Source organism: Oryza brachyantha, chromosome 8, assembly GCF_000231095.2.
Source record: "Oryza brachyantha chromosome 8, ObraRS2, whole genome shotgun sequence".
NCBI classification, from domain to species: domain Eukaryota; kingdom Viridiplantae; phylum Streptophyta; class Magnoliopsida; order Poales; family Poaceae; genus Oryza; species Oryza brachyantha.
The window spans coordinates 10,430,297-10,501,806 of NC_023170.2; the positions used below are offsets into that span (position 1 = coordinate 10,430,297).

The 71,510-nt window shown below is 39.2% G+C and overlaps 5 protein-coding genes, 1 non-coding gene and 1 pseudogene across 7 annotated transcripts; 3 read left to right on the top strand and 4 right to left on the bottom strand.

Annotated features, from left to right (window-relative positions):
* Positions 1–19,792: 19,792 nt before the first annotated feature.
* LOC102713483 (nucleobase-ascorbate transporter 2-like) lies at positions 19,793–28,136 on the top strand. Of its 2 annotated transcripts, none has more exons than XM_006659284.3 (14): positions 19,793–19,994; positions 23,506–23,646; positions 23,793–23,890; positions 24,289–24,465; positions 24,578–24,678; positions 25,151–25,226; positions 25,779–26,023; positions 26,115–26,211; positions 26,323–26,409; positions 26,619–26,677; positions 26,779–26,870; positions 26,950–27,027; positions 27,145–27,305; positions 27,441–28,136. In XM_006659284.3, the coding sequence occupies exons 2-14, from the start codon at positions 23,556–23,558 to the stop codon at positions 27,651–27,653; spliced, it is 1,575 nt and encodes a 524-aa protein (XP_006659347.3). In that variant the 5' UTR covers positions 19,793–19,994; positions 23,506–23,555; the 3' UTR covers positions 27,654–28,136. The 2 variants fall into 2 exon arrangements, with proteins under 2 accessions (XP_006659347.3, XP_040382736.1); XM_040526802.1 differs by lacking the exon at positions 19,793–19,994 and adding an exon at positions 22,803–23,072.
* A 1,159-nt stretch (positions 28,137–29,295) lies between these two features.
* Positions 29,296–29,381, bottom strand: TRNAY-GUA. Its single transcript is given in 2 exon segments — positions 29,296–29,331; positions 29,345–29,381. It is a non-coding gene; the product is annotated as a tRNA-Tyr (tRNA).
* An 82-nt stretch (positions 29,382–29,463) lies between these two features.
* LOC102701473 (protein tesmin/TSO1-like CXC 7) lies at positions 29,464–36,575 on the bottom strand. The gene is made up of 9 exons (XM_015840353.1): positions 36,490–36,575; positions 35,158–35,673; positions 34,726–34,827; positions 34,057–34,228; positions 32,807–33,145; positions 32,422–32,504; positions 32,234–32,328; positions 30,454–30,858; positions 29,464–30,197 (listed from the first exon to the last, which is right to left on the bottom strand). The coding sequence occupies exons 2-9, from the start codon at positions 35,610–35,612 to the stop codon at positions 30,082–30,084; spliced, it is 1,767 nt and encodes a 588-aa protein (XP_015695839.1). The 5' UTR covers positions 35,613–35,673; positions 36,490–36,575; the 3' UTR covers positions 29,464–30,081.
* A 10,153-nt stretch (positions 36,576–46,728) lies between these two features.
* Positions 46,729–50,746, top strand: LOC102701750 (pentatricopeptide repeat-containing protein At2g13420, mitochondrial-like). The gene is made up of 2 exons (XM_006660023.3): positions 46,729–47,325; positions 48,562–50,746. The coding sequence occupies exons 1-2, from the start codon at positions 46,729–46,731 to the stop codon at positions 49,525–49,527; spliced, it is 1,563 nt and encodes a 520-aa protein (XP_006660086.2). The 3' UTR covers positions 49,528–50,746.
* A 59-nt stretch (positions 50,747–50,805) lies between these two features.
* LOC102713760 (actin-related protein 2) lies at positions 50,806–56,114 on the bottom strand. Its single transcript, XM_006659285.3, has 15 exons — positions 55,865–56,114; positions 54,961–55,071; positions 54,732–54,866; positions 54,282–54,353; positions 54,110–54,188; positions 53,937–53,986; positions 53,259–53,362; positions 53,060–53,128; positions 52,914–52,977; positions 52,774–52,842; positions 52,575–52,658; positions 51,948–52,006; positions 51,662–51,728; positions 51,389–51,472; positions 50,806–51,208 (listed from the first exon to the last, which is right to left on the bottom strand). The coding sequence occupies exons 1-15, from the start codon at positions 55,904–55,906 to the stop codon at positions 51,128–51,130; spliced, it is 1,170 nt and encodes a 389-aa protein (XP_006659348.1). The 5' UTR covers positions 55,907–56,114; the 3' UTR covers positions 50,806–51,127.
* Positions 56,115–57,944: 1,830 nt separating this feature from the next.
* Positions 57,945–61,890, top strand: LOC102714209 (iron-sulfur assembly protein IscA-like 2, mitochondrial). The gene is made up of 4 exons (XM_006659287.3): positions 57,945–58,249; positions 60,137–60,267; positions 60,443–60,551; positions 61,338–61,890. The coding sequence occupies exons 1-4, from the start codon at positions 58,070–58,072 to the stop codon at positions 61,398–61,400; spliced, it is 483 nt and encodes a 160-aa protein (XP_006659350.1). The 5' UTR covers positions 57,945–58,069; the 3' UTR covers positions 61,401–61,890.
* A 459-nt stretch (positions 61,891–62,349) lies between these two features.
* On the bottom strand, positions 62,350–65,022 carry LOC107304722 (annotated as a pseudogene).
* Between the last annotated feature and the right edge of the window lie 6,488 nt (positions 65,023–71,510).

Consider the following 71,510-nt stretch of genomic DNA (forward strand, 5'->3'; position numbering starts at 1 on the left):
AAATATGTAGCTAAGGACTAGCAAATGCTTGAATTAAATAATGCAAAGTTGAATAATCGTTTAAAGTCAAGAACCGTGTTGCTCGTAGGCTAGAGCGTACTAGAGATGCGAGCCTAGACACAAACAATACCACACGATAGCACGATACAACTCAAGCATCACTCTGACATATGAAAGCAACTCAAAGATACAGTATGTTTTGTTTTCTTTCTTCTTTTTCTCTATTTCTTTTTCGTCTCTTTTCTCTCTCTTTTTTGGTGCAGCTTTTTTAGCACCTTTCTGCCTTTTCTATTTTTCTAATATTTTTTCGATTTTTTCACCAGACCTAACCAAGGACCAAAATGCAAATGCAAAGTTACAGGGACTGAAATGTGAATATCAAAAATTATAGGTATCTAAATGTAAATTTTCACCCAAAAATTTGATCTGTACAAAAAATAGAATCCTGACGACACAACGATTCCATTTTTTCAAACGGATCTCAATTCCGACAACAAATAAATGTTTTTTTTCCAAATTTGTATGATACATGTTGAAAGGTGGGAGGTGGGAGCGAGTTCGGTGTATGGGGGAGGGGGAGATCAGCGATGAGAGGTGGAGAGGTGAGACGACCGAGCAAAACAAGGGAAGCTATCTAAACCAATATGTTAAGAGGAAGGAGAACTAATCCAATCTACTGTTTTGTTTCCAAAGCAAAGAAACTAATCTATTATCTCTTTCTTTCTCACGTGCTACTATGAACCACGGTAAAAGCAGAGTAAAACCTAATGCAAACGACGCAACTCCCAAACTAACCAACGAAAAATTCCTGAAACCACAAAAATAGAACCATGGCAACGAGCCGATTCCATATTTTAGGTCCCGATGAAAACAAAGACACGGTGGGCGGCGATAGGGGTGGTACTAGACGTGAACAGAACTCGAAACTCTAGATATACTAACCCTAAGACCAACCACACGACTCAACAATGCAACGCAAAACTCAAGAATGCAAAAACTGAAAAGAACAATGCAAGGCACAAAGATGACTAGGTAAAGGATGAACTAATCTAATCTAATCTACTATTTTTTTGATGAACTAATCTAATCTAATCTGACTAGGTAAAGGATGAACTAATCTAATCTAATCTACTATTTTTTTGATGAACTAATCTAATCTAATCTACTATTTTTTTGGCTATTTTCTTGTTTATGGGAAGATAAAAACTCACCGAGCAATGAAAGCTCTGATACTACTTGATGTGCATGGGGTGGCTTGATCTTTCAATGAGTTGTGATAACTACGATTTAAGATAAACGTTGATGATCCGACTACAACCGTACAAGACGTTATGTTGCGCTTAGCGATCGCCCAGACCTCTCCTTGGGTTGTTGATCTTGCCGGTGCAAGTCAACCTTATTCCTCCAAGCAAATCAAAGAAACAAGAAAGAACGAGATAAACGCAATCTGGCATTGCAAATAGGAATTGAATATAAAAGATAAGTTGGGGTTCCGAAAAACAAGTATCCAAGTGGTTGCGCCAACACACACGTGTACAAGAAACTAGCAAAGGCTAAATTTTAATCTAACAAAACCCGAGAAACACTGAAGCGGTACCTAACTATTTATAGGGGTGGGAGGACGACCAAGGGTGCCCTAGGGTCATGCTCCACCAGATTGGGGCGCACCCCACTTGGGCCTCTCTTGGGCCGGGGTCCCAAACGAAGTTACAAGCCATGGTAGGTGACGCAACACATTGTTTCTTCATCTGCGGATGACATGGATGCAATTTGACGATGAGGCTAGATCTATTGGAAAGAGGACTCCGAAACCTTTCCATCAAGTACTCATGAGCTAAAAACGGAGCTCGTATGAAGATGTGGCGGCCGTTTAAATTCAGCGCTGCATCAAGTAGCCGAATTGGATTCCAGCATGTGAGCATCTTGCTCTTGATGTGAGCAATGGTTGTATCTGTGGTAGCTGTGGTCATATCAGGCATAGAACATGGTTTTAATCACCTGTAAATATTACCATTTTTTAGCTGATAAATAGGTAAATAAACTAGCAACAGGGATAAATGGATGATTACCTTTTTTGGGAGAAAAAAATAAATTTTTTGTTACAGCTAGAGACACTAGGAAAAAGTGTAATGTTTTTGTTACGTACCACGTTGGGCCAAAATTTGGAAACAGATTGACATGGAACAGTCAAAGATTTGAAACAGAATAGAAAACAATGCAATTTTTGTCCGCACCACCTAAATCATATTTTATGTTAACTTAACATAATCCTGACACGGTACCTCTCGGTACTTTTGATTCCACTTTCGTCATACCTACCAATACCTTCATTATTTATTGGACATAATTGACCATATGGTCAATTACCTTTACCTTAGTACCTTTGTACCTCTAGTATCTTTTATGAGGTATCTTTCGCCTTGAGCCATCAGATCTTTGCCATTTTAGGAATGCAAACACCGTAAAAGATCTCTTGTCCATTATATTAAAAATGTTCTTCAGGAATCAGGAGAGCCCATTCATATCGTTCGAAACTATTTGCAGATGGAGGTGTACATATAGTGCAAATTACTTTATATTTAACATCTACAACTACTTCGGTCGCGTTCGTTGGGGAGGTGGATAAGTTAACTTATCTGACGCGGAAAACGTAGCAATAGATTAGTACATTATTAATTATTAGAAAATATGAAATAGACTAATTTGATTTTTTTAAAGCAACCTTCCTATAGAAAATTTTTGCAAAAAATACACCGTTTAACAGTTTGATAAGCGTGCGCGCGGAAAACGAGTAAGATAATATAACTTATCTTGTATGCCGAACGCGGCCTTCGTCCTTCTAAAAGCCAAGCAATTATGCCTAGGTCCTTCAGGTTAACCTCATCTGCTAGCTCTGCCTCTAGTTATTGCGGTTGCTCTGCTAGCTATGGCTGTTATATTTCTTTCCAAGCCAATAAGTAGTGCTAGCTATGGCAGGATGGCATCAAGATAGTTAGTTTTGTGCACAACGTGAGAAATATTTTGCAAAATTTTGGAAGAAAAAAAAGGTGTATAATTAACCAGTCAAACCATTCATGGACCGAAAACATAACCATTTACAAAATTCTAAGCAATAGTTCACATTTGATTCCTAGAGAGTGACCACAAAACAGTAGTGGTACTTGAGCGACCATTACTTGAAAAATCCAAAATTGCAAGTGGTATTCACGTACTGTGTTGAGGGTACGTATTAGCATGCATGTATATGAATATGCTGAATATTTTGATGTAGGGCAAAATGGTGCATAATATATGAGAAGGAGACATCGAGAAAGGATGGGAGACAGCCTTTTGTAGATGTTGATGTTGATATTGTGCATAGTTAGACGCTATTACACAGTTCAAATAACAACATGAACTGCCCAAGACGGTCTATTAATCCCCAATATAGTATTAGAATATAGCTTGAGCATATAGCTATCATGCTATATACAGCAGTCCATGCCATATCATACTTTTCAATGAGAGTGGTTGAGTACTCAAGCCTGAGTCTGCAAATCGTGGAGCGATGAATCCACGACGACGCAAAGTCCTACCTACCAAGCGTATGCATCCATGTCCTCCAGTCATTCGTCCTCATCGTTTAGCTTTTGTATTACATATAAGCCAAAATTTAAATTTTCAACCCAAAAATTAGCGATTTGTACTAGTGTATGGATAGCCCATTCATCTCAACTGGAAACTATTTGCAGATGGAGGTGTGCATATAGTGCAAATTACTTTATATTTAACATCTACAACAACTTCGTCCCTGTAAAAGCCATGCAATTATGCCTAGGTCCTTAAGGTTAACCTCATCTGCTAGCTCTGGCTCTAGTTATTGCGTTTACTAAGCTAGCTATGGCTGTTATATTTCTTTCCAAGACAATATATAGTGCTAGCTAGCTATGGCAGGATGGCAACAAGATAGTTTTTTCCAAAACATGAGAAATATACTGCAAAATTTTGGAAGAAAAAACGGTGAATAATTAACCGGTCAAACCTTCCATGTACCGAAAACATAACCATTTACAAAATTCTAAGCAATAGTTCAGATTTGATTTCTAGAGTGACCACAAAACAGTAACAGTACTTAGCACTAGTACAGAACACTCTATCGACAGTGGTTCATTTTCTTCAAGGAAATATGGTCCGTTACGGATATCCGTAACGGTTTAAAATGCAGCCCATTTCAAATATATCTGCTAGGAATGACTCGTTACGAATATATACGGTATTTGTCACAGGTCGTACTTATCGACTGTTACGGATGATTGGTAACGGGATAAAACCACGACCTGTTACGGATAAGAACGTATCTGTAACGGGTGTTGTAGGACGAACCGTTACGGATAACTAGCCTTATATGTAACGGGTCCTAATTATAAACCGTTACGGATAAGAACATATCGGTAACGGGTGTCGTAAGACAAACCGTTACAGAACCTTATCTGTAACAGGTCATAATTACGGCCCGTTACAGAAACTAATCATATATATGTAACGGTTGGTAGTTACGACCCATTACAGATAAGAAAATATCTATTCAAAAATGACATTTTTTGTTTTTAAAATTGTTTCGGATGGAGATATGTCTAATAGAAAAGTTGTAGATTTTGATAAGATCTATAACTTTGTAATTGACATTATTTTCATTTGATATTGTTTATATGCTCAAATATGTGATACAAAACATTAGATCTATTTTGAAAAACTAAGTTTTGAATTTAGAAAACAATGTCGAATAGATATGTGCTCTATAGACAAAGTGTATATCTCGGATAGGTCTAGGACTTTGCAATATTATTTTCATTTGACATTGTTTATATCTCTAGATTTGAATTTCTCATTGATTGGATATATTTGAAATACATGATATTTTTGAATTTTTCAAATGACATCAGATGAAGATATGCTCTATATCAAAATTGTAGATTTTGAGTTTATCTACAACTTATAATTGATTATATTTTCATTTGAATTTTTTTTGCTGGCTAAAAATACGTTATAATTATTTGAATATATTTTTAAAACGAATAGTTAAAATTTTTAAATGACCTCGGATGAAGAAGAATCCTATATGAAAATTGTAGGTCTCATCGAGAACTCCAACTTTGTAGTTGAGAACTTAATTTTTAATTTAAGACCATATAAAGATTCAAATATTCATTATATGATTGAAAATGAATAGTCAAAAGAATAAAACAGAAGAAACAATTTGCTTCATAGGTGAGATGGTTAGAGTATGTGTTTGGAAAGGTGGAGGTCTTCAGTTCAAATCTTGAACTTACACATATATATATGATGAATTAGATGGTGCAGATGGTTCCAGGCTATGCTAGATAGCAAAATTAGAACAATTCTTTTTTGTATTTTGAGTATATTTCCATAATGGTTTGTAATTATAACCCGTTACAGATATATCATTTCCATCACGGAGGTTTACCCGTTACCGATGATTTTTGATATCAGTAACCCTTTGTCCGTAACGAAACCAATACCCGTTACCGATAAGGGTATTGACCCGTGACGGATAAGGTGTTCTCTACAAGTGGAGTGACCATTACTTACCATGTTGACGGTATCGTACCAAATGATTTCGTTTTTTAGCGTGTATGTATATGAAAAATATTTTGATCTAGGGCAAAATGGTGCATGATATACGATTGAGAGACAATTTTCTGGCCCTGATCGAACTTCTATGTGTTGATGTTGATGTCTTGAATAGTTAGGCGCCATTAAACAGTCCAAATAACAATATGAAATGTCCAAGACAGTCTATTAATCCCCAATGCAGTACTAGAATGTAGCTTGAGCATGTAGCTAACATTCTGTGTACAACACTCCATGGCATGTCATTCGAACCCCATCTTCTTGGGTTTCTCGGACTTTTCAATTAGAGTGGATGTGTACTCGAGCCTGAGTATGAAGATCTTGGAGCGAAGAATCAGCGACCATGCAAACTCCAACCTACCAAGTGTATGCATCCATGTCCTCAAGTTATTCACCCCCATCTTTTGGTTTTGCATATACTTATAAGCGTTTTAAACCTAAAATTTAAAGTTGATTTTGAGGTTTTTCCATTATCGTTTATTTTCTGGTTTTGGCTTTTAGATCGCTATAAACACGTATATAAAAGGTTTATTCGTAAATTATTTTTCATTTGTAAATATTTTGTTTGCCCTTTTCCTTTTATTAGTACGTTTTATTCTCATTATCAATAAAAATATATCCAATTTAATTAAGACATCGAAATCAGGTTTTGGTGTGTTCAACATATGACTTCACATAAATCGGATAGATGAACTGAACGTGCAAAATATAGATGCTACAGGATCTGCATGCAAATGTCTATTTTTTTCCCAGGAATAACTGGTATATAGGCTTTCAGTACTGAACTTTCAAACAAATATCCTGAAGCTTCATATAAAAGAATTCTCTCAAGAGATTTTGGAACTGTATACAGCCACTTCATGTAAGAGCGAGTATAATAAGTGGCGTAAGCGGACTCTAAAAATTATCATATCATATTTATACTTATGTGAGAAGATGAGACAGAACAAAAATAGGCTACATATTTGCAGCTAGTTGCAACACATGCTCCAAAAACTGTGTTATGGTAGGTACACCATATATCAGTGATGTAGTATGTTTATGTGTAACTATTGTACAAGTTATCTGTATGTTAGTGTTGATGAGATGGAAAAATTTTAGAACTAGCAGCTAGCTTCTCTATTAACCTTGTTCTAAGATCTTGTTGTTGCTATGTTCTTTTTTGGACGCAAAAAAAAACATAAATATTATTTGTCTCTTGAATAGATATTTAATGGTAAAAAAGCGAGATAATGAACTTCTATATAAAAACTGTGAGAAAAGCCGTACCTGAAGCAAAATATATTTATGTTTCCCTCATGTAAGCATGATATATCTTTCTGTGATAAGCGATTTCATTATGTTCCTATTACTAACCATATTTTTATGTCGGAGCTTGGGATGACCAAGCATGGGTATGTTTGGGGATGTCATTTTAGGTGAAGGACTATGGCCCTCATGGGCTGCCACAGTTTAGCTCTTTAGTTGGTCTTGTTAAATAATTTCCTAATAAATGGTTTATGTGCACTACTTGAAAATAGCAGACCTCATTTACATGTAGACAATCTCACATCACAACATACTATTTAACCAACGAGATCAATAAAATTGTTATGGTTCATGCCAATGGACGTTTAGAGGTTTATAGCTAGCATGTGAGCAACTAAGCAGGGTGGTCCCTGTTGAAATCAAAATTTAATTCATAAAGATAGAGAAAATTTCATAGAAAGCTCAACTTTATTTGTCTAACAAGTTTAGGCCCACCTGTCATATACATATCTAATACTTGTACTGTTTGTAAGTTGGATAGGCCATGTCACACATACATATAACTACAACAAGAACCCCTCTCTAGCAATACATGCTTACCAACGCATTGACCATCTGTTGTAAAAAAAACAAACTTAGCAACATTTACTAGTAGGTGAGGTGAGTTTGCAGTTAATAATTCGCGTTGCAGCACATGCGTTGCAACATCTTACACAATTGGTAATAAATAATAGTATATATTGCTAGTTATGTGTTGCAAAGGATGAGCTAAGTTAGTCAAACTTTTAGGACTAGATATGTCAATCTCATCCGTAGTTAACCAAAAAAAATTCTCATATATAGAAAAAATAACATATTTCAATCTTATCCGTCGTTAGCCAGAAAAATATCATTCATGAGAAAATAACATATTTTAATCTCATCCGTATTTAGCTAAAAATAATTTCATTCACGGAAAATTACATATTTTAAAAAATTCTCATTATATAAAAAGAACATATTTTAATCTTATCCGTAGTTACTGAAAAAATCCCATTCATGGGAAAAATAGCATATTTTAATCTCATCCGTAGTTAGCCAAAATAAAATCTCATTCATAGAAAAACAACATATTTCAATCTCATCGATAGCCAGAAAATCATTCGTAGGAAAAATAGCATGGTAAAAGTGCACAAGTCCACGCTTGAGCACACTATGTGTAGGTTGAAGCATTGAGTTACTAACCAAGTAATCAATGTGTGAAGACTTGATATGAAGAGTACTTAACTTTTTTAATAAAGAGTATATACCAGAAGTGGATTAGTCATTCACGTTCATTTGATAAAATAATACGTTTTATTATAAGTTAAAATATTAAATTATTATACATGTACGTACTCAGGGGTACATGTCAATAATTTAAGAGAAAATTGACAAAATAATACATTTTATTATAAGTTAAAATATTAAATTATTATACATGTACGTACTCAGGGTACAGGTCAATAATCTAAACTGGAATAATATTAAAATATGTCACGAGCTCGTGAACCTAATCGAGAATTTTAAATCATTCTCATGCTGAGGCTGACTACAAATCGAGACCATGGTCCAATGGGTAGGACGTCCCTCCACAAGCAGGAGGTCAGAGGTTCGATTCTCGCCTCCGGTCTTTCTTCATTTATATTTAAATAATAATATAATATAATCATAACTATAATTAAATATATATAATAAAATCATAAGAACATAAAACTGTCCATTATTGAAATTAACAGCACATAAATATATTACTGCAACTTATCTTCTTTATTGCTAACTAACCACACTTATTGTCACATATTACCCTTTATTGCTAACTAACCACACTTATTGTCACATATTACCAACAGTTGTGCATATGTTGTAATTGATGTTAGCAACGGCAGCAAAGGCAACATATTTAATGCGTTGGTGCTAACCCTAGCAATACTTATTTGTTTTAGCCATACATATATGTATTGCTAAAGGGGGTTTTCTCTAGTAGTATATATATAGAGAGGATAAATTGTAGTTATATGATAAAATCCATTGCAATTGTTTAACCTTTATGGCTAAAGTTGTAGCAAACTGATAGTTTTGACTAAATAATAGTAGCCTTTTGAAATTTACACAGAAATAAAATATCTTTTTAAAAGCAGCGTGATGTTTGTGAACGGTCCCATTGGACTGAGTTTGGGGTTCTATCAAGAAAATATGGAAAGATTGAAGGTGGGCCAATAGGAGCAGTTGAGCTGGATCAGATTCAGAAAGGGCTGAGCCAAGTCCATTTAAGCCATTTCTTTATACATGATTAGCTCTGTAAGCTTCCTGTTAATTGGCTTGTTGCTTTGTTTTTGGCCATTATATCTTTAGTAGTGTAGCATCCCATGCCTATTTTTCATTCATTTAACTAACTCACTTCCTTCCCTTGCATGTTTCATTAAATTTGCTTGTACTTCCTTCATTTTACGCATCCAGGAACAAGTTCATACTTATATGTTTGAAAACAGTTCACATTGATAATTAAATATATAGTCGATCAATCAGGCCCAGCAAGGAGACAGACTACTGAATGTAAGTAGCAAGTTCACTCTGTTCATAGGAATGAACACTGCTTACTATTGTTATATTTTTCTTATTTTGTACTTCTTGCAATCTATACTAGTTTTTACTATCATAGCCCAGCAATAGAACATGGTTTATTTATTGTGTTGGGAGAAAACTTTCCCATAAGCACCATAAAAGATTGACAAAGTTATACCAATTACTCCCTCCGTTTCATACCGTAAGATGTTTGATTTTTTTATTATAATGTTTGATCATTTGTCTTATTCAAAAAATTTATGAAAATATTATTTATTTTGCTTGTGACTTATTTTATTATCAAAAGAACTTTAAGCACGACTTGTCATTTTTTATATTTGTACTAAATTTTTGAATAAGACGAATGGTCTTAAGTATGACTTGTCATTTTTTTATATTTGTACTAAATTTTTGAATAAGACGAATGGTCAAACATTATAACCAAAAAAGTCAAACATCTTGCATTATGAAATCGAGGTAGTATTTGTTAATTTCTGAATACTTCTTCCATCTTCTTTGCTCAATTTCTCCTTCCCTTGACCACTGCATAGATCACTTACATCATCCCCAGAAGCTCATCTATATTTGCTTATCCAAATGTTCATATATATGGTCATCCAAAAAAGATTACTAATTCATATCACTTACCACTCCAACAGATCATCCATATTGCATCATCTATATTACACCCTAATGTGTTTTAGTGGTATCTTCTAACTAACCTTACGTTTGTGATACTAAGAGATATAGTTTGAATGACTAAATTTTAATGATATTATTTGTCGTGATAATATTTTGAAATGAGTAGATTTTAACAGATAGATGTTTAATAGTTAATTATTTGATTGATATAGCAACACAAAAAACTAATTTCTACTCTGTCATGTCTTCTATATGCTGAAACAACATAATAAAAGCACACGCGCAAGGCGAGGACTGGATGGCGCATCCGGTGGTGGCCACTTGTAACACCCTACATCCAAAATCCGCATTAGTCCGCTCTGCACGTTGAACGGACCCATGTTCACATGGTATCCCGCTTACACTTTCGTCCTCGCTTCGTGTAAAAGGATCAACCCGGGGATATCATGGTTGGAGCACCAAGTCTTATAAGCGGGCTCTCACCCACCTAAACTTTTAAGATGGTATTAAATCACCACTACACTTCCACTTTTGGGCCACATGGGCCACACACACTACTAAAAGACTTCAAACGGGCTGGGGTATTACACCACTTCTTTGCTTCTATGCACCAAATACAGGATGGACCATTGAGATGCGCAAGCCCCAAATGGGTTATCTTTTACCTTTGATTATCAGATGTTCTTATGTTCATATTTTCTATTATTCTTTTCACAATATTATCATGTGTGTCTATATATTCTATATTAAACATTATTTGAGCATCCATAACTATTTCATCAGGATTGGCAAAACACTGCCAAAAGATTCTAGGCAAAACACGCCTTCAGGATTGCAGTAAAATGTATGCCAGCATGAGATGATGCTCTTTCTTCTGTTCCATACGAGGGATCCAAATAAGTTGCATATGGATTGAAATAAAGAATCGTGACTATCAACAGCACATGGCTGACAGAATACATTTGACAATCTACAGCCCCCATTGAGTAACGTTAATTTTCATCATCACATACATAAAAAAAGGATTACATTGCCACACATCCGTGTGGTTAATTACAATTTTTCTGGTGATGTTCTATATATTACAATATTAAAAGACACTGCATGAATTATTTAAATCATATGAACGGGCTATGTTTCTAACAGATCAATCAACATTGCTCATCTACCAGCTACTCCCTCCGTTTTATAACGTAAGACTTTCTAGGCTTGTCTAGATTCATATAGATGCTAACGAATCTAGAGATATCTATAATTTATATACATTTATCAATTAATAAATTTAGGCAAGACTAGAAAGTCGTCTTACAATATGAAACAGAGGTATACTATATTTTGATCAATGTGTGTGTATTTGCACTAATCCTACAATACTCGATGCAATTGATCATATACCCTTGTGAACAAAAAATATATCCAAGATCGAAACAGAGTTAACCATATATACCAAAAGGGGTGAATGGTACATGTACCAGAAAACCAAATCTTTTGTGGAATTAAAAGATTTACCTCAAACCAAAACTCTACAAAGTCTTTGTAATTTGTGGGTCTGACTGCCGTTGCTTGGCTGATCTAACCACCGACTCTCCTATGGTTGGACCGCCACATGTCCCCCCGGTCTGACTACACACCAAATGCCGGTTAGACCATTGGGATCCTGAAAACACTAGCTGACAAAACTCAAAGATATAGATTGGAATTCTCTTGATTTATGTTGATCAACTAGTATTTACAAAGTGTACCTACAACAATCCTTACAAAACTTTTAATCTAAAATTGAAATCTAGGCTAAACCCTAATTTTCTCATCAAAAAACTCATCAAAGAACATACTAGGGAAAAACCCCTTGATATCCATTTATGCCGTCACGATGTTTGTGTAAAGCCCAGTATCTAACACAAATTAGGACTCCCATACACGTGGGAAACCCTTTGTTACTTGTTGCTGTACGGCGTGAAAATTCAGCAGGCCTTCGCCAAGACTCAGGCCTCCCCAAACCCTAGCTTTTTTACTAGAGTCAGAGAAGTCGCAAATGAGCCCTGGGAGTGACTACCGGGCTTATATACATCCAACCATATAAAACGCCCACTATAAGGGTGACAGGGGGGCTGCAAAATGGCCATGCCCCCTGCCCCCTCTCTGGAGCCGCATTGGTTTTTTTGCAAGTGCCCCCATCATTCTGGCAAAACGCCCAACCAGAGGGCGGCAAGGGGGCGCTTGCAGAAATCCCTTGCCCCCAACGGTCATCTTCTCTAGGCTAGTGGTTGTTTGCCACGTCACCTACCGTGCAAATTAGTTGGGTGCAAGGAGATTAGTTTTGCATTTTTTCAAATGAAAATATATTTATATAAATATTTTAAAAAACAAAATTAATAATGATAAATTCAGCAAGTTTGTGGGTTCTTTTGACAAGGATTGGGCCTTGTGTGTCCAGACATAGCAGCAGCCCAGTCATTTATCAACCTAGTAATACAAGTGTAGAATTTAAGTAATTTGAGTAAAGCATGTTGAGCTTATACAAAGTGATTATATTCTATGACAATATACTCTAAGAAGTTTAATTGGAAATTCCATTAATAAAACCCACACTTAAATAGGTATAGATATTGAATCCAACAAATAGCCATCTTTGCAGAAGAATTATAATTCTTAATTCAATTAAATCATATGCAAACTGCACATATGAAATCAAGGATGGGAAATAAATTGGTTTCAAAGAACTCAGGAAGTCTCTCTTTAATCATGTTCATAGATTATGGTAGTTATATTTTAATTACAATCCTATTTTTATAAAACTATTTCTCCTAGTATTGCAGCATAAATTATTTTCTAAAAATCTCATACCGATGATGAGATGGACTAGCGATGATAGAGACCATCAAGAGATAAATATTTTGGGTAGAGAGAGCTCAAGGATGGATGATTTAGGATGGCAGGTCAGGGCCCTCTGTACTTATGGTTTACAACTTTAAGGACTAATTGCATCCTCACTCGTACCAAAGAACCGTATATATACTATGTGTTGACGTTGAAAATGACAATCAACGGTCACACACGTAGCCCTGGGAATCAATCTTAGACCACTCCAGTGCAGGACCTAATTCTTAGAAGTGTTGGGCGTGACAATCAATTTGATCCCATAACTGACAAGATATAACATGAAAAATAATTAACCCCGAAACCACTATCGGCCGATTAACCGATACCATCCCAGGACCCTAACCGATGAACTAGACAATCAGCCTTACAGGAATTTCATGATGGTGAGTGTAAATATGCTCAATCGGCTTATTCAGAAGCAGGATAAACGCTAAACAGACCAACCAACCAATTAATCTTAAAAGATCGGACCTAACCGAGACAGTCTTAAGATTAATCAGCCGATCAGACCAATTCAGAACTTATCGCGCGTAAAATTGATAGCCGATATGAGACTAAGTGCGGAATTAAATATAAATCGGAACACTATACCAATTACTAGTATAAAACAATAACCATCAACTACACATATGTCGTTATTAGACCTAGAAGATCGAACCCAATTGAAACAGTACAGATCTAAATATAAGCACACGTGAAACCAATCGGTCATTATGGCATGCGAGCAACAAGATAGCAGACCAGCGTAATCTACCGACTAATCCACTAAACTCAGCCAATCGGACAAATCTCTAAAAGCAGATCGCACAAAATATACAAAGATCAGACCTAACCGAGACAGTATGCAATCCGGTACGATATAATCATAGAAACATGAAGATCGACGAACTTAATAAACCAATCAGTAAATTACTCAAGATAATGCTGACTAGAACTCCAGCAATAAGCCCTCGCAAATCCCCGATCTAATCTAAAAGCACGAACCCAGCAAGCTAGATTGATCGGACCAAACCGAGACAGAACCCGGTCAACCGGAATCATGCTAGCAGATCAAACAGAAGAACTCACAAGGACTTGATCGAGAACTAATACTACTTTAAACCAGAACAGATTAAAGCAATACTAGAACTCAGCCCGTCGATCAACCAGTCAGGAGATCGGACTTAACTGAGACAGTCCTGTTCTAGTTGGTTAACGGGTTTTGACAAACATGAACTTACATTGCAAAGCTGACAAACCCCACGCCGAAAGCTCAAGCAAGTCGAAGATTTGGAGGCGATGCACCAAGTTTGATTGATCTGAAGATAATTTACAAGGACCCCGGGCACACATATTTATAACCTCGGGTGTCAACTAACCTATCCGGATAAGAACCCATTCCTAACTAACTTGTAGTATTCAGACTTTAATTAAATATAAAAATCCTAAACAAACTCTAAGCTAAAGCCTAATTATTTGACACGGACTCACAGCTAACACCGAATCTATCTTCAAGCTTTTAGGCCCAATCGAACTACAGTTCTTGTCTGATTCGGACTCCACCGGTTGCATCTCTGTCGCTTCCAAATTCCTGCCTCTAGCCGATTCACCCTTTCCTACCCGATTCGGTCTCTAGCTGTGCCTCAATCCATAACGCATATTTGCCAAAATCTGGCGTTACCACTGTGTTGACCATAGACCCCTCAGGACGGGCTAGGTCTAGCACCTTATAAAGTTTCTTATGCTCTACATGGGTACATATTAGTAGGATGTGCGATGAAAAATCCTTTGAAAGCCGACAAAGTGCATTCCAGGCACATATAGTAGCGAGTAGTGCAGAGGGTTGTTAAGCTTAACACAATTAATTGTGGAGTGTAATAAATGGGAATAGAGGAAAAATCATGTATTCGAGCATGATTTCGTACATTGAATTGCAATGCTTAAATGTGTTAGAGTAGCTATGGGTAAAGTGATACAAGCATGAACAATGCTAAATTAAATTGTGATTCATGTTTATCTCAGAAATTGGACACTGTAGTGAGTTGCAACAAACTCTATTCAATGCTATGGGTATGGTTTTTATAGTTTCATTTTGGAATCCTCTAATACAAAATAGACTTAGACTTGATGAAAAATTTTGACGAATCATGGGGATGATGTAGGATGCAGGGTATGAATATAGATTATTATTCATGCATTTGTATGTTGTAATTAATGATTTGCTGAGTAGAAAAGTCCTCACCCTTGCTATACCACTCAATAGGTTCAGATGGCTTCAAGATGACCTTAGGACTTTAGACACGAATTAAAGTTAGTTCTAACTATTTCTTTGTTGCGATCTCTGATGGTGCGCTATTGTTTGGCAAAATGAGAATTTGTTAATAATAATTCATACTCTTGCACTTTTATCTACAGTGGTAAAAGTGTGGAGCATCATAGAGCATCACTAGAAAAGGCAGTTAAATTGTGGAAAACAATCCATCTATCCATATTTCTATGTACGTTTTAAGAAATTTTATGGTGTTTATATTATATAAAAAGATAAAAATCAAATGATCCACTGCAGAGTTATAGCTTTCCTATTTGTATAAGGAAGGATGTATGCCAACATAAGGTAATAGCATATATAGTTGGACTCAGGGATGTGTTGACTCAGGTATGGCAATGCATACAAAGAATTAGTAGTATATAAGGGGAGACAGGGAGGTCTCTTATGGGCATGACAATATTCAACACCAATACAATCGGTGAAATACAATCCACCAAAACAATAGTAGGGTATTAACTCACATCAACAGTCTGAACCTATATAAATCCTTGTCCTCCGCATTCATCGTGCTTTAGGTCTTGTGCGTCATCCCCAATATTACTTCCGGTGTAGAACATCAACATCCGCGATGAAAGATACCATGTAAAAAGTACTTGAGTATTGATATAAGTACATATCTAACGAAAGTAATAGGATAATTTTGCTAGGATATGGGAACAGGGGACAATTATCTTTACTATTAGTTGTATGTATATAGGTACCGCATCGGTAACTCATCGCCATCTAGTACATGGCAAGTCATCCCCATCTTTATTATCCATTTTAGATTTACATTTTGTTCCTAACAACATGATCGATTAGGTTAACACGATAGTTTTGCTTGCCCATAAAGTGGCCCATCCATGAATTATTACATAAGCACTCAGGTTTTTTCCTTCACCAGCTGTACATCTACAAGGCAAGATTTACCTTTGTCAGCGAGGCCATATGACAAGATGCCTATGCTACACTTTATCTCTTTATGTGGTGTGTAATGATGACGATGGTTGATTCTAGGTTGTTGTGGCCGGAAGGATAGTTTGTTGTGTAGTTGGCTTTTTATCAAAACATTTTTCTCCTTTAGGTGCCATGTATTAGTTCTTATCTCCTCTTTTGTTGTTGTAGTTATCTAGCTTGGTTTGTTGAGTGATGTGTTGCACAGCATCTTAATGCAAACTAGAATCCCAAATATAAGTACCTTCTCTTTCTTTCTATAAAAAGCAATGCCAAGAGCTCTTTGCTATAAAGTGATGAACAAATCACTCCAAAAGTTCCTTTATTTTCACATTCTTCTAAGCTCTCCTACTATCATTGTTTCTATCCTCCAATAATTTTCGCTTTAATTCAAGTGCGTACATCCCAAACCTAACTGTTACCAGGAAAATTTTCTAATACAAGAATTCAATTGTCCAAAAGTTAATCATATCCATTTTCACTTCTTTTGAAATCCTCTACTATCACTTTATTGTATTCTCCAACAATTTCACCTTTAACTCAAGTACTTACCCCCTCTGTCCCAAAAAACAAAATAGTATAGGATATGACAAATACCTTGTTCAAATCATGTACTAGGTTGGGGATTCTAGTTATCGATCTCTGTCCAGATTAGTTGTACTGAGATATGTCAAATTTTGTACTATGTTGTTCTCTTTTGAGATAGAGGTAGTACATACCAGATCTAAATGTTACAATGACTGTAGTGTAATACAAGCATCCAATATTTTATCTATTTTTCATCCTTAAAATATGATATTTTTACACCAATGGACTTGTTTTATAATTATAAAAAAGATTGAGTCAATGATACCCTCAGCTTACCTCAATGCTCCAAATTTACTTTATTTGTAGTTGTTACTGAATAAATGAATTAAAATCATAATCAACCTAGTACTTCATCCATGGCTATGTTTTGTTCATAGAGACAAAATATACCGCCGCACCCAAAAAACCTACATATCTACTCCATCCGTTCTAGAATATAAGCATTTCTATTATTCAAAAATGTTCTTAATATAAGCATTGCTATTACTATTCACAATGTTACTTGCTCCATCAATTGCTTCCTAGTAAAATTTCTTCCCATCGCATGCCAAACCAATCTCCAAATCCCAACCATCTATGGAGGAGCACAACAGACTTTTGTCAGTAACCTTAATCTCTGCTAAATTTGTACTCCTATAAAAGAGAGTAGTGGTAGTGATGAATTTGTCACTTACCCTACCACCAACTCCCTCATGTTTTTTGAAATAAAAAATAAATAAGACCTTTATATCAAATTATTTTTTATTAACTCTACTTTCGTAACATGCTAATGATATTTTTTTAATAAAATCTCGTTGCAACACATGGGCAATATTCTAATAATGTAATAATGTTTATATTTTAGAAAGAAGAGAGTAGAAATTCTCAGACAGATTAGTAGTTGAGAAAATGACTATGATGCCTCGTTAAAATCTTAGGATGTGTTTGAATAGGTTGAAACAGTGCAGATATTTCCTTGATTTTTGTATGCATGTTTTCTGAACTGTTAAACGAAGTATTTTTTGCGAAAATATTCTATACTGAGGTTTATCATGTCACATTTCTCAATTAGATTTTTTAAACTTTATAGTAGTTAATTCTATCATTAATATCATAAAACAACTATAACAAAAATCAGAAAATGTCCATCTTCATATGCTCAAAACAACACAACCTTAGTTGTATTTGCTAGGCTCTAATTAAATATGCATACCTTAACCTGACTGGTTGTAACCCTATAAACCAAAGTCTTTTTTATGAAACCACTATAAAGAATGGACAAATATTTAAATTTACTAATTATGAATCCAAATCTGTAAAGAAACTCTCTCAGAAGAATTTAATCTAAATAGAACAAGGGGGAGACCATTCCTAAGAAGACGTCCCATCTCCCCAAATCTACACCTAAGGAAAATTGTTTTGAAAAATAAAATCATTCCTTCGATTCCAAATGTGCCAGAGAGACTAGAAAAGTTTCATTTCACCACATGACCAAACTCTACTACCTTGCTATCACTCATATTTAGGTCAATTATATCTTATAGACTATTGATATAATAATATATTAGAGAATCATAAAATATATCTACGAAATAAAATACTTCCATTTCTCATGGAAATAAGCCACTTTCATAGTAATGAAATGACCAAAACATAACTTGGTGTACTAGGTTCTTTTGCAAGATATTTCTAAAACGTCAATAAATTATGGCATTATGAAAAGAAATTCTTCAAGCTAATATAAACATACTATGCGCGAGGCTAATCAAATAAATTTAAACATAAAGCATAGCCAATAGTCTGGCTTTAAGTATTTATACTATTTGCAACTAAGATGTCTACAACAATAAAAAATATTTATGAGAATGTCCTTATGCCAAGTAATGAACCAATGTGAACATTCCATTCTCATTTGACTTTTCCGTGATAATATAACAAAAGATTCCTATGTTACATTTTTTAAATCCATATTGATAGATGCCCATATATATCATTACAGTTTGTTGTTTGCAAAGCTATATGGTTTACGGAAGCATAGTGTGATTATGAACATTATTTTCCAAGGGAAAAATTCTTTATGTTTGGCACTAATAATCATTTTGTTAATTTGTAATTTGTCTAGTTGAGTAACCAAATAAAGAAGTTCACTCAGAGACGAGTAATTTTCTATAGCAATACATATGATAGGTGTGTAATGAGTGCTATAAATGAAACTTTCTTGTGCACTTTCAACCACATCCAACATGCCAATCTCAAGTTCAAAAATAATAATAAGCACAACACAAAATTTGGAAAATGAAAGGGCCTTTTTTTGTAATTTTGAGATAAAGTACATTGTGTGCCATACATTTTAGTAAGTAAACCGTGCATGAGTTATAGACATATTGTACACTACTTTCTAGTGAAACATGAAGCAAAATTTCATCCTTTATGTTTGATAGATGTAGAATTGCTTAATCTACCTGCACCCAATTTCAGATATACTTATATAACCTTTGTTATAATTAGTGTACCTTTGTCCCATTGTTTGCTTCCATGCAAATTAAATCTTACACTAACTGCTACATACTCTTAGATCAAAGCGGGTATGAGAAAATCAAAGCATAATACTAAAGGAACAAGAGTGTATTTGATAATTTCAAGATATAGGACTCAATTGCAGATCATCTAGTCTTGAAGATAGAAAGAGAAAACAATGTCACACTACATATACTTTAGGTATTACATCATCAACATTATTCAATAATTTCAACATATATAACTCAAATGATTATTATTTTTAAAAAAGGCAAATGACGTGTCGCACTAAAGACATTTCATACGTTACATTGCCAGCAGTATACAATGCAACTTTTCTCCTCTATTTATAGGCACCTCGGCGGAAGGGTAGGCACCTCGGCGGAAGGGAAAGCACACATCTCCACATTATTTTGCATTCCTCACAGATCCATCCACCACTAGTAGTCTCCCTTAGCATTCCTAATGGTAGGCCTCATCAAGCATGTTGTGTCGTTCGGCCAAAAATTATGGTCGGACATCCCAGATCTGCAACATGACGAGGAAGATGAACTATATTGGAAGGCATGGTGTGAAAGCCCTACTGCTCCCACCGCTAATGATGCATGTAGTTGCCACCTCACGCCTACTGGGGATTATGGTGGCATTACTGCCATCTTCGTGCTTAGTCGTGAACCATCTACCGGTAAACTCTTCGATATTTATGTACATATTTGATTGTTTCTAAACTTGTTTGTTGTTCTTTTTTTCCATGTAGTATGTCTGAGATCTAGATCTGAGTTTTGATATATGCAATATTTTCATTCTCTAGGATAAACCAATATCTATGTGTCATCAATCTATACTTTCTTTTTATTTGTTGGTTTTAAATGAAAGTTTGTAATATTAAAATATATAATCGTTTATTTCTTTGGTTTTTCATAATGACTCAACAGTTTAGATCTAGATCCAAACTATTCGATACCTCTGTGTTGTTTGTAGGCTTCAATTTTGGTCTAGTTTTATGTTCATGTGTTTCTTAAAAATAGGTGTATATGTGGTCCCAGTGACATCTTCTATTTGATTCTTTATCTTTTCAACAAAGAAATAGCAAAAGTATGCTACAGAAGTTTGGCTTTGTACTCATGTTTCATTGTTTTACACAATCACTTCGCTAGAGTTTGGTTATGTAATAGAACTTTTTAAGCTGTCTAACATTTAATTCTTTTAAACATATAGTTCTTTTCCTCACAATCACATACTTATCTTCTAATTTAGACACGCAACATTAGTACTGTATAAATCTTTCACTATGTATTCACATTTCATTTTGAGCTCCTGCTTCACTAGAATTTACACATATTTCTAAAGGATTTGAAATACCGTTTATTGAGAAATTTGTTATTACATTCAATTAGATGGCGTAGTTTTATTTAGAAAGCCAGTTTCACTGCCACATCTTTTTTTCTCGACAAAGCTTTGCTCAATCATTTCGATCTAAATTAGATGGCTTAGATTTCACGAGGTACCTATTTCAGTTTCATGGGAAGAAAAAAACAGAGAGCTGCACATTTTCTTCATGCCACTCAGTAAAGTATATTTATTATTGTTCTATACAAAACTAGCAGCATTCCACTGGCATTATTTCAGCCGTTTCGCCAGCCTGTTTTGCCCTCTTCCTAGTACCTGTAGTACACTGCACCCATTCATTATTATACTAGTATAGAACCATACTATCTTCTACTACATTCACTGGAATCAATTGAATATGACCAAAAGCACATCCAAGGAAGGCATCACCCAAACCAGGAAGCAGTACATTCAATGAATTAGCAGTAATCAAACACTAATTTAACCACAACCATCCAAATCCAAACACACTAGTACTACTAGACAGCCGAAGAAGCAGGATTCCACCGCACGAATCTCAAAGCACCAGACAGGTGGGGCCCCACCTGTCAGGCAGTGTGAGGGGCAATTTGGTCAGAGGGGGAAAGTCCCAACGGGCCAATTCATCGTTCAGTGCCACTGTGCCAGACAAACAAAAAACACAGAGAGAGCGCTTGCTCGTGTGACTGTTTAGATTTTATGCCATGTCATGTCATATCGGATGTTTCGGTATTAATTTAAAATATTAAACATAGACTAATAAAAAAACTAATTTCATACGTGAGAGCTAATCCGCGAGACAAATTTTTTGAGCCTAATTAATCTATAATTAGCAAATATTTACTGTAGCATCACATAGGCTAAATATGGATTAATTAGGCTTATTAAATTCGTCTTACGAATTAGTCCAAAATTATGGATAGGTTTTATTAATTGACTACATTTACTATTTATTTATAATAAGTATCCAAACATCCGATGTGACTATGGGTTATACTAGAATCAAACACCCCCTCTGCTGATTGAATGGCAACAGCAGCAATGTGTTAAAACCGGCCGTGGGGCCCACTTTCCAGTGGTACATTTTGCTTGCAGTGGGCCCACACACACTCTCACTCTCTCTTCTCCACCTGTGTGACAAGCAAAGGAAAGTAGTAGTATCTGCAAGATTTATTTCTCACCTAGAAACTATTAAGTGTGGAGTTAACAGGAGAGAGAAAGCTTAGCTATGGAAGGTGAGGAGAGTAGTAATGGTAGTGTGTACTCCCACTGAGGAGAGTAGTGTCATGTACAGCAGCAGCTTCGGTTCAGCTCCCTTCAGTTTACAAATTTTTTTAAAAAAAAATCACATCGGATATATACGGATATATTTCAAATATTAAATATAGTCTAACTATAAAAAAATTATAGGTTCCGCCAAGAAATTGAAAGACGAATCTTTTTAGCCTAATTAATTTGTCACTAGCACATGTGAGTTACTATAGCAGTTATGGCTAATCAAGATTCGTCTCACTTTTTTCCATAACTATATAATTAGTTTTAATATTCATATATATTTAATGTTTTATTTAAGTGTTTAAAAATTTGATATGATATTTTTTTAAAAAAACTTGGACTAAACAGGGCCTCAGCATCCTCTTCCCTTGCATTTCTACTACTACACGGTCCTGTTTAAAGGCATTTGGAATGACAAATGGCAAATGGCAAAAGTTTTGGTGATAAAAGTTTTGTCATTGTATTTTTGCAGTTGGTGTTTAAAGACATGTAAAAGTTGTCATTTTTTTGGCAAAAGTAAGATATGGCCCGCGTCCATATGTACTTTTTGATAAAATTTACTACTCTAAACTGTCAAATGCCAAATACAAAGTTATCATTTTCTTATCTTAGTGTTTAGATTTATTTTAAAAAAAAATACTTTAAAATAACAAACTTTTGTCATTTTAAAGATTCGGTTCTCTCACTCATCAACAGCAGTACATTGTAGTACTACTCTCTCTTTCTCTCTCCTCTTTAACACCTTTTGATAGGCTGCTGCGTTGTGTTGATCCCTGTAGCTTCTTTTGGCCACCACAGCCTTTTTGACGTTTCCCGGAGCACACACCACACTCTTTCTTCCTCCCGCTACAGACAGACACTGCGACTTGCTGCTGCTGCTAGCTTGCTCCCTTGCTTACCTCTTGCTCAGGCGCTCTCCACTTGCTCTGCTGGAAGAGGAGAAATCTGAAAATCTCTTTGCGAGAAACTGATTCTGCCATTAAGCATTCATTTCTGGAGCCGTTTCGATTTTGGGGCTTATAAATCACCCCTGCCTGCACCTTGCTTGCTTGCTTGCTTCGTGGTTCGCCTCTGCTTTCTTCGCTCTGTTTAGCATTTTCGGTGAGAACACCCTCGACAGGTGAGAGCATTTGCTCATGGTGATCTCCTTTGTGGATTTTTCTTGGTTTTTCTTGATGTTTTGGAGGGTTTTGGACGGTAATAATTAGTAGAGCTGGTGTGTCCTGGCATGGTTCTTCATCAGTGATTATGAAAGCCATTGTTTTTGCAATTTTTGCTGCATGGTTGGAAGATTAAGGCTGACAATCTTTGCAAGCAAGCCAGATTGTTGCAGACCTGAAAGGCACATTTTTCTTTCAGGGCTTAAAAGGGGCTCCTTTGTTTCTCTGGGGAATTCTTCCTGTGGCATCTGATTCTCATAGTCTAGGCCAATAAAGTTGCTTAAAGCTTCCATCTTTACTGCTTTCCCATATCCTATCTTATTAAACTGCCCACTAGAACACATCTTTGAGCCTGATTTCTGTTCTTGATTGTTCATTGTTTCAATTGTTTAGATCACCCTGAACAAGCAGGAGGAGCTGGAGAAGGGCCTGCTGCTTTGGAGATGGCTGACATGAAGCAAGAGGAGATCAGCCATCCACCAATGGATCAGTTGCAGGGGCTGGAGTATTGCATAGACTCCAACCCATCCTGGGGTAAGTGTGTCATTTCACTCAAGTTACTTTTTTTTTCCTTTTTATATGGATACATAATGATTTCAGTGAAGTGACTAGGATTGTAGGGTTCTGTCTGTTCCTTGTCTGGTGTATTAATTTTGTGTGATTTAATTTTGATGGTACAGGGGAGGCAATTGCCCTGGGGTTTCAGCATTACATCCTTTGCCTGGGGACGGCTGTGATGATCCCCACCTTGCTGGTTCCTCTCATGGGTGGAAATGCTGTAAGAATTTAATTTTTTAACTGTTTTACCATGATATTGTCCATGTAGTAATATACTCATATCTGGTTATTAAAGAAATTGTTGTAGTAATAAATGCCAGATTTCAAGATGAATCTTCTGGATAAATGCATTGGATATTTTGTACCTTGTATTTAAGCATGTCGAATTTAATAGTATGAAATGAAAGATGTACTCTGTAGATCAGATAGACGAATTTAGTACCTTCTGTTGCATAAGATGCTCATAGATAGAGAAGTCTCTATGACAGTACCCTCGAGTTAGTTGGTCGCTAGCTTGCATGTGTCCAGCACTTGTCTTTCCAGATGATGATTTTTTTAGTTACTGTTTTGGTGATGGACTACATTCTGATGGGTACATGTTTGTCTGTTTTGCTCCAGCATGACAAGGCAAAGGTGGTGCAAACAATGCTGTTTGTGACTGGGATTAACACACTGCTCCAAACTCTGTTTGGAACTCGGCTTCCCACCATCATAGGAGGCTCCTATGCATTTGTGATCCCAGTTATATCAATAATTAAAGACCCCTCACTGACTCAAATTACTGATGACCATACAGTAAGCATGCAATGATTCTTTCTTTCCCCCTTGTTGGTCAATATCATCAGTCTTCATTTCACTGCCACAAGTTTCATGTTATTTATTAAAATGTTTCTCTCTAATGTTGCAGAGGTTCATCATGACCATGAGAGCCATACAGGGGGCTTTAATAATATCCTCCTGCATCCAAATAATTGTTGGCTACAGCCAGTTGTGGGGGATATGCTCCAGGTACATGCAACTTCCTCAAGTTCAATTGACCATATAGTCCAAATCCAAATGCTTGCTTTGTCCATACTAGAAAGTATTTTCCTCTTCTTGTGTGGACAAGTGACCATGAGACTGGGCAATGTTTTGGTTTACTTATATTGCAAGTAAGGGGTTGTCTTCTAACAAAGCCTTTTTTGTGTGTTCATGTAACTTTTGGCATCATGCCTGTTGACATTAGAGACACATGATCAATCAGTAGATTATGCCCTGTTTATTCTTTATAATAGGCCTGGCTGCCATGGGCCCTTAAGACATCCACTTTGTTTTCTCTCAGTATGAGAAGTGGGCATCACTTTTAGAAGAAAGTGCAGCATCATGCCAATATACTAAATCAAAGGTTGCCAAATGCCAGCTACCCAAAAGTAACAGGACATGGCAGCAACCCTTCGGATTGACGATAAGAATCTTAAAATGTCTTGGTCTCATGTTGCAGGTTCTTCAGTCCACTTGGGATGGTTCCGGTTGTTGCGCTGGTTGGGCTTGGCCTTTTTGAGAGAGGATTCCCAGTGGTAAAAGTCTCTAGTGCCGTTTCTTTGCTGAACCTCTTGCTCTCTATCTTTATCTTAACTGGTTATCTTCACTAAGCGAACATATGCTTCCTACTTGGGAGATTTCAACATGACCATTGGAATCATTTCATATGGTTGGAACCGAATGTTGGAAGTATTTCATTTCTAAGATAGGATTATGTCTTACAGGCTATGCATTTAAAACATATCAGGATATTTTGAGTAGCATCAGGCACACATTTACTCTAGGCAGAGTTTTCAACTTGTACAATGTGCAGAATAAGTATGCTCTGTCTCTAGTTATTGTGGAAAATATTAAACAGGGAGAGAAATCATATGATTTATTGTATATTGCACTGACCCTCATGGGTGTATTATAGTGTACATAGGAGATAGAAACTTGGAGTACAAGATAAATATTATATCATATATCTCTATGATTTTATCTTTATCTCTAGAGTTTCTATTGGACTCTATTATCTCTAACCGTATGTATCTCTATCTCTAATAATTATCGACTCTTAAACTAACATATGGACATTATGTTGTTAGATTGGGAGGTGTGTGGAGATTGGGCTTCCAATGATTGTCCTGTTCGTTGCCCTTTCCCAATATCTGAAGCATGTACAAGTTCGCCATTTTCCGATACTGGAGAGGTTCTCAGTGCTCATTTCCATTGCACTTGTCTGGGTGTATGCGCACATCCTCACAGCAAGTGGGACATACAAACATACCTCTCTGCTCACCCAGATCAACTGCCGCACAGACCGTGCTAATCTCATCACCTCAGCAGACTGGTTTGTACTTTGTACATTGATTTAAGTTCAAATTTTCATCTGCATTTTTAGAATTCTAACAGAAATATCTTTTTTTAAAAATAAACTTCAGGATTGACATACCATACCCATTGCAATGGGGTCCTCCAACATTCAGCGCGGATCACGCGTTCGGTATGATGGCTGCAGTTGTGGTGTCCCTGATAGAGGTAGCATTTCATTCCTATCAGTTCTGCACTAAGTGGTTTAAGATAATGATCTTGTTAGCCTATAAAAATCATACTAACCTGATTTGGTTGACGATATTTGATATGATTCAGTCAACTGGAGCGTTTAAGGCCGCTGCCCGGTTGGCAAGTGCAACACCCCCACCACCATATGTCCTCAGCAGAGGCATTGGATGGCAGGTCAGTTTCTTCATTTTTTATAAATATTTATTTTCAAAATTTCAAAGCTTACTAGAAATCACAGTACTAGATTCTTTGGCCACAACATTCCAAGGCCTGAATAGCAAGTACTAGGATCTTGAATTCTTTGAATTTTTCTCTGCGAAAAAGGTATATATTCTGTGATTGATCTGGAGTGAAACGCCCTGATCCTTTGTGTGAATAATCAGGGAATTGGACTGCTGTTTGATGGGCTATTTGGTACCGGAACTGGCTCCACGGTCTCTGTGTGAGTGTTGTGGCTAGCTAATCACACAGCATTGCTTTCCAATATCCTTTAGCACTATCATGCATTCCCTAACATTATGTGTATAACTTCGTCCAATGCAGTGAGAACATTGGTCTTCTTGGATCAACCAGAATTGGCAGCAGAAGGGTTATACAGATCTCCGCTGGTTTCATGATCTTCTTCTCCATTCTAGGTACAACATATTCTGTACAAAAAGACTCTGGTTCTGGACATCAGCCTTTCCTAGTTTTGAACACTTTTGATGGTTTCAGGGAGATTTGGAGCTCTGTTTGCTTCAATTCCATTCACAATGTTTGCCGCCATATACTGTGTCATGTTCGGATATGTCGGTAAGTACATCTTAGGTCTCAAATTACCAACATTCTTTTCATACCTTTGATTTATTATACTGATTTATCACCAGATTTCAGCCCTCAAAAACCTATGTCATATGGAAATCTTTTCAGGTGCAGTGGGGCTCTCCTTCATGCAGTTCACCAACATGAACTCAATGCGCAACCTTTTCATCATCGGCGTCTCGCTCTTCCTCGGCGTCTCGATCCCGGAGTACTTCTTCCGCTACACCATGAGTGCTCTGCACGGCCCTGCACACACTAGAGCAGGATGGGTAGGTGCAACTCTTAGATCTCTCACAAATCACTGAAAACTAATCAGAGCTGAAAATGACCAAAAGAGACTGAAGATTTATCCCAAGTAGTGTTTGTGGAACTGAACCTGTTCTTTCTTCTGTGTGCCATGGCAGTTCAATGACTACATCAACACCATCTTCTCCTCGCCACCGACCGTTGGGCTCATCATCGCGGTGGTCCTTGACAACACGCTGGAGGTGAGGAACACGGCGAGGGACCGTGGGATGCCATGGTGGGCGAGGTTCAGGACGTTCCGCGGGGACAGCCGGAACGAGGAGTTCTACACCCTGCCCTTCAACCTCAACCGCTTCTTCCCGCCATCCTAGGCATGGAGGGAGACAACAAGGAAAACAAATCATTAGGGAATGGAGGCCAGCCATTAAGTGAAATCTTACCACCACCATGCTTGTGATTATGGTTGAGTCTTCCATGGTAGTGAAGAAGAGTAGAGAGTAGATGTAGAAGTAGAGCAAAGAATGCTGGGCATGACAAGAACTGCAGTCTTACCAGCCAAAGAAAAAAGAGAGAGATGGAAATTGGTTGGGTGTGATGGATGGCTTACCTTGGGTGGGTCATTGTACATGCATTTTGAGTTCATGGTTAGTGATGAGCAATGAGATTCAACCATCTGCAGTTCTTTTTTCGCTGATCTTCTGAATGACTAGATTATGTTGCAATTTACAAACACAGGAGTTTCAGATGAACTTGGGACAAAATGATATTCCTGTTCTCCAGCAGGATGAAATTATTCATTGGATCAAATTCAAACAAGAATTATATGAACTAGATGGATACGCCACGTGTTACTGTAAAAGAACTGTCATGATATAGTAGATATGAATTCTAAAAAAACTCCTTACCTATTATATGATTTTTTTATGTGTTTATATATTTTTGTCTCTCTGTCAATTATCTATAGGTTATAAATGGTTGGATTGTATGGTGTGATTTTTTAGGGAAGATATATAATTTACACTCTTGATGAATCATCCAAAGGCTAAAAACAATTGAAGTAATGTGAAGAGATGTAATTTACACCTTTGAAGTAATGTGAAGAGATGTAATTTACACCTTTGATGTATCATCATAAGGCTAAAAACAATTGAGATAATATGACTTAATTTATATCCTTGATGTATCATTCTAAGACTAAAAGCAATTGAGATGATGTGGCTTAATTTATATCCTTAATGTATCATCCTTAGGCTAAAAGCAATTGAGATGATGTGGCTTAATTTACATCCTTGTTATATCATCCTAAGGATAAAAACAAGTGAGGTGATATGGCTTTATGAGAGACGAGAGAATGACATTAATTTTATAGAAAGTAGGGATATGAGGCCTAATTTGAGGGACCTCGTGAAAAGCTAGCCGGTGAGAATCTAGAAAAGATGGTCTACTTTCTATTTTATTTTCTAAATTAATATAAGTGTTGTTTAAAGAAGCTTCTGACAACTAAAAACTTTTTAAGAAACTATATGTGCTAGAAGCTTTTTTAAATAGGACCTAAATAGATCAGGAAGGAGTTCTTGCACCCAATGTTGCCTGTGTTGGGGCTTACCCTTCAATACCAACATGGAAATAAGAACAAAGAAAACCTCCATTGTTCTTTTAGATTTTCAACGTATTAGTAACGTTCATTTATGTCACTTCGAAGAATCAATAGTCCATAATGTATATTTAAAAGGAAAAATATTTTTTAGCCTCATGTTTTGTAAGTTAAGATTTAAATTTTCAATCTTAAATTCAGAGTAGATTTTAGCGTTTTTTTCATAGGTTTTTTTTCTGTCTTGGCATTTAAATTACGAAGAACACGTATATAAAAATTTTATTTAAAAATTATTTTTATTTGCAAATATGCCGTTTGGTTTTCTTTCTTAAAAATTATTTTTTATTTATAAATATGTCGTTTGGTTTTTTCTTTAAAAAAATACAAGTATGTTTCATAAAAAAAATAAAAATAAAAGTTCCGACCTGCCGGATTCGAACCAGCGACCTAAGGATTAATCTGCAACAACTACAGTCCTCCGCTCTACCAACTGAGCTAAGGTCGGTTTGTATGCATAACACTCAGTTCTCTAATCTAGTTGCTTTCTCTAACAGTTGAGCTAAGATCGGTATATATGCATCTGACTCAGTTCTCTGATCCAGCTCCTTTCTCTAACAGCTTTTGCGCACAAACAGACAGCAGCCAACATGCCAAACAGAAAAACAAAAAAGCAGTGCAGCATATATAAAAAGTGCTAAAACGTATACGGAAAGTAGCTGCACTTTACATTGCATGTCATAGCCATCTGCACCAGTTTCATCTCCCCGGAGACGCTCCAACCTTTTGATGCTTTCTGAGCAAAAGCGGTACACCTGTCAAGGGAAGGAGCCAAGAGAAAGATAAAGCAATCCTTCAGTTCACTGTCAATTGCCATCACCACTGGTACAGTCTGTTCACTCCTGTCAATCTGTCAACCCCTACCATTCCATGGATTCATCAACCTGATGGTAGGGGGGGAAAAAGGCGATTCGACCGGTTACATGGGAGGATGAACTGTTACATGACAATGGCAAGAATATACAGAAATGTGGTGCCCAACAAAGGATCGAGATAAAAAAGAATCAGAGTTGTTGGTCGAGTTCTGTAAGGACCACCAGAGGCACCAGGTTTGCAGCCTTCTGCCCAATAAGTTTGCCAATTCCTGCGTTGCCCATCTTGGTTCTAGCCAGGGTCTGACGTCCAGGGCTTTGGTACTTGCTGCAGAATCAAGGAATTGTGTCTGATCCTGACCTCCTCCGCAACCCTTTTATGGATGAGTTGTCCTTACTGTTGCCAGCAGAAGTTTGCTCTTGATTTGCTGACACCAAAGAGGGCTTCTGTTCTGCAACAAAGAAATACAGCAATCTCAGAACCTATATTGTGTCGGTAAAATAATGAATGAAGAGTCATATAGATGCTTTCAGTATCTCATTGAAAACTACTATTGCATTTACATATTTAGAGCGTGCAATCTTACTAAGAAGGTACCTTGAGGTACTATATTTTCTACTATAAAACATCGTGATAAAAATTTGATACCTCGAAGTACTCTCTCAGGGACCATAAAATTTCTCAAATGAGTACATACAAAGACTCACCTTGCAATCTTCCACAGTTCACAAGTTTACAAAGGTAGTCACGGAAATTTGTTAGTACACGCTTCTCTTGCTCTTTGAAAATGTCTAACAAGTTTTCTTCTGTGGTTGAGGTGGTTGCATCTGCAGCTTTTGATTCCTGGAAAACTGCATCTCGCTCATCACACATCAAAGCCTGGGTTTCAGGAGACAGAGGCCTCTTGCTACCCTCCTTTATGTCAAAAGGGCCGACTCTTGGCAATACCAGCGTACTTTCATGAATAAGAACTTCATTTAAGCTCTTCTCTACTGAGAATAGATGTTTATCTGGTTCTTTCTGGATTGCTTCTCTATCATGGTTTGTGGAAGAAAGGCAATCCTCTGCTTGACACAACTTTTTCTGCTTGGTGTTTTCCTTGATTCCTGAATCTGAAATATTAGCAAGTTTCAGACGAAATATAATATGGCAAGATGCATATTCATGGGGCAGTGAGCATCAATACTGCGATTAAATTCTCTAATCAATATAAGGCATAGTCATATATATGATCATCCAAACATAGGATCATATTGCAGTCTAAAGCTTTTCATAACATACTGCGGGTGTTTACTACCTAGAGATTTATATAGTAAAGAAGGGGATGTGCAATGAGTATCTGACATATAAAAATGGTCGTGACAATTATTCATACATGAATAAATGGTGAATTCAGATATCAGGAGGAAAATAACACATGTAGCTACACCCCAAGTTGGCAGGGTTTGGTACCAGACCACAAACTAATGCTTTGTAAGAATACAAGGATGAAGTGTGTATCCTTGTTTCAATTTTAAGGAGTGCAGAATTAAACAAAAAAATTAATTACCACAGTTTTTGGCTCTACCACTATGCAAATGGCTGCACAAGTGCATATTCATATAGAAACCATTAATTGTGTTGCGCACGCGCACCACACAAACACATTCAACTATGGCAATAAGTGATGCTAATTTAATTACTGCATTATCTGGATACTGCTGCCGCATCAAATAGTATGGCTTCATGCATATAGATGCTAATGAATCTAGACACATATAGAAATCATATACATTGATAGATGGATGAATCTAGAAGAGCCAGAAAATCTGACAACATGGAACGGGGGTACATCGTAATGACAAGAACATTAGATGATCTTACCCCAAAAATAAGAACTGAGAAATGATTTAAAGACATTCTATATTGTCACAAACAAAGGTTAAATACTCCCTTGTACATGAAAGTCGTTATCATTTGTCAGCATCTTGCTGGGGTATTTTGATGATCCGTAATCATAGAGTGGACAAGAAGGTTCAAGCATTAGTTTTTCATGGAAAAAACTTATGTTATTGACCACATATACAAACATGGCTAGATTATCTCAATATCTGATGTAATCATATTTTATTATTCCCAATCAGACCATCTTGGTTCCACCATTTCATTCAGTCGATAGTATGTGCTCAACTGCTCAATTTTTCATTCTCAATGTCTAAACAAGAGAGATTGATAGTCATTAGCAGTAAGTTGGATCTAGATGTACTTCACTTGTACATTTCCACCCCTACTCTCCAGTAGATACTTCTAAAATATACTTCTCTAAAAGAAGAAACAAAGCATTTCCCATCTGAGAAAGGTTCAAAACATACTGTATTGTACTTTCCAACATTCGGTGTAAATTAGTAAGGCGTTTAAAATATAGCCAGAGGTTGAATTTCATCGTTATAGAAGAGCATATATATTGTAGCAACCATAATATGAATAACTTGCTAGAGATAACAGTACCTAAAAGTGCAGAACCAGCTTGTCTTGATACTAGAACCAAAACATTACAGAGCGCATTTACATCTTCTATCTGGATATTGTCAGTTAAACTTGGCCTTCAAAAAAACAAATGTATATTGTATAGCATATTGAAAGAAGTGCAACTGAGAATTCCACTATGACGGTATAACCATAAGCAAATTTTTCACCTGTAAGTAACCTCATGTGGTACATATTTTATGCGACTTTTAGTTTCGTCTTTAGGAACAGAAGTGGGTGAACAAGAAAGAGCCTGAAATGGGGCAATAACAAGGAGATGTGTCAAAAACAGGATGTTCGAGTTCTATTTATATTTCCCTGTTTTATTTATGCCTACAGGCTAAAGGAATGAACTGAGGTCTAGTAAAATCCATTTGATGATCAGATAGGCTCTTTTGTTTTATAAACCTATCCATTCAATTCCCTATTAATCTTCAATACTCAATTCAGCTATCCATGGTTGCTACGGTAGATAGCCTTACATTGTGCAAGTGACAGCCTATCAGGTTAGCAGAACCCATGACAAATTTGATAAGTGCGCTGCAAAAGAATTACATGTGAAGCCTGGTTTGTGGTAGATTGAATGCCAGGTGCAACCAATGAAAAACTGGAGCCATTTTCAGTTGCATTGGAAAGCACCACAGATTGTCCAATCATCCCACTTGAAGCAGGATTCTGCACATGATGCACATAAACAGCGTGCTGCTGGGTAATAGGGTGAATTGCTTTCCTATCTTCAGTAGTCTTGTAACTCTTGCAATCCATACATTTGCAGTTCTCTGAACAGAAAACACTAGATTTAAAGCACTCACAGTATTTCTTTAGACATTCTGATTTCTTGCAATTACACCCCTTTGTATGACTACCCACAAGGAGGCCCTCTGCTGTTTTTTCCTGGGATGTAAAGAAATAGAGATATCATGAGTTTCATACACAGCATGGAAGCATATGCTATACATACGAAATACATAGAAATTTGTATGCAACTAAACATCTGACTGATTCCTTATATGATTATTTGCCTTTAATAGTGAAAGGGACTTGCATCCAATGGTGTTGATTAACTGATCAAACAAGACAGCACTCAACTTAGCCAATGTTGATCAATCATTGAGAAAATACCAAGAAAAACTAAATATAAAGAGGTAATGACGTTATGATAGTTTCCAAGTAGAGAAATTTCTAGATGACCAAAACAGATGAGTTTTGTGCTGTTATTGCTCTGAAACTCAGAGGATATTCAAAAATAAAATACAAGCAAGCATCTAATTGTACTTGTAAAATTGATAACATCACACGCGGTCTAATGACATGAACTTCAGGCCTTAGAAATAAAATATCCGCATAAACTGCAACAGAGTGATACGTGAAGAAGTTTCAGTTTCTTGGTGAAAAACTAGTCTGCTCTCAAGAATTTTGAACTTACAATTTGTAAAGTGACTACTTGTGTATTCAAATTAAGGATATTAACTACCAGCAATGACAATCCTCTAGCCTATTGGTATGTTTATTTTTTTAGATAGCCTATTGGTATGTTAAGATAGTCTTGTGACGGTGTGTTCAGGTCTTAACAGGGAGGGTAGGTGCGCCAGTTTGGTTGAAAGACGGTGTTTATATTATTCACAAATCACAATCTACTGCATAACAGTCTTTAACTATACATTTTTCCTTAATGGAAAAAATTAATAGTCAAACAATTAACTCAAATATTTTATGGATTAGCGCTAAGCTTTGTAGCTACCAGAGAATGAGAAACTGAATCAAAAGATATGTCATTGAGGGAAAAAAATGCATCATATGCCTGCCTCACAGTGGTGGACTGCGCTATTCCATATTTTTGGCATATAGGCCGCAGGATTCCGCTCCAATACAACATTGATAGCATCCTGTCTTGCATTCTCATGACTAACATTGTTACAACAGTTTGTGCAGTTGCAACCAATGCAGTACCTGCCTTTTGCAAAGCACTCACAATACCTACGAATTCATGCAAATGGAAGACTAGTCAGTGTGAATGTTGAGCGATTATGGTTACAAAGCAAGCCAGCCCATCGGCTCTAGTTACTATTAAAAAGCCCAAGACCATTCATTTTGAAATTGTGAAGGAAAAAGTTAGTGATGGAAGCGTGCAGAAAGTTAAATGCAGTGTATCATGATTGTTACAATTGTAGGGTAACCTATTCAGATAAATAGGTAAGGGGAAAGAAGTGATAGCTTCCAAATTCAGTATTCAACCAAAATGAAACCCGAGACAGTGGTTATTAATTTCACAGTAGAACATATTCAAAATTTTGTGGTTGAAGGGTCTCCACTAAAAATATAATTCTAGTGAAATATTTATAAAAGCGATAAAAACAGTACCAAAGTTTTACAAAAACAGTAGCAGAATTATTTTGTCTTTATGAGATACAAATAAATTATATGGAAAAACAATTATTATGCTGCAATTGGAGAAAAACTATTAAGGAACCTACAGCTTCAGGCATTTCGAATACTTGCAGCTGCAGTTCCTTGTCAGTGTCAAATCTTTAGACTCAGGCAATATTTCGCTCCATGGCTTTTGAGAATTTAGCATCCTGAGAAAACAGAACAAGAAAACAATCAACCTCCTTTACTGAAGTGCTTCAGTCAACTCTTACTCTAAGAAAAGGTAAATCAAAAATTGGAAGTTCTGCTACATACCATGTGAAACATATATTTCATTATCTCGGTATCCTAATTTTCTAAATTTATCCAGGAAACTGAAACGCCCTAGTGCAAACAGTGCTAAAAAATAGGTACCAACTTTAACTATTCTTTACACAGTAAAAGGAACCTATCATACAAGCCCAAATAGATACCAGCTATCAATTTCAATTGCCTCAACCAATCATTCCATCTTATTACACCACAGATCAAGAACTCACACGTCTGTAGAAGTTGCGGGCATTGGCAACGGAGCCGGCATCTCCGCCTTCAGCGAACCTTGCTTCAACACTGGGGATACAGATCGTGGTCCTCGCCACACCTGCAACTTTGCGGGCTTTTCAGCGGTCGACACCTCTATCTTTGGAACAGCTCGTGGCAGCATTGCCATTGGTGAAGACCGCTGCACCTGCAGCTTCTTAGCTGGAGGTGGGCTAGGCAATGGCATAGGTCGCTTCCCAGCAAATGCTGAAGAGCATAGCACCGGCGGCCACAGTGAGTGTGATGAATTTGCCTTTATCACTGGGTGCTGATGGCATGGAAGTGTTCGGGGTGGTGGCCCAAGCGCGTGGGAGAGCGCTGCCGCGGTGGCAGCAATCTCTGCCTTGCCGGCATACAAGACGGAGGCGAAATCTATCTTCACTGACCCTGCAGGAAGCTGTAACTGCTTGTCCATTTCCCACTCCAATGACAGATTAAACACTTGATAGGTTGCGAGCTCTCTTCTCCTAGATCATCTAGCACATCACAGGAAAAAGAATCAATTGGAAGTGATCAGCACTAAATATTTGGACCTCAGAACTGAGAGAAATCGATCAAACACACATGTAAAACAAAAGAGAGAGACAGAGGATACACATTGGTTTCCAAGTCATTTGATCGCTACTACGAAAGGTGAAAGCTTCTTCTCAAATCGAGAAAAGTTAAGAGCACCAATGACGTCCATCCAACACGTTGAATCCATGACGAACTCCAAGACTGCAATGAGAACCAAACAAAGAACCGAACTGCCCCGAAAATCCCAAAATCCACACGAATCCTTTCGATTCCACACATATATTCCGCCGAAAATCCAGCAAATGAATAACCAACTGGAAACCATCAAACCAGAACATCACTGTGATCACAACGCTTCGCGAACCAACAATTTTTTAAAAAAACCCAAAAAAGAAAATAAAATTCGTGAATCACAAACAACATGGACTCACACCGAACCAGCTAAACAGAGAGATCCCCGAAAACACAATTTGGCGCAGATGTTCGCCATCCACCGATCAATAAGGCGCAGCATTTCCCTCCGAAAACACCAGCCCCACAAAACCACAGGGATGCCCTAGTACAGAAGCGCGCGGCTAATCCCCGAACGCCGGGGGGTCTCGCAACCATTACGAACCACGCATCCGAATCGCGCGCCCGCCCGCCCGCCCTAGACCTCTCACAATCGCAGATAAGATAATCCATCTCCCCTTCTCCTCCCATTTTCTCGAGAATAAAAGAAGAAGAAGAAGAAGAAGAAAATGCGGCGAGCTCGGGAGACAGGATCAAGCCACGACCTCATGCTACACTGGAGGCGACACCTGGTCCTGGTCCTGGATACCTGCCGGCGAAAGCCTTTCAGGCGGCGGCGGCGCGCGGCGGAGACGGCGAGGTGGCGGTTCTGGGTCGCTGCGTCTCGAGGGGAGGGAGAGAGGGGAAGGGTATTTATATCTGGTGGTGGTGGCAGCTGCGCCTTTTTCAAACCGGGGTCGTCGCGCTGGAAGGTGGGACCCCGTTGACTGGATGGGGCCCACACTTGGGACGGCCTGACCTGCGGCTGCGGTTGGCTTTGGTGGAGTGGGACGTGGGGTATCGTGGGATCGTTAGCTTTTCACCAAATCTCCTGAAATCGTAAAAGATATTTTAAATATTATTTTTAAGTAGGAGAGGATTTATTTATTGGACAGGACAACTTGCATTGTTTCAGTGTAGATCCCTCCTGTTATTGATAATGTTAAAACTTGTGATTACTCTACAGAATCCTTAGTGATTTATTGTGGTATGTCTTCTCATGCATATACTAATCTAAATTTTAAAAGATTTCTTGATGACTTAACTATTACTCAGGTTTCGTAAGTTAACTATCTTTTGTAAATCGATAAGTTTACCATTATCATTTTCAGTCTAATGAATTACGTATTGTACAAAGATTATTACTTCGCTTTCTGATGAGATTTACTATCTCGGATGTATTTTTGACTCAATTTATCGATTGTGTTTTATTTTTATTATGTAATTACATCTAAATATGATATTACTTTTTGTTGCATTTAGTTATAGTTATATAATATCATTGTCTTATCTTTATTTTAAAGTTGCTTCCACAACTAGAATAAGGTTAATAGAAGAACTAATTACTAGCTCTAAAATTTTTCATGTTATTAAGAGCTAATATAGAGTAAACTATGTAATAGTTACACATACACATATCCATGTATGATCCACCTCTCATACAAACAGAGTATTTTGGAGCTTGTGTTGCAGCTAACGGTAAATTTATAGCTCGTCTTTCTTCTCTCTCCTCCACGTAGGCATAAATATGATGTGGCAATTTTTAGTCTCTCTCTTCTTCACGTAAGCATAAATATGATGTGATAATTTTTAGAGCCTGATTATGTCACTTATTGTACTTGTTCTTAGCTTCTAAGAATATGGAGCGGTAGAATTTAGGGGGAAAAAATCAAAAACCTACTTTTTCTAGATTATAGGAAATTATCTTCCACCAGCTGCTTCTTAGAGTCTTAAACTCCCTTAAATAGACTTCCCTTAAATAGACTGTTTGGTTCGGTCTAATGAGCGAACATAGCGTAGCTGCTAATCTACATGAACAGTTCGACGTAACATGAAAATAATATGTTTTCTATATTTTATTTTTATATGTAAAGTTTTGTTTTATACACAAAAAGTTCTTTTATGAGAAATTATACATGAAAAAAAATCTAACATATAAAATATCTAATAGAAAAAATTGTGTATTAAAATATCATCTAAAAAAATTGTATCTACAATGATTGTACAGTACAAGTTATATGTATAAATTTATATATAGAGAAACCGTATATAGAAAGTTTATATAAAGAAAGTTTGTATATAGAGTTTTGGGCGTCCAGCCTTTCGATTATTAGCCTCTTCGGTTCCGTTTTGTTGTGGCTCATGACTCGTGAAATCGCTTGTGAGTGATACTTTTGGATATAAATTCCAGTTTCCTAATTGAATGTAGTTAGGCAATCTTTTTTAAAATAATTATAGGAGGTAGGAGGTGAGAATCAAAGAAAAAGATAACGTTTCATCGAAGTCCAATCCAGATTACAAGGAGTCGTATCTATCTTGATCACAAGTCTCACAATTTAATAACTAGAAAGAGTTTTAGTTTACAAGTAACCCCAAGGTTAATTTGTTTTTAAAAGAGTAAATCAAGATCTAAAGGGGTGAATAAGCGATAAAACTTTTGATAAAATAAGCGGAAGTTGAAACCTTCGAAAGTTTCAGGCAGCCTTCAGACTTTCAAGCTTTAGAAGTTCCGGTTCCTTCTAAACATCCATCTACAGCAAAGCAACTAGCTAAACAAGATATGACGAAGCTAGCAAAACACTACTACGAAACAACAATCACAATAAGTGAAGCACAAGCAGAGACAAATAATTAAGGCAACAAAAGCGAAGCGAGAGTAAAACAGAGAGCTTTTACCAAGGCTTCATAAGGGAGACTTTTTACCGAAGTTTCAATCCTTTTAGACATAAATTCTAGTTCTCTAATTGAACGTGAGTTAGGCTAATATTTCAAAACTAATTATAGGAAGTAGGATGTGAAAATAAAAAAAAAAGATAGTGTTTCATAGAAGTTAGATCTAGATTACGAGGAGTCAGATCTATCTTGATCACAAGTATCACCAATTTAATAACTAGAAAGAAGATTTAGTTTACAAGCAACCACTAAGGTTAATTTGTTCTATCAAGAACCTTGCTAGATGCTATCTGAACGTTTACCGAGAAAAACCTTCATATATTTTTTCAGGCAACCCACACCAATCAGATACTTACGAGTGATGTCTAGCAAGCTTCAAAGAACACATCAAATAGTAACAAGTTTGATCAAAGATCATATTTCAATCTCCAAGTCCTTAAAGAAAGTGGACTGTTTTTACCGTTAAAGAATGAAACAACCCAGATTTCAACAACGAATCAATACGATGCTCATCTGCTATAAATATGCTCGGCGCAGCTGCATGCATGTGACGCGCTCCTCTTCTCGGTGCTGATTGCGCTCCTTGCCGTCGCGGCGCCGATTTCATGTCACCGCGACACCGATTGCGCTCCTCGCCGCTGATGTCGTCGTCGTTGTCGCTGTCGTTGATTCATGTTGCTGCGATTCCTTCTCGGTCTTGCGCAGCTCTGCGCACGCGCTCAAACTCGCTCAACAGCGCCGACGAGGAGCGTGTCCGCTGTATGCAGTCATACGAGCAAGCTTCCAGCAATTCCTATTATTATGGATAGTCGAGGGAGGAGAGGAGAGGGGAGGAGAGAGCAGGTGCGGGAGGAAAACGACGACTTGGTTTGGTTGGTCGGATACTGTTCAGGTATCATATATTATACATGTAAAATACCATGTTACATGGAAGTTACCATGTTACCTGATGATTATACTGTTACCTGTCACGCCCAGAAATTTACACCAAATTTCTGAACAATAGCATGTATTAAATCTCGGTCCAGGCATCAGCCCGAGTACACACTATGACAAATCAATACACAGTTCCACGACTTAAAAACAAATAAAAACAATTATCTATCGAAATACAGCGGAAAAGGAAAACAAACTAAACCATCTAATCTTCAGCTTCAGCTAGCGAAGACGGCTCCACACCACAGGCACTCTCGACGGCGGACTGAACCTTACTTCAACCTTCGGAACAACCTTCTTCTGACACAGGCTCTGTCACTTGCTCTGGTGGGGGAAAAATTAAGCAAAGCTGAGTACAAACCACCGTACTCAACAAGTAACACCCAAGAGAGGAAGAATAGTGAATGCAACAGGGTATCAAGGATAGGCTAAGGTTAAATTGCACAAAGCTGCAGTAATTTAGCAAAACAGTAAATAGAATAGACTAAAATAAAAGTAAAGTAAACATTTAAAATAATCATCCACTGTCCAACGTTACACCACGTTGCAACAGGCCCAGACCGCTGTCGAACGTTACACCACGTAGCGACAGGGTCAACCCTCTGTCCAACGTTAAACCACGTTGCGACAGACCCAAACCACTGCCAACGTTACACCATATTTGCAGGGTCAAACCAGTTCCAAGATTAATAAAATTATTAAAGAGGTTCAACTAATCCCAGTGAATCTGTCAGTTCGCCCAATAACCGCGGGCACGGCTATTCGAATAGTTTTACTCTGCAGAGGTGTACAACTTTACCCACAAGACATAGCTGCCAAGCATGTTACCATGCCCCAACGTATCACCACGATACCTCAGTACGGAAACCATGATAAGACCTTTCACCTAGCCCTCCCTAGACAATCGCACCACACTTCAGGTTTCACCCCCTCCTTTACACCAAGTCGGGCAGTCCCCTCTTGTGCCTTGGTAGATCCGGAAGCAGGAGAAGCTTTCGTTACACCACGATTGCCCGTCCATACTCCATCACGCCTACCCTTGCCTGGGTACGTCGAATAGGGACAAGCTAGATTACGAGTCTCACCGTTGCCCATTCTGGCTTGTGGTTAGTACGTGTAAGACCTTCAGGGTTTCCTGAGAACTGGTCCTTAATTGCCATGGGCACGACTCTCAAAACCATGCACCCACAGCCCACCATAAGCAATATTTTAGTTGTATTAATCCACCTCGGAAAATGAATAATGATAACAACCATTGAAGGTGTACCAAAGTGCAACAATAATTAAATAATAATTGGTGAGCTAGTTGAACTAAGCATGGCTAAGCATTGACTAACCCTAATTCTAGTCAAATTAACCCTGGGATGACAATAATAAATGAGAATCAACGGATATATTGGTAAATTCCCAATAGATAAATACAATAAATAGATTTGCATAAAACAATGCATGTTTGAATGTAAAAGCGGGGGATTTTATAAACATAGGTTCAATATGATCAAAGAAGGGTGCCACTTGCCTTGCTTAGACCCACGAGGAACTTCGGCGACGACTTCGGGAGCGAACGGCGCTGCGACGGGGTCAAAACCTACGACAAACAAGGCAAAACCAACAAAACAGGCTATAAAACTACTGAAACAGGGAAAGAAACTATTTTTAATGGGTTCTTGGTATTTTCCTGGATTTAATGAAACTTGAATGGACCTAACCGAAGACTAGATGAATTACTTATGTATTTTAGAAGTTTTCTGGGTTTTTAAACTAAACAGAAAAACCTTATTGATTTATTGCGCAATTAATCGGAGGGATGACGTCAGCGCAGGAGTGAGAGGAGGCTGACGGCTGGGGCCCATTTGTCAGTGGGAGAGAGGAGAGATTGAGGGGATGACACGTGGGCCGATCTGTCGGTGGGGCTTGCTGACAAGCAGACCCCACCGGTCAGTGAGTCAAAGCAGAGGAGAGGGAGGGCACTGCTTGGCCGAGCCGAGCGACGCGCGGGCTCGGGCAGCGGGGAGGCGGCGATGCGGTGGTGGCGGACGGTGGCGAAGGCCGGCGACGGGGACAGGGACCGACGACGAGCAGCGCGCGGCCAAAGGCCAGCGGCGCAAGACCGCGCATGGCCGAGCGGGTGTACAACACGACGGCTAGCGAGCGAGCAGGGCGGAGGGCGGCGTCTGGGGACGACGTGGAGAGCGGCGACCGGCGGGTGACACGGACCGGCGAGGGGCGGCACGGAGAACGGCGTCCGGTGGGTGACTCGGAGAGGAGGGCGACGGCGGCGGCACCGGCTCGGCGGCGAAGATCGCTCGACGGCAAAGACGGCCGGCGGAGGATTTTATGGTGGCGGCTGGCGCGAGCGGCACGCGCGGCCAGCAGAGGCAAGGTGAGGCAGCAAGGGGTGCGGTCGACGGTGCGACGTGGAGAGGCCGGTGGCGCGGCGTGGCGGGGGAAACTGCGCATGTGAGGGCGTGGCGCGACTGGTGGCAACCGGCGACGGCGACGACCCTTGGTGGCGCACGGCGGCGAGGAGGACCAACGGCGTCGACGCGCGAGCACGAGCCTGGAAGAAGAGAGGACGGGGAAGGAGGAAGAGGCGATGGCATCGGTCGAGCGGCTCGGGTGATGGCGCGGGCTCGGTGACGGCGAGATCGAGAGCGGTGGTGGCGCGGCCAGATGGCGACAGGGATGCACAGCGCATGCACGCCCTCGGTGACGCGCGGCGAAAACAGAGGAAGGGAGAGAGGAGGAAGGAGATGTTCACCGGGGTGGTGGGACGGCGAGAGGCGGTAGTGATGGCCGGCGGAGGTGCACGGCGAAGGCGGCGTTCGGCCACGGCGATCGGCGGCGTGGTCTCGACGGCGGTGAAGCGCGGCGGTGAGAGGCGAGCGCGAGAGGGAGCGAAGGGGGCGGCAGCGCGGCCAGGGGAGGAATTTATTGGGCGGCCGCCGCGTAGGGCGGGGAGGTGGTTGGTAGCGGCGGCGTGGCACGCGCATGGCGCGCGCGGTGGTTGCGTGGCGCTGGCGGAAAAAGTGGCCCGTCTGTTGGGCCGGCACAAGTGGAGCGGCGGCCGGCGCGTGCTACAGTCGGGCTGGCACGGCCAGCGCGACGGTGGAGCAGCGCGACAGTGAGGCGAGGACGCGGCGCGACTGCGCGGGGCGAGCGGAGGACGGGGACAGTGGCGCGGGCACAAGGGCGCGGCGCCGGCTGGGGCGGGGAGGTAGTTAGCGGCGTGGCCGGGATGCAGCGCCGGGATCTCCGGGCGGCGGTTGGCGGCGGCCGGGGAAAGCGGAAGGAGGGTGCGGCGGCGAGGGAGAGCAACAGCGCGATGGTGTCAACGCGGTGGCAAAGCGGTTCGGCGCACGTGAGTGGCACACAGCCCGGTGGCCAAGTCACGACGTGACAACGGCGACGAGCGGACGCGGCACGACAGTGACGAGCGCGTGCGGCGGCGAAGCGCGGGTGCGAGGACGTGGCGCGTGACGCGGCGGCAACGGCCACGGTGACTGGCGAGGTGGCAAGTCGCGGCGCGGGCGCGAGCACGGCGAGGCGTCGGGGACACGGCGCGACTGCGCGGATGCGACGCACGGTGGTGAGAGCAGCGGCGAGGCAGAGCGGAAGCGTGCGTAGGTGGATGGTGGTGCGGGCAGCCGAGGTGAGGCGACGACGCAGCGCGGCGGCTGGAGGAGGAAGACGGGACTGACAGGTGGTCCCCACCTGTCAGTGGCCCGGAGGAGGAGAGGGAGGTGGCCTAGACTTGGTGCGAGTGGGCCGAGGGAGGTGATGCAGACTTTGAGCGCAGGTTGGGGCACGACTCGGGAAATTGCAGACAGTAGACGCATTCACACGACAGAACCAAATCATGCACGAATTAGAGATCCGTACGACAAATTAGATCCGATACGTGAAACTGTGAACTGTTAGCGGAACAACGGCATGAGTTAACGACCCGTTAAATTGAGATTTAACGACTCGCTAAACTAGAATTAGACGACTTTAACGTTAAACCAATCTACGTTTACGAAATTGAATTCCGCACCGTAGATCAATCTCACGCTAGCTAATAGATTGGAAAACCTAAGCAATTACACGGTAGATTAACGATAGATTGATTTGCATGAATAAAACGTATGCAAACCTGAGGTTTGGTGGAGAGATCAGCGACGGATTGCGGTTGTTCCTCGCTGTTAGGCTAGAAAACCTGAACAATTAAACGGTAGATTAATTTAGATTGATTCGCAAGAATAAAATATATGCGAACCTGAAATTTGGAGAAGAGAGACCAGCCGGCAACGTGCTGCGAACAAAGATGCAGCAGGGCTGCTAGCGGCTTGCTGCGCAGCTACTGGATAGGGGCGGCACAGCTGTAGCGGAGGCGGAAGGGGCGACTGGAGACGCACGGGAGAGGGAGACGGGGAAAAGAGGCAAGGGTGTAGGGGGTATTTATAGGGGGAAGCTAAAGATAGATCTTGTTATCCATCTCCTATTAACAAGGAATAGATAATGTTTCAAGGGGATAAGATTTAGAATTAATTGGAATTGATTTTTTTGGTGGAGATAGAGATGAGGCTGCATGGCTTGGAGAGGAGGAGGAGAGGATCGTACAGGGAGGAGAGGAAGAGGAGGTGCGACCAGGAGAGAAAAAAAAAAGGAAAAGAGAAAAGAAAAAAGGAAAAGGGGAAAAGGGGAGAAGGGAAAAAGAAAAGAAAAAGGAAGGAGGGAAAAAAAAGAAATTGTCTCCAATTTTGCCGATTTTTATTAAGTTTATTAGAGCAAATTTTACTGACTGCAATTCAAATATAAATCCTGTTAATAATTTAAAATGCTTTCGGGACATTTTAGAATATCCGAAAAGCTTCCAATTAATTAAATTAATTTATTACACTGGGTTTCTCCTAAACTTTAATTAATAAATTATTTTTAATGCATTATTTATTTAATTCTTGACTTGGGTAAAACTCAGGGCGTGACATTACCTCAAGATATCATACATGATACATGTGAGGTACCATGTTACCTCGAAGGTACTATTCCTGTTACCTTGAGATACCATACATAATACATGTGAGGTATCATTTACCAAGCTTGGTATCCTTGAGGTAGCACCCATGTTACCTGGAAGGTAACATGTTACTTGGGAGTACCATGTTACCAAGCCCGGTACCCTTCAGGTAGCATCCATGTTACCTGGGATGTAACATGTTACCTGGGGTATCATGTTACCTAATCATGATACCATGCCTTGTACATCGAGGTATCATATACGATACGTGTGAGGTACCAGTTCATCTGATGCATCTTCTTCATATTGACTAAAGCTGGCATATAATTCTTGTTCACGTAGAAACCTGTCTCTGGAGCAAGATGTCCCTCTAATTCTCACCCCTCATCCACTGAAAAGCTACTGATTCGTCCTAGCAAAAGAAAGAGAATGAGGTAAGCAATCCTTGAGTTGCTAGAAGGTGATAGAGTGCATCGCCGCTATTGTCATCGCCGCCGTAGCCAACGTTGCTGTGCCGCCGTCGTCGTCGCCACCATTGCCATCGATGTCATCTCTGTCGTCGCCTCCTCTATTCTGTCACCGTTGTGTTCATGCATGTGAAATGCTTTGTTTGTTCTGTGTTGGAGTGAGACAATAAAACTAGGTGTATCCCATCCTTGTGCAATCGGACGGTTCACCATACCATAGCATTTTCCTTAAAGAAAACCATAGCTCTCAAGATCTCTAGATCTAAGTTGCTAAACTCATGAGATTTTTGGCACAAGAATTAAGGAGATTAAGGAGAGGAAACCCTAGAGAAGCTATGGAAGTATATATGAAAGTTGTGACAACTAATCCCAAAAGGTGATGGGAGAATCAGATAGTTCCTATTCTGGAAACTAGCAATTATTCACAAATTCAAACGTCAGAGACTTGGATACATAGAGCAGTCCGATCACACATAGAACTCTCCAAGAAAGAAAGACCGGAGTCTCTGGTCACTTATACCGTGAAACAATGAAATATTCCTAGAGTTTTCGATCTCAAGGATCAGAATAACCAGTCTGATTTCTCTGTCAAGCAGCTATTTAACATAAGATTCAATCGTAACAAACATACATTTATTCACTAAACTTCTGCAATTAGCCCATTTTCCCAGTGTGGCACCTAGTGACTCTCTAAAGATGGAGTAATGGAATTGAGCAGTTTGACACCAACTTAGACTTCAACTCAAATTACTCTTAATAGTTTGGCTAGCCTAAAGAACAAAGAAATAAAATCTTTTTCAACTCCTTTCGTTGCTTCCGTCTTTTTTTTTGCCCCGGTGGGGGGGGGGGGTACATTTTATTAAAAAAGTCACTAAGGGCACTAAACCTGTACCCATCATGATTAGCTTCATTAGTTCCTTAAATATCTTGTTATTGATCATCAAAAATGTACTAAAGCTAAGAAGCACTCACTTTCACAGGGGTTTCATATTTGGTGCTTGCTTCCTATTAAGATTAAAGGATTGTTTATCTAATCATGATCATGTAAAGTGGGTGTATAATTTGGCTGTAGTCCAATAAACCCTAATAGAGTGATGTGTTTGTAAAGAGTTTCAAGTCAGCACAGTTGCATTTACTCCTAGAATCTTCAGCCCAATCAAACAGTAATTCTCCTCCATATTTTGATCAACCTTGAATGGTAGTACACATCGATGATCTTAACATATCAGCTCTAATACACCGGTAAACTTCAATATGTATATATTGTCCGTATATTTGACAAAAACGAAGTTAGACATGATGACGAGAAAAGTTGTTAACATGATCTAAATTACAAAAGTGATAAATGTACACAGTTTAAAATGACAATATTTAAGTGTGTTATTCAAAGTGAAATTTAGATAATAAAAGATAACCTACAATACAATTTAATCTTCTTTTTTAGACTAATAATACCCCCATTTGACTTTTTTCATGTTTTCATGGACTCGGCTATTAAGTGGCAGAGACATGCAATAGCCGGACTAACTACACTCATCATTCAATCTGAGCCGTCCAATCAACCTACAACGGTCCAGATTTCCGCAGCCAAACCCCAAAGCGGTTCTTTTCACGCTCCATCCAAGCAGCGCGACCTCTCCCCAAGTCCGGCCACGCCGCCGCCGCCTGCCATGCCGTGCCACCTCCCCTCCGCCAGCCGCCGCCTCCTCTGCACCACCACCACCGCGGGGGCCCACTCCTCCTCATCCCACCACCTCCTCGCCCTGCCGCCCCTCGAGCCGTCCCCCGCCGCCGACGAGCTGGCCCGCCTCCTGCTCGCGCACCACAACCCCTTCCACCCGGCCGAGTCGCCGCTCCAGATCCTCTCCGGCGGGGGCGTCTCCCTCACCGGGGGCCTCCTCGTCCAGCTCCTCCTCCGCCTCCGTGGCGCCTCCAAGGTCGCGCTGTCGCTCCTCCACGCCGCGCGGCTCCACCCTTCCGCCGCCGCCTCCCCGCCCACCACGGCCGACGCCTACGACGCCGTCGTGGACGCCCTCGGCCGCGCGCACCAGTTCGACGCCGCGTGGAGGCTCGTCGTCGAGGCCGCGGCCGACGGCGCCGCCACCCCACGCACGTTCGCGGTGCTCGCGAGGAGGTACGTCGCCGCCGGGATGACGCGGCAGGCCGTGCGCGCGTTCGACGACATGGAGGCGTTCGTCGGGAGGGAGCCCGACGCCGCCGAGTTCACCACGTTGCTCGACACCCTCTGCAAGTACAAGTATCCAAAAGTTGGTGATAACATTCCTGGCTTGACCGCTCACTAGTTTGATTCTTGATTCTTTTAGACGATTTCCTGGATGAAATTGGTTGGTGATCACTGTTCACTGGCCCTAGCCTTACACATTTCGTTTCTTTTCTTTTTTGGGGTTCTATGCACGCTGTGAAAATTGTAGCCCAATGAGTAGGTAGGTGTCGTTTGTGAAGGTATGATTTTTAGTATGACCCAAAGCTTCACATAATCATATCAATGCATTTATTAGTGTAATGAGTATGAGCTTTGTTTGTATAATACTGTCCCGTTGTATGAATCCGTTTGTATAGCATAAGGCCTCGTCATCCAGGTGGTTTATAGAGTGAAGATGATAAAAGTTGTAGTTACAGTTTTATGGGCTGTGCACTAGTATCTCTAATGAATGGTTCACATTCGATATTGCCTGTTAGGTTGATTCATCCTGGAACTTTTCACCTTTTGTTACAATTCGTTGTTCACAAGGGGTTATGATAGATTCAAATCTTATATTGAAAATGAGCCATCTTAGGAGTTTTCATAATGTATGACATAGTACATGAGCTTCAGGTTTAGCTTCTTGTGAATCTTGTTTTCCATGCTTTCTTGTGAACTTTTTATTGCGCTGCAAAGCAATATTAACCGGTCAATTTCTGAGTTATGTGTACTATATTATTAGTATAGGATTGGATTTGACTTCTAATTGTGTTCTCTGTTAAAGAACCTACAGAGAAAAACACTGGAATGTGGAGTTATGATTTTGAAACCTCATTGTGTGTGTGTAACTTTTTGTGAATGCTTTGTCAGAGTGAGACATGCTTGTAAATTGGTATTTTTTATTGAAAAAATGGTGTTGACAAATTTATTTTCTTATGTTTTTGCCTAGTTTTATGTGTTGGAAATAAGTTATGGGACTTCTCAAAAATCACTTTGTTTTTTTATAGCTCCATGGTCAATGGATTCAATGTTTCAGTTTTCCTAATAACCATTTCTTGCACATGTAATATCTTTTTGGTACCAGAATCATTTGTCTACTTCATGCAATCTGAACTTCTGATGCTTTTAACTTTTGCTGCTTCCGAGTTGATAGTCAAACTAGCTAGACTTCCTTGATCAACTGTCTACCTGTATCTCATTTTTTCTGGCTGCTTTATGAACATTCCTTGTTAAAGAAGAGAGCTACAGGTTTCTTTTACTAATGTACCCATTGTCATTTACTCATTTGTCACCATTGCAGGTTGCAGCGGAAGTATTCAATAAAAGAAAATACAAGTATGAACCAAATGAAAAGATGTACACTGTTCTAATTTATGGCTGGTGCAAGGTAAATCGAAATGACATGGCTCAGAAGTTTCTAAGAGATATGATTGATCATGGGATAGAACCCAACATAGTTACATACAACATTCTCCTCAATGGTATTTGTAGGCATGCAAGCTTGCACCCTGATTACAGGTTTGATAGAACTGTTCGTGCAGCTGAGGATCTCTTGAAGGAGATGCGTGAAAGGGGAATCGAACCGGATGTTACAAGCTACTCTGTCATCCTGCATGTTTATAGTCGTGCACATAAACCTGAACTGTGTCTCTGTATGTTCCACTCGATGAAAGAGAGTGGGATTTGTCCCACGGTGGCAACCTACACTTCTGTGATCAAGTGTCTTGCTTCCTGTGGGAGACTGGAAGATGCTGAGAGCTTGCTTGATGAGATGACAAGTGAGGGAGTATGCCCCTCACCGGCCACGTACAACTGCTTCTTTAAAGAGTATCGAGGGAGAAAAGATGTGAATAGTGCCCTACAACTATACAAGAAGATGAAAGCCCCTAATTCACCAACTGCACCTGATATTCACACTTACAACATACTGCTTGGAATGTTTATTAAGTTGAACCGACATGGCACTGCTATGGAAGTTTGGAATGATATGTGTGAAGGCACTGTTGGTCCTGATCTTGATTCATATACCCTGTTGATTCATGGTTCATGTGACAATAAGAAATGGAGGGAGGCATGCCAGTTTTTCATGGAAATGATAGAGAAAGGTTTTCTTCCCCATAAGGTCACCTTTGAGACACTATATCGTGGTTTAATACAAGCAGACATGTTAAGGACATGGAGAAGGCTGAAGAAAAGGGTTGATGAAGAAGCAGCAAAATTTGGTGAAGAGTTCAAACCATATCACATCCAGCCTTACAAGAGGTGATCCCGCCACCATTGGAAAGATATAGTTTGCTCATTCTTTTGATTGGTTCAAGTTGTTGGACCATAGCTTCCAGTTTCCAGACTAGAGCTGAAATGGAATATCCATCCTGGTAATTCTGCAATGAAAAGAAAGTGTCCTACCAAAAGTCTGAGACAGGAGAAAAGGTTGTACAACAGTCTCCTGTTATTGCCCAGATGTGGGCCATAATACTTGGTACATTGATTTAACATGGTGTCTTTGGCGTGTTTGGAAAAACTTTGAAGTTAAAAGGTAAGGTACTTCTTTCTAATGCAGTTCAGATCTTCACTGTGAAGTTCATACGAGGGAAAAAGGTTCTATGAAGCCAGTCGTGAATAATTTCTGCGTCTCTTTTACCCTTTTTTTTTTCTTTTTTCTCTTCCGCCAATGAAGTTGTGGCCCAGGTTCCATTTCCTATGTGTATTATAGAGATAATTCTCTTCAGAGTTCAAAAGCTCGCATTGACTCATTGGAGACAGCTGAAATTTCTCGGGAACCAATTGAGCTTTTGGTGATGGACACTCCTGTTGGCTTCATTTGCATGATGATGCTCACACTATGTTTCTCTCTTCCCAAGGGCATGTGATAAGAGTTCAATTTTTGAGGCACCACTTAAGATCGTCAAAGATGGAAGGGAAGCTCACTATATAGATCCCATCAGAGGGGAGGCTGACTGGCGGGGCAGCTAGAACAAGAAGCTCGAGAAGGCAAAGGGGAGCAATTGCATCTGAAGCTGGTAAGCTGCTACAGTGACTCAGCGAGTAGATATCAGAGTTCAGCATTTGACATTTGAGATTGGAAGAATCCATAATTTTTGGGTTCCTTTGGTTGTTCAATTCTGGTTTGTGGAATCCTTATTTTTTGAATCAATGGAGTTACTACTCTGGTTTAGTTTCATCTCGTAAATTCAGAATTCCTTGGTTGCACACCATTGGACTTGACAATGGATGGTTCACTCAAAACGAAGTTGTCTGCAAGGCATTTAACTACCCCTAACTACCATTGATTTAGCATGGTATCTTGTGTTAAAATGCGGTGAACCATTCAAATTATGTCAAACACGGAATCAAAAGAATTTTGGAAATATGTTTAGGGAAAGACGAAAATATTCGGAATGGAACACGACCTAAATTGGCTGAGTTAAAGCACAGAACTTACTAATAAAGATGAAGGCAGCAGACCAGTTTCATACAGCAGGGGCCAAAAGGATTGATGAGTGCTCGCTCATCAGTTGCTCAGCGCATAATTTTATTATGTGATCAGTACATAACTATATTATCAGTAGAAATATGTGATGTATCATAGGTATAGTGCCAAATACAAAATGAAATATATCTAATGTTTGTTCATCACAATAATATGGTGGGTTGTGTTCATGGTGGCTGCTAGGCTACAACATGGCAACAAGTATCCTGAACAAATAGGGACAACAAACAACACTATGTGCTCATCTTTCTACAAGTAATGTGAATTCATCATCTAAACATGGGTTCCTTTTTTTTTTTTCCTGCCCGGAGCATGGAGAGCCTTTCACATCTCTGCTGATGAGAATCTAGGTAGGATCATAGGACATACACCACGTCTATGCTTGTCCACATTTCCTTAGGCACCCAATGCCTTCTTCCTGATACTCCTGCCTTGTAATCCAGAACTCAGGTGCATCCTGCTTGTTCAACAGCAGTCAGCGAAGCAATTAAGCAAATAAGCAGATTCCAATGCGACAATGCACACACAGCAATGCATGGTTTGGTCTCTTGTTCTCCTTTTGTGCTCACCTCTCTACCTTGTCCCAAGGCTTTGCTTATAAGAATGCACAGATATAACGCTGTAGGAAATACATTACCTTCATGATTCCAGCAAGAACCGCACCACCTAGGTAAACCATGTGCTTTCTCCGTGGCGGATCCTCTATCCGCAAGCGTAATTTCTGCACATAAACGGAAGCATTATTAAATGAAAATGGCAGCACTCATTACTGAAACGACAATATTTATTATTGAGAAAGAAAATGTGTTGCACTGGAAAATGAAGTTGGGAATTTCCCTTGTCTGATTTCAATAGGCTTGTGCAATTTTCAACTGTGGTCAGCCACAAAATAACCACAAAAATATATTACCTTCAACCCATCTTTGTTTCCCTTCAGAACGACATCAAGATAGCGATCAAGCATTTCCTTCTCTAACCTTTGAAAATGTTGGAATGTGTTGGTCATATCAAATCTTAAAGCTTATAAAAGCAGCTAAACACGTAATACATTGATAAGAAATATAACATGTAAATATCAGAATGATACAGACAAAAAATGCTGAGCTTCAGTGTAAAAATAATGTTATCTGAAACTAATTATTCATATGTAGTGTAGTAAAAAAAAGACGGAACAGAATATGTTCATCAAATCTTACCGACTTGGCAGACCAGGATACATGGTGCTTCCTCCACTCAGAACAATATGTTGGTAAAGCTGCAAGATGTTATCCGGGCATCTAATGAGAAAAGAACACATGATCCAATGCTTATCTAGAGAAGTACTCTCTAACAACTTCAAAACAATTAACCAAGTACAAAGACTAACAGACCTGGAACTTATTTGCCCCTTCTGTTACTTAATTTACATTAACACATTACACATGCACATGTACTAAACACAAATAAATATGAACATTTGAGAGTGAACTCACCATTTGACAATAATTCAACTTATGGTGTTTACTTGTTTAAGTTCTAGCTTAAAACAAAAACAGTAAAAAAAACCCCTGTATATATGTAAGTGAAATTCTTTATGTAAGACCATGGTCTTAGCAAGTTATTACCAAATAACAAAACAAACTAATCCTAAATTACCTAATATTATCTTATGCAAGCATATCTGAATTCAATTCAATGGTGTGCCTTTAAATTGGGGGCTACAGAAGCTCCATACTCATCATCAATTCATCAACAGTCGTACAGATAAATGCTTAAGAGAAACAAAAGCAGGTGAAAAGATTGAAGCAGAAAAATGTAGCATATTGGATGGGTAAGTTGTATACTGTCATCCGGTTGTCGATGTCCATTTCCTGAATGCAACGGAACGCCATATCTGCCATTCCATCACCCTCAACATCTATGAGTTCCTACTCAACGAATATTTTTATCACTGCTATGTTGGTACTGATCTTAACAGAGAACTGCATAACTTATTTATGTATATCAGCAAGCTATGGAAGAATAGTATGAAAACAAGCTTACAGGAGTAAAAAGAGCCTCAGGAGCTTGAAACCGTTCAGTGCCCACTTTGATTACCCTTCCATCTGGAAGCTGATGACAAGAGTTGAGCCAATAATACAAAACGAGACAAAATAAAAACAAAAGCAGGTTAACATACTTACAGTGTAGCTTTTGACAAGGATAGTGGTTTCAAGTCCTAGCTGGTATTCACGCTTGTAATCATAGCTGTACATAGCTTCCCTTTTAATTCTACAAAATGTAACAGCAAGCTATATAGAAAACAATTAAGAACAATAAGGCAACTGACCTTAAATAACATAGTTTCTCTTTTATTTCCCGGACTGTTTCAAAGTCGGCAGATTTGTTCATAGCATACCTTTAAAGAACGAAATTAAGTTGATCAGATCAGAAAAAACACTCAAGCAAATAATTGCATAAGCTTGTGTCCTCAGAGTATCTTTTATCTATAAACATATAATGATTTATAAACATGATAAGAGCATTACCCTCTTCTTGAGAGTAGATCAACAAGATAAGATGTTATGTGCCTTCCAGCTACATTCATTCTTTTTGTAATATGTGGATAAGAGTATCCATCAACTACTGGCACCTGGATTGTAATAAACAATGACAGGGGCAAAATTAAACTTTCTTTCACAATCGCAAGTAGAACTCTGGCATGCTAATGCAAATTGACAATAGTCAGCATTCAATTGCATAACTTTTCATGCTTATTACTACACACGTCAATGATAAACTTATGATGTCAACTGCCTATGTACGAGAATAATTAAATGGGTACTAGAAAGCTTGTTGTCAAAACAGAAGTAATAATTGCGGAGTATAATTTAAATTATGCATTTATTTCCATGTTCAACATTTTGACCAGAAACCATTGATTATGATGTTCAATGGCTGTGATTTTTTACTAAGTTATGCATAAATCTTGGTCATACATCTTCACTGGAACAACAAAAATAAGATAGATAATACATTACAATATATTTGTTCCAATCATTTCCATAAAGGATTGCAATTTCGTTAGTTGAGTCAAAGAATATACAGTTATAAACATGAACCAGATAGATATTTTTGTAGTGCACCACAAGATTAACAGAAATGGAATCTCCGCATTTCAAATCTTTGTAGTTTGTACAATATAGGGAGGATTGTCATTATCATACCACATGAGTGACACCATCACCAGAATCTATGACAAGTCCAGTCAACAAGCCTGGAAAGCGTACATACATAGTACATGTTAAGAAAAGAGCCAATACATTGTGTTCATAAATGTGCAAGCTCATACATGTGTGTAATACCAAGGGAGGGAGGGAGGGAGGGAGAGAGAGAGTACCCTGAGCATATAGTGAAAGAACAGCTTGGACCTGGATGAATACCCCAGCAAAGTTGTATTTCTCAAACATTGTCTCAATCTATTTAGCAGAGGGTTCAATTTGTTTGTTAGCGATATATTATAAAAGCTAAATTCAGTAAAACAGACAGCCTGATGAGAGAACACAACCTACCATTTTCTCACGATTTTTCACAGGATTGAGTGGTGGATCTGTCAGTAGAATTTTACACTCAGATGGATCAACCTAAAGAATGAAAATAGAAATACAATGCTTTACCTAGAGCTAAGAGACTTCAAAGCACATAACAAAGAATGTTGATGAATTATGAGTATAATTTCAGAAGGGTCTGATGTTAAAGTAATACTCCCTCCATATTTTTATGTATGACACCGTTGACTTTTAGAATCATGTTTGACCATTTGTCTTATTCAAAATTTATATCCAAATATGCAAAATTATAATGCATAATTAAAGTTTCTATAATAATAGATCATATTATAAAAAATAATTAATAATTATATATTTTTTTTGAATAAGACGAATGGTCAAACATGGACCTAAAAGTCAACGGCGTCATATAAAAAAATATGGAGGGAGTATTAAGAATATGAAAAGTCATACTTTCAGCTCACTGTAAAATGCATGATCCCATATATGGCCCATATCATCCCAACTTTGAACAATGCCGTTTGTAACAGGATACGATACATCAAGTTGATGTCTCAAATCAGCACAAGCCGCTCCAACCACAATATCCTGCATGGAACACAATCACAGAGTAAGGACTAAGGTGCACTAAAGAGAGAGTGGGTATGTGCCAGAAACACAAAGATAGACATAGATTTCAGACCGTTAATTCCTGCTCCTGGAGTGACTCCTCATAGCGAAGCAATGGTCTCCCAACAACACAAGGGAACACAGATGTAGGGAAGTTCTCGCCCGCAAAGCCACACTTTACATACTGCAACATTAACCATAGGTACCAAATTAGAAATTAAAAGGATCATCTGCGATATGTTATATTGCGGTTTAAGCATACCAAACATATAAGCCCGTTCTGCAGATCTCTTTAACATTTCTGGTAACAGAAATTGCGGAGGCTTCTCCTCCCTTTCTCATTTTTTTTAAAAAAATAGCATATAAGCCACAGAAATGATGTAGTAAATACTTGCATAAACTAAGCCAGAGGCAACACGATGATTTATTTGGGACTGCAACATATTAAACTAATGTGGGTAGTTATTACATAACTTTTGACAGCATGAAGCTATTTCAGTTTGGTATTTGGAAGGACAGTACCTAAAGATTTCACAGAACAAGAATAGCTCATTATCCTATTACAGCGTTTTTTCCTATTGTGAAGGAAGAGCAACACCATCATCATCATACTAGAGAAATTTCCCCCCTTCAATTTCTTCCAATGTGCACACATATCATTTCATCATACAAGTACATTGTTATTCCAGATGTTACAGCTCGGTAGTAGGCTAATACCTTGTTGGGCACAACTGAAAATCTAGAGCTCAGGGATGTTACAGCCCAATCACAAACACAAAGTAAGGCGCAGGCAGGCACGATCCTATATTCAAAAGAAATCCAAGAAACCGGCCAAGAACAAGAACCCGGGACGACGGCTTGCAGATCTAGGGGGTGCGGACTGCGGAGAGCGGCCCCGAGGTAGGTGGCCGGATCAGGAAGGGTCAGGCGGGATCAGGAGAAGAAGAAAGGATGGATGGAGGGAGGAAGGGGTTTACCCCAGTGCCGTTGTCGCATACCACCACGTTGCCGCTATCCATTCCCGCGCCGTCGCCGTCGCGGCTCGTCTCCCTGCGCTGCGTTTGGAAGGGGAAGCAGCTACCTGCGCGGCCCTGCTGGGAGGAAAGGGAAGGCGAGACCGAGAGAGAGAGAGAGAGAGAGAGAGAGAGAGAGGGTGGCGCTATTGCTGGTTTGGGCCGACCCCAAGTCTAGATGTTCTTTTTTCTTGTGAAAATTCCATCGCACAAACATTTGCCTCTTTACTACCGCAAAATTTTACCAAACCAATTTAGCATCACTGCCTTACTTATAGCTTATCTCCTTGCTATCAATTATGCTCGCGATAGTTAATATTGAATCGATCAATCGAGATCATAGCGAGCTGGGCTCCCCTAATACTCCTAGGTGTATTCCTCTGGTCTGAGATACCATGGAGCTTCAGAAACATCCTCAATGACAACTTCAGCATACTGTGGCTGATAACTTTTTATCTAGTGAGTTTAGATCTCTAGACGTCATGATAACTTAATTGAGTGTCAAAGACCGCTCATGCCCGTCATATCATGGACACCAGTGTTAAACTTCCTTTAGGCTAGGATCTTAATAGGCGATGCGATGGTGAGAAGCCCGGCTATGACTGCCTCGATAACAATAGTGGCAACACCAACATCTAGTGTGGGCTCCATCACAAGCTCATTAGCAACGATAGCAACGGTATCATCTAGCTCGAGTCTTGGAAGAGAAAGAGACCATGTTCAGTTGAAACTCGAGGGGATGGGAAGAGGAGAAAAAGAATAGGGTAAATATGTCATTTAGTTCTTCTAGTGGTATTAAGTGGTCCTATGATTATGATTTTTTTTGTATGGATGTAATTTTGTCATGTTTTTTCTGATGTCTACCTTATTTTCGTATCAAACGTGAATCGTCCGATTTGATGTATATAATTTAAACCGTTAGATTTATCTAATGAGTAAATCAAGGTTGTGTACTATAGGTAACTAGTATATTGCTCATACGTTGCAACGAGATTTATTAAAAATATAATTAGCATTTTATTAAAGCAGAGTTAATAAAAATATTCTGATATATATGTCTAAATATTTTTCATTTGAAGAAATAGGAAAGAGTGGACGGTGGATTCACCCCACCCACCACTACTCCTCCTTTTTATAGGAATATAGAAAATAATATATGCCAATAAGTGTATGTATGCCATAACTAATACCCTTCCACTATATTTAACATATCAAGTAGTAGTATAGTACCCATCATCGACTCGGATTTTTTTCTAAAAAAAGCAAATGACAGTGGTTAGTTTCAAATTGATAAATATTTTTTGCATTACAAAATTTAAAATCTTGTGGTTTCAATGGACCTCATATTCTATATTGCATATGAATAACTAAAAACGTCATAACCACCTAGCAGTCATAACCACCTAACAGTCGAGAAGGTCTTTATACATGATATTTTTGTGCTCTTTCAAGTAAGGTCTATTTTTATTTGTTTTGGCTAAAATACTTATTATTTTTCTTGACACGTCCCTTGAAAGTGCAACATAAAGATGTCCATATGAGAAGGACGAACTCTGAAAGATATATCTTGATATTTGGGATGATTTGTCTTGTAATTTATATATGATCATTGCGAAATTGGAAATCATTTTCTCTTGAATTTGAAAGGAAGTGAAATATCGTTAGAGAGAGATAACATGATTCTAAGTATAAACACCCTCTTGCCTCCATGTGGATGTCGAGGTGACAACAACGGTGGGATGGGCACATGATGGTTACCTCGAATAGCTGAGGGCATGTGATTTTGGGCATGATTTCAGAGAGAAACACGGTGAAGAGGAGTAGATATATTATAAATTAGATGATATACAAAAGTCAGCTGAAATAATACGTAGAGAAATATATATTTTAGATAAATAAATAAAGATAAGAATGGTAGATTTATTTAGATTTTAGCGTTTGGAAAGTAAATTTTGACAAAATTTATAAAAACGTACACGGGTTTACCGCCGGTAACCGCGGTTTCTAGAGCAGGAGCGTGGTGACGAAGCACAGACCCTTGCCATCCTCACGCCGGCTCCGAGTCCCGACCAAACCGTCCGAACCCGAGACCCAAACAGAGCGCAGCGTTCCCGTTCCGCCGCCTCCGCATCGCGCCGCCCCCGGCCCCCACCTTCCTGGAAGCGGCCGATGGCGGCGACCCGTCCCCTGCTCCGCCGCGTGGCGGCCCTTCTCGGCGGCCGCGTCCGTGCGAACCATCGCCTCCTCTCCTCCTCCTCGCCGTCCTCCGCCGCCGCAGCAGCGGCCGAGAGGGCGTCGCCGTCGCCCGCGGACCCGGATGGCGTGCACATGACGGACGGCTGCATCCGAGTACGTCCCCCCTCCTTATTCCTCCCTTCAGTCATTCTCTCGGTGTAGTCGGTCCTGTATTCTGCGTGGAATAGACCTGGTAGGAGGTTTCCGCTGCCGTTTTGGTGATTAAGGTGTATGAAATTAAGGGCCATTGGTTTCTGTATCTATCATGGTGTTCTGGAAATATTTTTGAGGCCTCACTTATGATGTTTTTGGGCTTTATACCGAGAAAACACCACTTTAACGAATTAAATTGGAGGAACTTAATCACCGGGTGTTATGTTATGGTGCATTGTTAATGCTACAATTGGATTATTGGAAGAACATTTTCGAAACATTCTCACTAGTTCAGTTAGGGGAATAAAATGCAAAGACCTGCATGAATTGTACTCCGTATGAAAATATAACATCATTCCACATATTAGGGTATGACATACAGCTGCAAAAATGGATGCTGGATTTGTCTTTTCTAAATGGAAGTTTGTGCTGGAATATGTGAAATTGTGAATTGTAGGATAACTACAAGCAATAGAGTTTAACAACTTGTTCAGATTTCTGATGCTCAGAGTGAAATTCTGAAATCAGTGTTAAACAGCCAAACCATAATCTTGTGAGCGCTTGTATATTTAAGTTATTGCTACATTATAGTTGGTGCACACACAAACACTCGCTTTTTACAAAAAATAGCGTGTTATTTGGTCCATTTGTCGTGTGCCTGTAATCGAGGTGCACTCTGCTGTCTCTCCAAGCCTTTGGTTCCCTGCATTCTATTGTGCCAGGACAAATACTGTGTTCACTATACAAGTTCCTTTTTTTCCCCTCCTAGCCTTGCCTATAGGGTTTCTCACTGTTGAGATGGAGTATTCTCTTAGGCCTGTATCAATTTCTGTGATATGATTCCAATGCATGTTACATGTATTCTTGATCTGCCGATGCAAGGGGATCTGAGTGTGATATGCACAGTGGGTAAGTGAGTGTGGGCATGAGCGTGACATCAGGACATCTGTTGAATGTTGACGTTTTTATTTTCCTTAGTTTAACTTTCAATTTAGTTGTGAAACAAATTTATGAACCTACATTTTCCCATGTAGTTTCTAAATGTTTGTTTGCATCTTGTAGCTGGTCTAGTGCTAGCATCTCTATCCATTGCAATATTTTCAAAAGCGGTTCGCAATGTCGTGTGGTCACCGTACCTTGTAGCACTTATGCAGTATAATCAGCTGCTTATGCGGCTTAATCAGTACAAGGTTGGGGCACCTGTTCCTTGTATGTGGTCTTGTAGACGTTTTATTAAAGCAATACTGATTCTTTGTAACTAAGATTCACTCATTTAAGTTATGTTGATCTTCACTGTGTTGACCTCTCATCTCATATATCTCTTCTTCTGTGCTGCATTTCGGTATATAACTACTACCTTCGTTTCACAATGGAGGAGGTAGCATTTATTTATTATTAGTTTTAGCTTTGATATGAAGGAAATGTGTTATATCTTTGTCCCTGGATGAATTTATTTTCCATTTTTAATACAGTAAAAGCGGTTTCATATGCTTTCACTTATATCTCATCTGTTTGCAGAACATAAAAATATGGACATTGCAAAAGGAATTTCCCTAAATTTCAGTAGAGAGCTGATACTTTCTTTTTGAAAGAACAAATATTTACCGATATTTTTATCTTGTTTCATTTTCAACTGTTATATCTGAATATGCTAATTTCTATCATATTTTGTTCGCACAGTAGGAACATTTGAGAATGTCATCATTTTCGAGCTTTGTGCCAAGTTGACTTCATTATGTGCTTTCGGTGTTCAGAATGTATCTCCCTCCCCTTCTATACTTTGTTATAATATTAGTTTTTCTAACAGTTCCTCATTTTTGTGTCCTTTGGGAATTTAACACTTCACAGCGATTAAAAGAATTGCATGCTAAAGATCCACCTGCTGAAGGCAAGATGCTGCGATTAAGCGTTGAAGCTGGTGGATGTTCTGGATTCCAATATTCTTTCTCTCTTGATGACAAGAAAAACTCAGACGATCGGTAAGTCAATTTTGACTGGTTTGTCTTTTTTAGACAACTACAGATTCTGTATTTCTTCTATGTACTATTGTGGAGACCTATGAACAGAGTATATACATTACTGGTGATTTATGTAGTGAGTGTGACACATACTTCAATGTTTTACTTATCTCCACAATTGTTATTACACATGTAGGGTCTTTGAGAAAGGTGGTGTTAAATTGGTTGTGGATGATGTCTCATATGACTTTGTCAAAGGCGCCACTGTGGATTATGAGGAAGAACTTATACGCTCGGCATTTGTGGTTAGTTTAAATTTTGGCTGTTTGGTTCTTGATTCGAATACTCACCATGGAAATACATTTGGTCAAATCTTCTGCTGGATACTACAGTAGTTAGTTGAGAAAGATGTCAGAACTTATCCTGTTGACAATTCTATGTTGTGAACTGTAATTTTGCAAAAGACTTTCAGCTCAGTAACCATATATCTCTAGATACAATAGAAAAGCCAGTGAAACATTTTTTACTGAGTTAGCTAGTTTCTACCAGCCTACACCACAAGATGAATTAATGAGATGATATTGGTTTGATCATTTTGGGAAATAAAGAGCAACTTCAAACTAGTAGACAATTGCATGTTTGTTTCTTTTTAATTTCAAGATTCAATGCATTAAAAACAAATGCTGCATGCTGGTGGTGCAAGTTTGCTAATCTAGGAGTGGTCTAACAAAGACAAATTCTTAGATGAATGATTTCTTTTCCATTATTTGGTCCTTCATACTGAGGTCCTTTTCCTTTTCCACCATATATATTTCCGTGCGACCGTGCCTCCTTTCTTATTACTCCGACTGCTGATCTTTTTCACCATTACAAATAATTACATGGTTTTCTCTGGTCTGGAGGGGTGATTGGTGGACTGGTGGGGTCCTTTGGGTGTTAATTAGAGGTTATTTTACAAATACATGTCACCTTGCCACATCGATGAATTTTGTGCTATACAGCACATGTTCAGCATGGTTGTTCTACACTTTGGATTCAGAATGTATCGTACCTATACATTTCTTACAACTTATATTCTTCGTAAAATGCAGGTATCAACTAATCCAAGTGCAGTTGGGGGCTGCAGTTGCAAGAGTTCTTTTATGGCCAAATAGTTTCAGCTTTATTAGCTTGATGAGATAGTTAATCTGTGAAAGCATTCTGTATTGAAATATACTTCATTGATACGCGTGTACAATTTGGTATGTTTGGTGGTTCCAAAGATTATTTCTTCCACATCTTCCTTGTGATTACAGGTTATATATACCGAATCAACTGGTCTTTGGAAATTACTTTTGTGTTGTTTCAAAGTGATAAATAAGATGCAATCTTTTGTAACATTGATATAAGCGGATATATGTCTGAGAATTTTCTCAATATCTTGAGGTTGATCCTCATGCTAGTAGGTAGGGTTTGGTCATTTTCCTATTTTGCCTGTGGCGCGTTGGTAATGTGTTTGAGATCCTTGTACTTGAAGTCTAATTTTTTATGATTTTTGTACAAGTTTATCTCAATGAACTAAGGCCAGGGCGATTTTTTGCTAATTTGTTTTTCCCTTGAGTCCTGACTACATGATCTAGCATCATGCTTTACTCCAAACTCAATAAATCCTTGGCAGTTACTTGATATCTTTGATAACCAACAGGCATGGTGTTTGTGAGATCACCTGGTCTGAGTACCATACAACTTCTAAATGGTAAAATGTATTACTCTGTTCATTAGAGAGTGATCTGAACTAGTTTTACAGGGCAAGAAAGTCGAACAGAGAGCTCATGGTGGATATTTTAAAGCTTACTGCCCCACTAGAGTGATATATTCTTGTCTGGATTTTCATAGGCATATAAGTGTCAACAACTTGAGATGCTCCTCATATATATCTCTTGTTTAATCCTCAGAACCACAATGTTTTATTGTTCATCATTGCAGGTCTAAGGGCATTCGTAGGTACGAAGAAAGTAAGAAAGAATGCTTCATCTAACTTCAAACATGGTGTTTCCCAATCATTCTTCTGGGGTCTGAACTGGAGGGAGCTATTCCCAAAAGTTTCAAGTTTCAACCTCGTAATCAAGGTTCCTGGAAAGTAAGAAATCATACTGAACAGCTCTAACAATTATCATTTTCTTTTGCATAATTAACGCCTATTTAAGCAGCTTTGTACATTGCTGGTAATAACATTTTAATAATGAATTGAAATTTAACAATGGAAGAACAACTGAACAAAAATATTATGCTATCTAACTGATACATTTATGGGTACCAGCAATTTTCAAAATAACAAGATAAGGTGGCACCAATTTAGTTCCAAAAACTTGCTATGTATATTATCTCAATCATCACATCATTTATAATTTATAAGCACAGATCACCTGTGACATGTTGTTGGCAGTTGGCGCTGTATGGACTACAACTTTACATTCTAAATGCCATATAACAATAATCTTTCCTGTCATGTATTTTTTTGTCATGAATGCTCCATGCAAATCATAGGGTACTCTTTGTGGTAATGTTCTCTTGGCTGTAGGTTCACTCTCAAATTTTCAGTTGTCAATGCTGTTTACCTGTAATGTGAGAAAACATATGAATGTGATCCTGTCTTTGTTAAAGCATTTGAACTTTAGGTAAGGTCCTTCTGTCATAATTTTTTGACAATGTTTTGGTAACTTCTTAAGTGTCATACCTCAAGTCTTAAATCCTTAGGAAAAGCAACAACAACAGAGAATTCATAGGAAAAATGGGCAATTAGTACGTTTTACATTTAGAAAAGCAACTGCAAGTGAAATGCTGGTCAGGAGTCAATAATCGGTACAATGCATGCATTATGATTAGCAGAAAACCCGATTTCCATATGTTATGGAGCCATACACGTAGCATAATAGAGGTCAAATTAATGAGAATGTAATTTTGGTATATTGGTGACTTCATCATGAAGAAATGAAATGATCTAGCCATCGTCTTCATGCACACCAGCTGCCTTAGGCACAAAAGTTGCTCCTGAGTAGAAGTGATTTCTTGCTAGCTGATGAAACAGCACCTTTATTTTATCTTCTCTGACTGTCAAGAATGCAAAATTTAAATTTTGAAATTTATGTTATTTGAAGATCATAGTAGTTTTGAACTAGTGAATTACTTGTTTATAGATCATATGATTACCTTAGTAGCTATTTTTGTTTTGCATCAAGACAAAATGTTGCAAAGCCAACAAAGTTTGGTCGAGCTGCAAGATTTAGACTGGAATTAGGTTCTATAGATCAACATTACAGTATGACAAGGTAGAACTTACTCTAATATATGGCATTAGCTATGCAGAGAACACACAGTTATATGGTATATATTTTTTAATTTCAGTCTATCCATATAAGAGACAGGACAGGAGGGATACAGATATACTCAAATTATGATATAGAAGTAATTTGATTCTAGCTGTACAGTCCATCTGTCTAGAACTTATATAAGCAATTCTGCAATTATAGTTTAATTTTTACCACTAATGAGCAACTTGATCTCCCTAAACTATTATTACTCAATAACGTTTGTATTTTAAGCACCCTGTTGATGAAATCACTTTTGAAGGATAAATGAAGTCTTACAAGAAGAATAAACATTTTAGTTTTCAGGCATTTGGACTGACATGCTTCAAACGGTTGCAAGGGTAACTTTTTCATTCACGTGTTCTGGAGGAAGGAAAAAGTAATTATCATAGTATTACTTTTTGATGCACTATTATATTGTAAAAGTGATTTTCTGCCCCATTTTCTTATTCACACTCAAGGTGCATATATGTATGGAAGAACCTGAAATGCATATTTAGCAATACCTATTTCATGGCCACCACCGCAGCAAGATGAACAGTCCGCCACTTGCACATATGTGTACTTATGGTCTAGACCAGCAAATTTATCATTGATCACTGGGAATTTCAAGGTAACATCTAAGAAAGTTAAGTATCTGCCTGCAAGAGTCTGTTTTTAGGTTCAATCTCTATTCATACAAGTGAGAAAGTTCTTATTTGGTTCTTGGCTGGAAATATCTATACTCTATAGACATATTCTTTGCCTTGGACCCTTAATTGCAGAACTTGGTCCGTGGAATCCCTTTGCTACAACCTAATTCATCAGGATAGCAAATTAGAGTATGAATGGTTATAGAAATAGTTTAATACACATAAATTGGAGAAAGATTGGAACCATTCGCAACTTTTAGGGAAGGTTTGCATAGATGTAAAAGATCCATCACTTTCTGTGGGTGAGAAATTGATATTTCACAACATAAACAGGTAGTCATTGAGCTGCTGCTTCTTAGCTATTTGATCTCTATCTACATACTCAACTATTGGTTGTGCTGCTTCCTTTGAACATACATTTACTATAGCTGAAGAGTGTGGTCGATCTGTGCCTACTTGAACGTAGATCTGTATACGTATTTAGAGATCACATAAATGCCTACCTCATGACCTTCCTCGAAGCAATTTACAAGATGGAATATGCAGAATGGTTCTGCATAAAACCATATCACTGAGTCTGTGTCAGCATTGGGGCATGATCTGAATTCTTGAATACCTTTCCTTCTCGAACTCAAGCAATCTATATGAAGGGTGAAGAACAATAAATTCGAATTGTGAGGATAATTTTGAATTTTTTTATATTAACTTTATTGAAGTACTTACTGAGCCCTTCTTAGCATCCTAGTTGGGTTGAGGGTAAGTGGTGAATCCATGATGATGTTGTATGATGCAATCATTGAAGATGTTAGATTTAATGGATTTTGCTAATTGGTGTTTCTATTCCTAGAAAATACATTATAGCCTATTAAAGCTGTATTATTTTCATACATGTTTGAAAGCTTAAGGTGCCCTTTCCTTTTATATAAGAAAAATTTGAGGGGTCTATTTTTTGACTTTAGTGAAGTTATATTCTAATTTATGTGGCGAAACAAAAAAAAATCTTTGGTTATTCTGTGCAGTTTAGTAAAATTTGGTTATTCTGTGCAGTTTAGTAAACATATTGTCATGAAATTGGAACAGAATATCGGAGCTTTTGTAGTCACCTCAGTGGGACGGGAAAAACGGGGGTTCTAATGTGAAGGCGTAATCTACACAAATAAATCCAGCAGTTGTTTGTAAGTCCTGTTTATGGCATTTGAGGCATCTCCCAGTTTGGAGCTTAGATGCTCATGAAGCTCCCAGAAATGCGGCTGATTATATTTCTCATTTTCACTGAAAGGTTGCATTATGTAGTATATTGTTGTGAACAAGATAGGCAACATGTCTAGTGGATGTTTTCTGATGAGACAGACGAGTAGATTGATGCCCTCCTGGAGGTTCATATGCATATGTCGCTTTTTGGTCAAATGGATAAGGTTTTTGCATTATTGAATATATAAGCACAGGATGATTTAATTTATTCTATAAATAAATCATGACAATAACCATATAAACTACAATACTCACGTCATACGATCTATACATGTAAGCTAGACCATAAAACATAAAAAGGTCACATATAAGAAACATGGCGAACATGTACCGAGTATTCTGCTTTTGTTGTGGATCATGTTGATGAGGAACAATGCATACCAAAGGCACAGTGCAGTGTCGGATGTCATCCGTGGCACGTAGCCCTTGAGTGTGGAGGAAGACGAGTCGTCCTAGAAAATGAGCAGGCAGTTGTGCAATGCACTACCCAAAAACCACATTGCCGCCTTCTCCCGGTGCATGATGTTGACGGCGAAGGTTTTGGAGACTTGCTCTCCTGATTGCCGATGCACGCCAGCGTGTAGGACGAAGTAGACTACGAGCGACAGCGCATTACAGAGGCGGAGGCAAAAACCTAGATTATTTTTTCGTGCTTGGGTTCTACGACAATGGCGGCTCAGTATATATATGTAGCTAGATGTGTGATTAGGATGTCATTCGTATCTCTACTTCATGTAACCGAATCGGATAAGTCCCACCTACCTTATCCGGACTCTAAACTGTGTCGTTGCATGCCTAGATTATTTGGATAAAACAAAACCAAATCACAATTGAATTGCAGCAAAATAAAACTGTAAAAGATAGCTACGTCTATGCAAGGACGAGGACCTATTATTGGACCATTCATGCACATGTCGTGTACATGTGTGCCTGGCGAGGCAAGCGAGCACATGTTCCTCTTGTTCTCGACTTATAAAGAGGTCTCAAATGATTAAGATATCATTCCTCTTATAAGAAAGTCTCCCTTTCCTAGAATAAGAATGGTGGTAGTAAACTTCCTCACATATCATCCCATGAGATGGTCTTTTGTTATTTTCTAAATAACTAATCTTCATATGGGCCTTAGCCCGTATATTAGTTTCAACACATACTACTAAGTGAAGAAAAGACAAAATGACGTGAGCACGAGATGATGGCTCGCTAGTGCTGAGCCGCCGCTAGTGTGCAAGCAAGGATACGTTGGCAGCTAGGATTTGGATATTTGCTCTATACTATGTCTTAAATAGTGGGAATTAAGGGATAGGTGAAGGGGCAAAATAAAAAATGTGTACAAGAGAGGGGAAAGGCCTAAAATAACCTCACGATCCACTCGTCTTTAACATTTAGATCATAATCCCTAAATCAGGATTAGGGTTGGCAATATCTCCATAGAGGCCAACGATTCGACATAGACCCGCCCCTATGGGATCACGATCAGGACCCTAGAAATTTTTTAGGGCATGAGTAGGGAAAGAAAACCAGCTGCAGGAGCCCATGGGGCCTCACGTATATGATTTAAAGCCCAATATTAAGGCTCATTACCTACTTTGTGCATTATATGTATAGGTCAAAAAATCCTAACCAGGTAGCTCCCTTCCGCCGCGGGTCGTTGTGCCATCGTGCGAGCAAAGCCACCGACCCATTGCCGATTGCCCTAGTAGGTATTGACTCAATTTTGATGTAGTGGGGCCCCTTTCAGGGCCGGGGGCGGGGGCAAAAGTTGGGGTTGACCGTTCTTGTCCAATCTGCCTTGTTGTCGACACTAATCGAGATGATGTGCTTAGGTGATAATCTGGTTAATTTTGGATCCAAGATCCCAAATTACATATTCTTCAAACTGTTTATCCCATGAGGGAGCGTTTATTAATCTTTTTCTCCCATGTGGCCAAGGGCTGAAGCATACCGGTAGTTTTGGTATACCAAAAATTACAAGCAGCGCCCCTATGTTTGACAGTTCAATTACGTTTGGGAAACTTTATAAGTATTTTAAAAACAGTAAACTGCCATTGGCACACAGGCTCTGATAAAAACGTGCCCGCGATGATAACATCAATATTAATTCAAGCAAGCCTTAGCCACGTGATGAGTTTGGCAATCCGCCGCTTGAAGCTGCTCCTCCCATGGCCACAAGGCCGCTTGGCACAATGGACAACGGCAACATCGATCACCCGCTGCAGGAACATGATCGTCAGCGGCCTGCGTCCATGACGACGACGACGAAGGCAAGCTTCTTGCCAGCTTGTCTGCTCTGCCGCCGGCGCCGTTGCCCTTTGTGTGATATGCCCATCCGGATCCGATCCGGTACGGCGCGATGTTCGTGTAGAAGATGGGGCAGCAGAATAATCACGGTCGTCGTTGACGGCGGAAGATTCACCTGATGTTGGTCGCCTCCGGCTCACCGACGACGGCGGCGGAGGTACTCCGGCGCCAGCCGAAGCATCCGACCGGTAGCGGTAGGATGGCCTGCCGGAGGAGATAGCGGACGCTGGGCGTCCGCACGACGAATAAAAGAGATCAGAGGAGTGTGCGGTTATTGCGCTGCTGCTACCCTTCACCACCGACGACGATTGGCCACCTTTGTAGGATCTCCGAATGGGGTGCTTAGCCATAGGCTACCTAGTTCAGTTGTCTCCTGCAGGATATATTGGTGAACAATTTACAAGAGCGCGGGTGGGGAGCCGGGCAGGGGCAGCCGGCTATTTATATTGGCTTGTCGTTCGTTATTTTTTTTTTCTGTTTGATTGAGCCGGTTAGTACTATTAAATCAGTAGCTCTTCAACTTAGCCATCTGCATGCGAATATTTTTTATTCGTGTCAACTTTGGTAATCTCAATCTGATAATGGTAGATTCGCTATCCATGGATTCAGAACTGCCGGATGTTTCAGATTGCCTCCATTGGAACAATGAACTTCAGACAGCAAAAGGTTAAAATTCGCATACCTCTTCCCACCCCCCCCCCCCCCCCCCCACCCAAAAAAAAAATGTAATAGCCTCCTTCATGCGCCGCTATCCTCCACCCGCCGCTTGTCGTGAACTCAGCGCATGACGACCATGTATGTATGTTGACACCTTCATTGGCTTCGCTGGATCAGGAGGCGGAGCAAAGCAGCGGCGTACGTACCCTTCGCTTCACAACGGTAGGTTGCCATCGTTTGTGGTTCGGTTAACGATAATCACCGGTCCTACGTGGCCACGGCCGCCACCAGCCCGCACCACCTTTCTCGCAATGCATGGTCGACGCTGCTGGCGCCCATGGGTCGCCCAGCATGGTGATCCAGATAGAGATTGATCGATCGATCGATCTCGCTCAACCCAAATGAATCCAACCTAGGGCATCTATTATTGTGGACCGCATATGTGAACCTGGTCTACGGTGAACCAATGCTTAATCTATATCTATATCTACACTTACTATCTTAACTATTATAAAAATTCTCTCGTCAGTTGACAGACCGAGCCGTGACCTTATCTTATACATGCAGCACACGGTCAATATCCCGTCTATGGGCGAGAGGTCGTGAGTTCAATTCCCGGTGTCTGCACAACGCCATCTTTTTAACTTCTTTTCTTTTGGTTGTTTTAGCTATAGCTCGACATGTCTCATCTTTTTATTTTTTTAAATTAAATAAATAAAAAATGCCTATTACATTGGACCAAGTTAGTTTTAATTATATAAAACCTCGATGCATCACATCTCTTTAGTTTTTTTAAAAAAATTAAATAACTAGAAAAATATCCACCCATTACACCGTGCCAAGTTAATTTTGATTATATATAAAGTCTCGATGCATCGCATCTATTTAATTTTTAAAAGTTAAATAACTACAAAATATCAATGCATTACACCAGTCAAGTTAATTTTAATTATATAAATTAAAATAAGTTTTGAAAGTAAATTGCATATCATGGTTTGCACGTTTTTAAAAAACAAACCAAGCACATATTTTGCCTCCGTCAGAGGTAAAATTCACGTCCAATTTAGACTTTAAGCATATGTTTTACTTGAATTGGAGGTAAAATTCACTATCCATTAGAACAATGAACTTCATAGAACAGAACTGCCTAATGTTTCAGATTGCTTCCACTGAAACAATGAACTTCAGACAACAAAAGTTTATTAATTTGCATACCTCTTCACAATAAAATATGTAATAGCCTCCTGCATGCGCCGCTGTCCTCGGCCGCTTGTCGTGGAATCAGCTCCCAGAGGACCATGTATGTTGACCCCTTCATTGGCTTCGCTGGATCAAGAGGCGGAGCAAGCAGCGGCGGACCCTTCGGTTCACAACAAGGACTTCGTAGATCATCATCATATATCAACCCAAGCTCACCAGTTGTCATTGTTTGCTGTTTGGTTGATATTGACGTGTAAATTTTTTGCGCGTTCGAGAAAATAGTAGTTTGATTGACGATAATCACCGGTGAGCCCGGTTAGCGCGGTTCCACCGCCGGTCTTACGTGGCCATGGCCGCTGTCACCACGTCACCACCAGCTCGCACCACCGTTTTCGCATGGTCACTGCGTGGCGCCCATGGGTCACCGAGCATGGTGGTCCAGGTAGAGATTGATCGATCGCGATCTCTCCCAGCCCAAGTGAATCCAACCTAGGCCATCGATTCTTGTGGGCCGTTTGTGTAAACCTGGTCTACGGTGAACCAATGCTCGATGACGTAGTAATTCTCCTTTTTATTCACTCAAATTAAACATTTTTTTGCATCATAATTGTTGAATAATTTCTTTAATGCTTGAAAGAGATTTAGCCTTGAAAAATTCATAACTACTTAATAAAGACTCTTTACCATCTTTGAGTTGGTTCAAGTTGCGAAAATCATCTAAAATCAACATCCAGTTGTTAGAGTATATCTAACTAAATCTACCTAGCCAAATGGTCTTATGGCCTACAACTAAGCAAAAAAAGTCTCTCATATTTACCATGCACTCTAAGAGATTGGCCTACTATCCATAGCTCATATGTTTTAGTGGGCCCCAATAGTGTTGGAGGTAGAGGATGGTTAGCCAAACTTAGGCTGTGTTCGGTAGATAGGTAGTAACCGGTGCATAAAACATGGTGATAGATTAGTATATGATTAATTAATTATTATTTATATAAAAAATAAAAAATAGATTAATATGATTTTTTAAAGTAACTTTTCTATAGAAAATTTTCATAAAAAATACACCGTTTAACAGTTTGAAAAACGTTAGTTACTGAACTTGCCGAATGAACGCAGCCTTAGCTATCTAGCCGGGGCATTTAACTTTTTGCCACTTTTAGAAATAGCACCTAACATATTTGCCACCCGCTGTCTATGACACGTGAGGCCTCATGTGTCTATGACATGTGGGCCTAGTGACAAATATGTTAGTGCCATTTCTAAGAGTGGTTAAAAATTAATTATTCCCTATCTAGCCGGCCCATTTGGCAAGTGGAATGGCTAGCCGATCCAAATGACTACTCTCTTATAGATGCTAGCCTTGATTTTTTATGTTTGTGTGGTGTTATATACTCCCTTCGGTTTTTTTAATGGACTTTATTAACTTTTGAATCTATATGTGACCTTTCGTCTTATTCAAAAAATTTATATAATTATTAATTATTTGTTATGATTTGATTTACTACTAATAAGTATTATTTATAATTTGGCGTATTTGGACAAAATTTCTGAATAAGACGATGGGTCAAACGTAAATGCAAAAGTCAGCTGCGTCGAATAAAAAAAATCAAAGAGAATATTGTTTTTGTTTGTTTGATTATTACCTTAAGCTTCCAATGTTTTCAAGGTGCCCAAATACTTTGAATAAGGTCCACGGGCTTTTCAACACCTAGAGGAGGGACTTGAGCCGTGCTTTTATGGACCAGTCCAAGGCACGGTGGCCCGACACGACTAGAAGCATGGCCCGACACCACATGAAGTGGGCTGGCCCGGCACGACACGACCATGGGCTGTGCTCGTACCTGGAAAGCAAGCACGCTGGATGGCACGGCCTGACGCG

What these genes read in the sequence shown, in the direction of transcription:
- LOC102701473 (XM_015840353.1), bottom strand. Translation starts at nt 35,612, where the DNA reads ATGGACAAGCAGTTACAGCTTCCTGCAGGGTCAGTGAAGATAGATTTC. An exon ending in AGCTGGTTCTGCACTTTTAG is followed by an intron (nt 30,859 to 32,233) that starts GTACTGTTATCT and finishes CTAATATTTCAG; the next exon opens with ATTCAGGAATCAAGGAAAAC. An exon ending in GAACTGTGGAAGATTGCAAG is followed by an intron (nt 30,198 to 30,453) that starts GTGAGTCTTTGT and finishes TCTTTGTTGCAG; the next exon opens with AACAGAAGCCCTCTTTGGTG.
- LOC102701750 (XM_006660023.3), top strand. Translation starts at nt 46,729, where the DNA reads ATGCCGTGCCACCTCCCCTCCGCCAGCCGCCGCCTCCTCTGCACCACC. An exon ending in GCAAGTACAAGTATCCAAAA is followed by an intron (nt 47,326 to 48,561) that starts GTTGGTGATAAC and finishes TCACCATTGCAG; the next exon opens with GTTGCAGCGGAAGTATTCAA.
- LOC102714209 (XM_006659287.3), top strand. Translation starts at nt 58,070, where the DNA reads ATGGCGGCGACCCGTCCCCTGCTCCGCCGCGTGGCGGCCCTTCTCGGC. An exon ending in TGACGGACGGCTGCATCCGA is followed by an intron (nt 58,250 to 60,136) that starts GTACGTCCCCCC and finishes AACACTTCACAG; the next exon opens with CGATTAAAAGAATTGCATGC. An exon ending in TTATACGCTCGGCATTTGTG is followed by an intron (nt 60,552 to 61,337) that starts GTTAGTTTAAAT and finishes CGTAAAATGCAG; the next exon opens with GTATCAACTAATCCAAGTGC.
- LOC102713483 (XM_006659284.3), top strand. Translation starts at nt 23,556, where the DNA reads ATGGCTGACATGAAGCAAGAGGAGATCAGCCATCCACCAATGGATCAG. An exon ending in TTGTGGGGGATATGCTCCAG is followed by an intron (nt 24,679 to 25,150) that starts GTACATGCAACT and finishes CTCATGTTGCAG; the next exon opens with GTTCTTCAGTCCACTTGGGA. An exon ending in TTGAGAGAGGATTCCCAGTG is followed by an intron (nt 25,227 to 25,778) that starts GTAAAAGTCTCT and finishes TTATGTTGTTAG; the next exon opens with ATTGGGAGGTGTGTGGAGAT.
- LOC102713760 (XM_006659285.3), bottom strand. Translation starts at nt 55,906, where the DNA reads ATGGATAGCGGCAACGTGGTGGTATGCGACAACGGCACTGGG. An exon ending in CATTTTACAGTGAGCTGAAA is followed by an intron (nt 54,354 to 54,731) that starts GTATGACTTTTC and finishes TTCATTCTTTAG; the next exon opens with GTTGATCCATCTGAGTGTAA. An exon ending in TATCCTGGTCTGCCAAGTCG is followed by an intron (nt 51,729 to 51,947) that starts GTAAGATTTGAT and finishes ACATTTTCAAAG; the next exon opens with GTTAGAGAAGGAAATGCTTG.